This window comes from Amphiura filiformis, chromosome 5 (genome assembly GCF_039555335.1).
Source record: "Amphiura filiformis chromosome 5, Afil_fr2py, whole genome shotgun sequence".
Taxonomy (NCBI): domain Eukaryota; kingdom Metazoa; phylum Echinodermata; class Ophiuroidea; order Amphilepidida; family Amphiuridae; genus Amphiura; species Amphiura filiformis.
Window position 1 is genome coordinate 25,776,697 of NC_092632.1, and position 72,089 is coordinate 25,848,785.

At 35.6% G+C, this 72,089-nt stretch overlaps 4 protein-coding genes across 4 annotated transcripts in view; 2 read left to right on the forward strand and 2 right to left on the reverse strand.

Moving 5' to 3' along the window:
* Positions 1-1,791: 1,791 nt before the first annotated feature.
* Positions 1,792-27,975, reverse strand: LOC140152089 (uncharacterized). The gene is made up of 18 exons (XM_072174388.1): positions 27,850-27,975; positions 22,967-23,058; positions 21,769-21,953; positions 20,901-20,974; positions 20,085-20,203; positions 19,328-19,389; positions 18,951-19,042; positions 17,888-17,981; positions 17,029-17,188; positions 16,592-16,623; positions 16,126-16,183; positions 15,261-15,390; positions 13,341-13,509; positions 12,016-12,255; positions 9,756-9,891; positions 8,779-8,880; positions 2,714-2,881; positions 1,792-2,150 (listed from the first exon to the last, which is right to left on the reverse strand). Exons 1-18 carry the CDS (start codon positions 27,870-27,872, stop codon positions 2,035-2,037), a joined length of 2,052 nt encoding a protein of 683 aa, XP_072030489.1. The 5' UTR covers positions 27,873-27,975; the 3' UTR covers positions 1,792-2,034.
* A 236-nt stretch (positions 27,976-28,211) lies between these two features.
* LOC140152868 (golgin subfamily A member 5-like) lies at positions 28,212-54,125 on the forward strand. The gene is made up of 13 exons (XM_072175395.1): positions 28,212-28,300; positions 41,112-41,768; positions 44,288-44,509; positions 45,435-45,654; positions 46,326-46,449; positions 47,005-47,101; positions 47,956-48,062; positions 48,491-48,664; positions 49,381-49,608; positions 50,062-50,211; positions 50,758-50,842; positions 51,248-51,414; positions 52,225-54,125. Exons 2-13 carry the CDS (start codon positions 41,234-41,236, stop codon positions 52,384-52,386), a joined length of 2,271 nt encoding a protein of 756 aa, XP_072031496.1. The 5' UTR covers positions 28,212-28,300; positions 41,112-41,233; the 3' UTR covers positions 52,387-54,125.
* LOC140152091 (uncharacterized) lies at positions 36,202-38,172 on the reverse strand. The gene has a single exon (XM_072174389.1). The coding sequence runs from the start codon at positions 38,170-38,172 to the stop codon at positions 36,202-36,204; it is 1,971 nt and encodes a 656-aa protein (XP_072030490.1).
* A 12,903-nt stretch (positions 54,126-67,028) lies between the features above and the next one.
* The window catches only part of LOC140152092 (aqualysin-1-like), a 6,719-nt gene continuing 1,658 nt past the window's right edge, over positions 67,029-72,089 (forward strand). Inside the window, exons 1-6 of the mRNA XM_072174390.1 lie at positions 67,029-67,133; positions 67,768-67,887; positions 68,173-68,302; positions 68,981-69,096; positions 69,387-69,534; positions 70,503-70,687. Coding sequence (XP_072030491.1) covers positions 67,029-67,133; positions 67,768-67,887; positions 68,173-68,302; positions 68,981-69,096; positions 69,387-69,534; positions 70,503-70,687 — 804 coding nt within the window. The remainder of the gene's footprint in view (positions 67,134-67,767; positions 67,888-68,172; positions 68,303-68,980; positions 69,097-69,386; positions 69,535-70,502; positions 70,688-72,089) is intronic.

Here is a 72,089-nt window from a genome sequence, read left to right on the forward strand (position 1 = left end):
TCCAAATCTATTCAACTTTTGAACAAGCTCTAAACGGTCTGGCAATAGTTGTAATGGTCATTTAACCTCCTTTCTACCTACCATCAAGCTAAGATGTGAAGCTATGTGTAAAATTGAATGAAAGTGGCCTTTAACATTTGTTATTGCTGTTAAAAATGGGAAACCTGCCCTGGGATGAGAAAATACTTTCTTTCTTCTTTTGGATGATATTAAATGTATCTAAAAGCTTGTTCTTAAAATTGCATTTCGTGATCCACAGCATCATCCACCCCCCTTTTCTCAAAAACAGTTGAGATTTTTATATCACTAGAAACCTCTGGCTACATCATGTTTATGTACAAAAAATATCTTGCAGATTAATTCTTTTAGTAAAGATATCATGAAATTTGAATTTCGTTCTGGTATACCAAAATGAAATTACAACAAATTGTCTATGGAGCAGTGTAATACACATAATCATGCCTAACTCACAAACGCTAAATCGGAATCAACTGAAATTTTGGGAATAAGCTTTTTTCGTGGATATCTACTGAAAATGTCATATAAAAGAGTATTCTAGGATCACAAAATACTCCTTCAATTGATACAAGTAAAACTGCATTTATAATAATAAAGCTCTGTGTACAAAATATACTCAAGATGATCTTATATGCATCCTGATATTTTATTCATAGTTTGAGAAAATCTCTCAGTCATATGATGAAACTTTCTGTACAAGTCTTTTCAGCATAATTTGAGTTGATTTGATAATACTAAAATATATATATAAATATTTATTCAAATTCTTAAATGTTTATTCAAAATGTTACAACATTTTAATGTTGGGTTATATAAACAGCATGAATGTGTTTTTAAACGTTATTGTAAAATATTCTGGGCCAAAATTTTTGCAAAATATTTTGTCAACAGTTAAATAACATTCTGTTAGAATGTTTTGCATCACATTTTCAAAAATGTGCCCAAAAATGCTTTATGAATGTTATTTATACCCTTTATTATAACTCGGCAATTAAACATATTCAGTAAAAGCGTGAGCTTGCTGGGATATATTTATGATTATTGTGAGCCAAACATCTTGTCAGACAGACCATAGTGCTAAACTTCTTTCTGATACAAAATTACAAATGCATACTTTATAATAAAGACTTGGGCAAACTGATATATAATAAATTGAGAGAGAAGAAAAAATCAGGACTTAGTGGGGTTTAAACCCCGCACCTCAAGATACCGGTTGAGAGTTATACCACTGGACTACCTGAGTTCACAGATGGTACACAGATAATCTAACCTAGTCATGATTCAATGTGTCTTAGGGGCCAGTAAAGGAAAGAGGTGGCCAATATGCTTCACCTGGCAGGGCATAAGACAATGTGAGACATAATTTAAATTGTAGGGATCAAAAATATATGATGCAAGCACAAGATATTTTTTGGACTTGTACCATTTACAGTGGCGTAGATTTATTTTTGACATTGGGGGGGATGGTGTTGAAAAAAAATTCTTGAATAATAGTGAATCCAGCACTTTTTGGCGACAGAATTAGTTGATGTTACAAATGCGCGCGAAGCGAGCGAAAAATGTTGCTATTTTCAAGCTAAACTGATGAAATATGTTGCAAAAGTTGAATAAATGCGCGCGAAGCGTGCGAAAATGTGCACTTTTGGGGCTAAAATGGGCAAATATGAGGTTAATTTGGTCAGAAACCTATATTCAGGCGTCAACATTGGGGGGGATGATTGTATGGAGCATCCCCCCCTGGCAAAATATTGGGGGATAAATCCCCCATCCCCCCGGATCTACGCCTATGACCATTTATTTTGTATCCTCGCATATATTAACTGTGTCTTGTATTGCTTTACACCCTGCCAGGGTGAAGCATATAGGCTACATCCTTTCTTCATTATTTTATAACAAAGAATTATATAATGTACATATGAATTTGTGATAGCACTATTAAGTCACTATTCTTATTTTTGTAATACATTGTTGGTATCGACAAAGTATTCACTCAGAATATGAGTCTTATATACAGCACTATTGCTGAAACCAAAATATCACAGATAAAACATAGTTTCCAGCTATCCTCCCCACTGGTACTGTTGTAATAGCTGGACAAGGCACATCATTGGCTACAAAACTGTGTTGGAATGCTGCAAAGATAAGAACACAAGAATATTTGTTACAGGAATGCAGAAAAGAGTGATCATTTTAATTAAATAAATCTGTGAGCCATAGGGAGTGGATTGGATTGATTTTATACAAAATGTACAATAAGTACACATAATAAGTTGGTAATTAATAGCTCAATATGGCCAGATTTACAATGTGGAATGCAAACAGTGGTTCTTAAGAGAAATATTGTTATTTTAGAAGCTATAATGTAGATAAATCTCCAAAAGTAAGATATAACATGGAAAGAAATTGTTACGAGTAAAACTGAACCAAACTTATGTAGTCATTTGTTGAAAGAGTTATAAAATGTTTAGCTGGTAATTATAAATAAAATATCAGGCTGAATAATTAGTCAAACCAAACAATCACATAATTATAGACTGCTTTGCCATTTTGTATTAGCCACAGAGATAAGGGTGTGGCCATATGCAATGTTAATGATAATTGTAAATGCATTCCACAAATATAGTAATATAATAAAATAATTAAAGTTGCAAAACTTGTGTGAATAAATCATCTTTCCCTTATTCAAAATACGTACATTTTGTCATGTCTACCTGTCCAGTGGTGTTTTGCTGGTAGAATAACCTAAGAGACAACACGTCATGAAATGTCAGCCTTGTGTCTTTCAATTCATCTCTGATACAGTCCATGACATGACTGCTTATTGTGTCCATATGATCTGACCAGTCACCATCATCAGACCAATCTACATAACAGAAAGGGAAATCAAGAAATTGCTTGTATTATTAATTGAATACAAACTGTGGTTAACCCCCAATATCATATCTAGATTGATGCACATCCAGGGGTTATATAATGTTGACATTTAGCATTTTTGACCCATCATAAAAAATCAAGATAATAATATCAAAATTTTACCAATCTCAAATAAAAGCAAGTTTCTAATAACACTTCTTTTTTAAACTTGGTTAAGATATCTAATTTCACTTATTAGGCAACTGCAATGTTTTTATGTGAAAGAAATAAGGGTGTTTCAAAGACATCAAAGTACAATGCACAAATCTATCAGTACAGCTAGCATGCAGTTGGGAACAGAAGCAGCTAAACAAAATGCTTAGCCTACTGCCTGTATTTTACAATGCATAGCATCTGTTAGAAGAGGCTATACCTCAGCAGTAATTAGATCTCATCAGAGATATAAATTTAACAAACTGACAGAAAAGAAGCAATGCAAACTTGTAGCAGGTCAGGGCATTATAATTTGTCTTGGGAGGATGCTGCAGAAAAGTTAAAAAATGTGGAACTTGTTTGGTACCTCAGACAACTTTAAGCCATTAACAGCTCAGCAGCTAGGATTAGTTCCCTCTATCAAAGACCCATGTCATCACTCTGGAACATGTGGTATTCCACTACAAGTAGTTGCCAAACTATTAAACTTGGAAATCACAAGTAAAACTGAGATGCAGGAAATTGGCATTCAGTTGGTAGATGTGAGCTGCGCTGCATGGAGAAAAACATCCAATTCATACTGATAGACTGCACCGAGATGATTTTTAAGCCAGGAATTGTGTATGAACTTTTCACACTAGACAATGATGATACAAATGAAGGCAATGAAAAGAATAAAGATATGCCTGAAAAGGAGGGGTCATTGGAAAACAGGTCCCAAACCAAAGCAGGAACAATTTCCTCAAATTCTTGATGAAATTTGGGAGTTGATACAACTCCACGGATTTGCTGCCCTAGCTAGACTAAGAACAGGTGCTTTTTTCTCTGTTGTAGTATCATAGCCCAGGGTCTGATGAAACAATAATTTACAGCTATGAAGAAGAACTTGCTGGTACATCTTCATCTTGGAAAAAATGTGATGTAGATGAAAATTTGACAGATACCTGTAATCAAGATTTAACAAAGGTAATATTTGATGCAATTTAATTTTGAATGTGACAGAATCCTCTAAGTATGAGTAAAACCTGGCACTTACACATATATCTCTCATCTGTTTTTATTGTTTTAAGAGACAGCAAGTGCATCCACCATATACCAGTCCAGTTCCAAATGATGAAGGAGATTCAGAAGCAGGAAAGGATTGTAGGATCAAAACAGGTGAGATTAACTTGAATGTTTTGATGCAGTGGAGAAAGTCAGTGGCACCAACTTGTGCATGCATGGTACTGATATACTTAATGAGGTTAATCATTCAGCTTTCGATACCATAAACGCACTGGACCGAAGGTAGAGGATGTTGAACTGAGGGAATCAATGCTCTCAATGGAAAGAGAACCTGCCTCATACAGCCAACATAGTGAAAAATCACAGCTTGAGGGAAAGGTAATGATTTATGCAATTTTATTTTGAATGTGACAGAATCCTCTTAAGCATGATGAGTAAAACCTGGCACTTAACACATTTATCTCTCATGATCGCATCTGTTCTTATTGTTTTAAGAGAGACAGCAAGTGCATCCACCATATACCAGTCCAGTTCCAACTATGAAGAAGATTCAGAAGCAGAAATCTTCTAAAGGATTGTCATCATCATCATCATCATCATCAGTCGGCTGCGGAGCAGGCAACTACAAGCTTTCTCCAACTAATGCGATCTTGGGCAAGCGAAACAATTTTGTTTGGCTGCAGCATCCCTTCAGTATCTCCCAGGAGGTGCTGAACATACTGTAAGTACAGTGTGCGCTGCCGTCCAGGTTACCTCTTCCCATGTGGTGGAATATAAAGCGCATATTCTTTCACAGGCTCGCTATCTTCAAGACGCAGTATATGGCCGAGAAATTTGAGTTGTTTTATGAGAGACATTAAGTGCATCCACCATATACCAGTCCAGTTCCAACTGATGAAGTAAATTCAGAAGCAGGAATCTTCCACAGGATTGTAGGATCAAAAAATGTGAGATTAACATGCAGTCAACATGTTTGATGCAGGAAACACGGCTTCCACCGTGGTCACTTGTGTGAGAGCCAATTAATCCTTCCTGTAAACGACCTTGCTGAAGCACTCAATTCCAAAACATATGATAATCATAGAATTCAGCAAGGCGTTTGACACAGTTCCTCACCAGAGGCTTCTGTACAAAATTGAAAAATACGGTATAACATTATACATGGGACTCATACATGGGTTAAAATTTTTTAATACAGCGGAAACAGAGAGTTGTCATTGATGGTGATCATTCACAGTGGGTGCCAGTCAGATCAAGCGTTCCCCAAGGCACCGTCCTCGGCCCTTTACTGCTCTTAGCATACACAAACCTCCCTGGTAACATCTTGTCGGAGGTTTGTTTATTTGCTGACGACTGTGTAATGTACCGCCCCATCCACAACATCCACAACATCTCTGATGTTACTCTCCTTCAATCCTTGCACACTTGGCAAAACAACTGGCAAATGCAATTCAACGCCAGTACATGTAAGTGTTATTAAATTGTCTCATTCTAGAAAGAAGACTACTCGCCAGTACAAACTAGGGCAGTCAGTATTGCAAGAAACAGACTCACACTCATATCTATATCTGGGCATTCAAATAACAAATAATTTAAAATGGGATAACCACATCAACCATGCCATCTCAAAAGCCAATAAAGTTCTGGGTGTAGTATGCAGAAATTTACATCCATGTACCACAGAGCTCAAAGCAACTGCCTATAGGTATTAGTGCAACCGCACCTGGAGTATTGCGGAACCGTCTGGGATCTGGCAACTAAAGAACTCATACTTAAATTGGAGGCCGTTCAACGCAAAGCTGCAAGATTTGCCTGCAGAGATTATGACCAATTTAGTAGTGTTACTAAAATGTTGGCATGTCTAGAATGGGACACATTCCAACTGCGTCGACAAACTAGCCGTCTCACTCGGCTACACAAAACCATCACAAGACAGGTTACCATACCGGCTCAAAAATTTCTCACACCAGTTGCCCGCCCCACTTGCTGAAACAACACCAAATTATTTAACAGACCAAGAACCAATAAGAACCGTCTCAAAGACTTTTTTCCCAAGAACAATTACAAATGCAATTCTCTGCCTGATAACATTGAAACAGCATAAGTATTTAACCAAGAAACAACCAACCACTTAAGGAAACAGCAAAAACTCCATGATTAATAGCTCTCACAGCGCTCTCTCATTCCTTTGCGTTTGGCTTCAGAGGAAGCGTTGCTAAGTATTTACTCAAAGTCAAAGCAGTGGAGAAAGTCAGTGGCATCAACTTGTGCATGGTACTGATATACTTAATGAGGTTAATTATTCAACTGCAGAAAACATTTGTTCGCTACCATGAACGCACTGGACCAAGAATATATGATGCTGAACTGATGCTCTCATTGGAATCAGAACCTGCATCATACAGCCAACATAGTGAAAAATCACAGCTGGAAGAAAAGGAAATGTTATGCAATTTTATTTTGAATGTGACAGAATCCTCACGAAAAGGTAATGATTAGTGTAACCTTATTTGCAGATTCTGTTTAGTCAATATAAACCATCACTGGCATCATGTACACATTTTAAATTGTATTCACTGCTACTATGTATAAGCTGTTATTGAAATCATTGCCTAGCAGCAATTTCATTGACTGTTTGTATGATGTCAGAAAATGCATTGCAGCCACTTTAAAAGCTCAACTCTGGGAACTCTGAGCCATGATTTTATTGTTAACCGTATTCTATTACTAGGATGTCCACTGTCAACACATATGTTGCTAGAACAGTTTCCCTCTCCTTGTATGTGAGCAATCATGCATGTATTGTCTATGCAAATACAGCGCTCCATGCACTAAGTACCATAGCTATTAAATGGAGCAGAGTTACATGTTGTAGTCAAATTTAGACTTAAAACATGGTGTTTCAAGAAATTCCTTATTCCACCAGAAAACATTAACCAAACTCTTTCCTGATTGGTCAGTAAATAGAGAGGACCTTTCTTTATTTAGGGATCAACTTTTTTAAAGAAAAATTTAATGAGATGAGAACTACAACAGGTTGAAGTGACACCATTCTGTGCATCATGTGTTGAAACATAATTATTTCTGAATTTGGATTGATTCAGACAAGCAAACTGACATACTCATATAATTTAACTATTTTTGAAGACAAAATGTACAGGATGTTAAGAAATTAAAGAATGTTTAAGCCTTCCAAAACCCATCTCAAATTATGCACTTCTGACCACCATGTCCATTTATATTTTAGATACGCTACCCATCTTGGCTTCCATGCACACACAGTATATTGCACAATGTAGTAAAGATAACCTTTGAGTTGGAGCAAATTTCTCAAAATTGGTAGTGATTAATGTTACCAAACTTATGTCATGATGAATTATAATCATTTTTGAAGAAAAAATGTGCTAACCTTTGATTGAACAATGTTTATACTCAAAAGTAGCACATACTTTCCAATTATTTTCTTTATATTTGACCAGTTATATTGACCAATATCTCAAGTTGAGAAAAATAGATTTTTGCATCTGAATTCGTCATACTTTGTATATTCCTCAAATTTTCAAATTACATATCATCACTATTTGAAGTGATGCAGGAGAAAATATATTTGAGATTCATATGAAAATAGCTGTAATGCTGTTAACAATTTTATATATCACATCTACACAAAAGAAGCTGCAATCCAATTGTTGATGTCAATTACGATTCAGGCACCTATTCATTGAATGAGGATGACTTGTATGAAAAATCCATTAACTAATTATTGACTTGTGATATACCTTCTGTGCCAACTGTGGTAAAAATAGTAATATGAAAGATTTTCAGCTTCCCCATCTATTTTATTATATATTGTTGCTTGATTCCTATATAAAGAAGAAGAGATATACAAGTAGTGATCATTTTTGTTAAAAAGTGTTCAATCATTCAATAAGTTGCAATAGAGAGTCAAACCTTGGAGAATATACTCCACAGCTAAAAAATTAGGATGCTAAAAAAACAGAACTTTAAAATGTGTGTGTACTAAAGATTTTTCTTGTGAAATCTACTCTTCGCAAATATCTCCTAATACACTTTTATCAACGTGGCAATTTAAAAAAGGAGGGAGGCATAGTCAAAAACATTTATTGATTTTCATGGGTATACTAGCTAATCATATTGCTCTCTGAAAGGGTAAGAATTCCAAACTCTATGAAATTTTTTGGTGAGGAGTATACATAAAAAGTTATAAAGTAACACTCGTCCCCATAACATAAGAATTCATTTCCCATTTACACATTATTTATATGCCTGCTCTCTGATTGGTTGGTTGTTGTATATAATTTTAGATAATAATGTGACATGTTTTTGTAGTGCAAGTCTCTTATCGTAATGTGCCCTGATAATTTCATGATAAGGCGCAATATAACTCCATATAAGCTTGTATGTAAGTAATAGTCAGAGCAAAACCAAAGGTAAGATTTGAGCTCTCAAATCTGCCTATTTCAACCAATTTGTAAATTTAAATTGTAAAATAAAACAGAAAGAGGCAAAACATAAAAAGAGGGGTGGGTGTGAAAAAAAGGGGAGAGAGGGAGGGGGAGAAAGAAAGTGTGAGAGTGTAAACAGGGGGATGTGTATATAGAGTCACTGTAAGTTCAATTCAGATGTTCCTGTGATTTCAATGCCATTAAGCACAAGCTAGTTTCTTACCTACTGATGTCATTATTGCACAGCACCTATCTTCCGATTCTGAATGCAGGACTTGTAAACTGACCGTGTAGTTGTGTTTACTAACCCTTGATTTCTCTTTATCTGAGGGAAAATAATGAAGAGAAGTCACAAGTAACTAATCAATTAAACCAGAGAAAGTCTATATGGCTATAGCGGCTGCTCTGTTGAAGGTTCCCTGTCTGAAATATGGCTTATAATGTTGAATATGAAATAAGGTTAGCCACGTTGAACCTTATTTTGAGATAGCAAACTTTTTACATAGCAGGCAGACACCATGTATGGCTGGCACTCTTGTTGGGGATATAGTACAACTCTACACTATTCTTCCAACCTGCTAAGTATTATTAGTTGCACAAACTCTTAGCACATGCACGCCTTCTGAGTCAACAATAGTCCTTGCCAAAATGCGAGAGGTACCCTACTTCAATATTTTCGTAACTGCCCTTATGATGGCATGTGTTTCAAATTTAATCACTTTCAAATTTGTGGATGGATATAGTCCATTTGGTTTCCTCAAGGCAGTGATGTCAGTACTGATGCAGTTACTTTGTATTAAATACTGTACATATGCACTGTCTTTATACTGCGCCCACTGGAGCATGCACAGATGTCATTGCCTTGATGAAGCTATATAGGTTAGGGGCACTCACATGTAAAGGTGTTACGGGTATGTGCAGTAGTCATTGGTCCCTCTTAGGCTCTCCGCCAGTTTCTTACAGCCCGCATTTGGATTATACTCCAGTTGGTTTGCCTCAAACTGATAATTGTAGCTCTCTTGCTCAAATTTGGAACAATTTGGGATTTTTTAACCCCACAGCCTATAATTTGCCCAATTTTAGTTTCCTAGACCCCCCAAAAACAGTTATTAGTTCCCAAAGTTTGGTGCTCCTCAATGCAGACCCAACCAAAATTTAAGTTGAGTGCCTCCCTCTGGTTAGATTAGGTCAGCAACTTACATTTCCATTGTTGTTTGTCCTTGTTGGCCACTACATGCCATTCCACTAATGCCCCTTTGGGCAACATTGGCACAACAACTGTACATAACAAACATGGTACTTTGGGGCTCTCACCATATGAAGATAGATCATCATCCTGTACCAGTTTTAAAAAAGAGAACAAATATAGATTTGATATAATCTGAGACAGAATTAAAAAGGCAAACTCCATATGACCCGATTGTTAAGTAGCACATAAACAGGTTCATCAGAGAAAAGGAATCGTAAACAATGTTTCCTATTTCTGAGACCTAACTTATGTTTGAAGATGCAAAATAAACCCTAAGGTACACTATTTTCAGAAACTCAATCATAACTACTAGACAAATTGTTTCCGAGTTTGATTGACAGGTGACGCATACTTTTTAATTTTTTCTCTGATTATAATTGGAAATAATACCCATGAATAGACTAATAATAAACAGATGGTGCACCAATTGACAAAGTCCAGCATCATCTGTTAATGAGGGCCCATTATTACATGAAGTGCAAAAAATGAAAATCTTATGCCCACCCTACACCAATTACAGTGTTTTTTAAGCACAGTCTTGACGTCATAAACGCAAATGCACATAATGCCGTCTATAAATAGCTGAAGACACACAGAATGATCACCCCTCATGATTATCGCTGAATCAATGCACACAAAGCACAGGGACTTCTGGTAAATGACCCTGTCAGCAAAGTAGCCCGGGCCCTTCCAGAGATGTGGATCCACAGCTTCAATTAACAGCCTTTTCTGGTTTCTCGGGGAGTCCAAATTTAAAGGGGATGGGTTAAGTTCCACAGTCTTAAAAAATTTGCAAAGAAGGGGGGGGGGGTCAAAATTGCCCATTCTCTTTCTAGGCCTAGGCCTTACAAATTACATTTTGGAACAAACGTAAATGTACATATACTTATAAATCGGTCAAAAACATGACAGTCATCAAGTTATGATTATGTGTAAAAGTGTTGTTAGCTTGTATTTAGCTATTATTTGTGTTGGTTTATTAATTAGACAGCCATTGAAACAATAAAGAGGCAGCTACTTAGTATAACAAACAATCATCACATAATTCTAAGAAGCAGTGAGGCACCAGATTTTTTTGAGGTAGCTGGAGTGGTGAATTTTCCTTAAAAAATCCAGAACTGTTGACAATTTTTGCTCAACTTTATGTCAATTATTTGTTATGTTTTGACTGGGAGAAAACATGGTGGGGTGGTGTGGGGTGTTTGCAGAATGGAGAATCCAAATGGAAAACAGAGAATCCAAAAGGAAATATCACTACCCCCACTCCTGTTGAAGATTCACTGCTGAAAAGACAAAATTTCAACTTTCAAACTTTTTAAAAGGAAATGTTGTTAATTCTCTTGACTAACTCACAAAGATTTCAAGTTGTTTTATTACAACCTAAGGAGCATGATAAGTCAAAAGATTTTATTAGGGGGAAATCAACCAATATATGATTAAGAAGATATATTTAGACTATATATTATTGTGAAATCAAGTCCAGATATTCAGATTGTTATGAAATTAAATACCAGTTTTACTCTGGGTTTCACTATTAGCTGCTATATATATTGTTATACGCTATAGAAAAATGCTTTTAGAGCTTGCCTTCTTTAGTGCAAAGCATGTAGGTATCCATCAATGCCTATTGTCATATATGTTTTTTGTATTTTTTATACATTAGTTAGCCTAGAAACCAAGGTTAACATTTAATATTCTCCTCTTTTTATGTACAAATATAGGTTATCTTGTAATTATGCGACCCTGCATAATTTGAAAAGATATTTCTTATTTTGTAATATAATTTTATTATAGATCTTATACATGTAGCTTGATCAATTGTAAAATTGAATAACTAATGTTTGATTCTTACTTACAACCCTTGCTTAATTTCTCTTGTCACTTGTTCCCCCCTCCCTCCATCTCCCTCTTTCTCATTCTTTATCTGTTACCCTCACATCTCATTCTCTTTCTTCCTCTTTTCCTTCCAACCTTTATTTTCACTTTTTCCTCCATTGCTTTTCTTCTCTCTCTCCTCTCTGTCATGTTTACTAATATTTTTGAACTGCATTGCTGTACTGTTAATTACATGGATTCTTATAATTTAGCACTATAAACCTTTAATATCACTTGTCGATTGTTCATGATAATGGTGTCATATCATACCAAATTGTGGAATAAGTTGCAGCCAAAAAGTCACCAAAAACAAAATCAAATACTACTTATACTAACCAGGCACTGACTAAGAGCTGCTTCCCAATGATGCCTAGCGATAGACATGTATCTTGGATCCGAGACATAACATACATTGATAATGATGCTGCTCAGGGAAAGACCATTATGCATTGCTTCAAGCACACGTGACACACTACGAAGAGAAAGCTTGCATTGAGTTGTTATACCACCCTCTATCATCTGCATTGAGCTTGGACACAATCCAATAATACCAGCACAGAAGAAGGTGTTACCTAGCTGAAAAAGGATTTAAAAAAATCAAAAACCAAAGTAAGATATTCATGTAAAACTTCTTATGATTAAAGATGAGTCTAATCTGCTTACAATTAGACCCAAAGCAAACTGTGGAAGACAGGGTCGGTTGGTCGGATTTTATTTTTTTTACTTCTCAAAAACCAGGGGTGTAACTCAATTGGAATTGCTCAAAGAGCCACAGGTCTGACTGTATAGCATGCCATCATGTGTAACATCATTTAGCCTACATTTTACTGCAAGTAGCAGAAATCGAATCAGAAAAATAATTTGTAGAATTTTGCACCTTCGTTACTCAGCCATGCAAATTTTGGTCACAAAATTGTTTTGATATAATATGGATATGTGCCCTGAAAATCTTGCGTTCAATTTACAATGTGGCAATGTAGATGTATTAGAAAAAAAAATTAACTTGCAATGTTTCTGGTCGGCTGGAGAACTTAGGGTCTGTTGGCAGAGTATAACAAAACAATATTTTTGGGGCCTTACTTTTATGATGACAAGAATCAATTTAACATAATTTATAATTTTCTAAATCGATTTACAGGCTAGTGTACGATTTCCTGTGGTATATATTCAAATGTATGAAACCAAGTGTAAGATTGATTGACAAGAATTGCAGTTCGCAACACATACATGTAGATGAACTAGACTAACTCAGATTAAACATAACATAAGAGCAATCATTTGCAGCATGTAATTAATAAAGGGGCCCATCTCACTAATACGAATAACATTTGTAAGTTTGACTAATCAGACATAAAAACCAAATGTACAATTGAAATTAAGTCTTTGAAATGGCCCAGCATTATAATATCCAGTTTCTTGTGAAGCCAAATTCTAGTAACCCACTGAGGAACAACCAGTCATGACCATGTATAATTTGTGAATGCAATTCAGAATTCAGTCATGGATCAGTTAACCCACAGTTGGAGATGTACATACATGCCTTCAGGTAACCGATGTATTATACTCTTACCTGTACGGCCTGACTGTATGGTCCAATGTTAGCTGGTGCCCAGTGTGATATACCCTGTACATGCATGGTATGACAAGGTACTACATCTTACCTGTACTGCCTGACTGTATGGTCCAATGTTAGCTGGTGCCCAGTGTGATATACCCTGTACATGCATGGTATGACGAGGTACTACATCTTGGCTACTTTGGTCTTGGTGATGCGATAAACAATCTATCTGCACAGCAACATTCTTGGGTAGATTCACTTGAACACATACCCTGATAACAGCAAATTATCCAAAATTTGCATACAAAAATCAACAAAATATGAGCAATAAAGCAAGCTTTATTAAGGCCAATAGGCCAACATTTTGCGGGTGTTTTCTGTTGTGACCGAGACAGCAGCTAATTTTCCATCAGCGTCTTTCTACAGCAGCTAATATTTTCTGTGGCGTCATCTGCTGCAGAAAACACCAAGAATGAGAACAAAGCCCTGAACAAAGCTGACCACTTTTAGACTGAGATCAGAAAGTCGCTGCGGAAAACTATCCTTTTTCTTGTTTTAACATTTCTACCCCATCACAACAAAAGGAAGTATGGGACAAATTGCTGTCATTGAGATATGGTGCAAAAATATGATTTTGTTTAATTTATCTAAAGAGGTAACAACACATCTGGAAGTATAAAACAAGCTCAACATTTTATGGCAAAATATAATCCATGGCAAAATATAATCCATGACAACTGAAGTGTTCAACTTGCCAAAGCCCAGACCAGTGTAAAAGAACATTGTATTGAAGACAAGGTCACTTTCCCAAATCCTAGTATAAACATTTAGTATTAATTGCTGGTAATAGTTACTGCACTTAAAACAGATGCTGGCTACCTCCCTGGCCAGAGTTGGCCTGGTCAACCATTCTTCCTCTGTAAGGTTTTACATAATAGCCATACTCTTTGGTGTTCTGGTATGTAAAATCATTGTACCTTATCAGATATTATCAATTGACTTAAAACAATGATTAATTATTTGCATAAAATCATCACAATTTGCCAAATTGTATCCCACATACTTCCTTTTGTGATGGTTTTTCCCTCACATGCCCCAATTTTGTGTGAACAAAATCTGTGGAAGCAAGTACTCTTCATGCAATTTACTTACTTTTTGAAGACATAACTAAGCCAAACTTTTATTAACCCAGAAGAAGGTGTATAAACATTTAATTTAAGCCCCAAAAGTATATTGAAACAATTGTCTCATACTTCCTTTTGTCGTGGTGGGGCAATAGAATAGCCATGGCATTTAGTATGGCAGATATATTTCAAAATGCATCTTGCATATGTCTGGTCTGGGAATTTTCTAGACCAGGGACTTGGGCATGTCCTTATATGGACAAACAAGCAAACCATTGTGAAAACATATAAACTAATGATTTATAACAGTGTAGGAAATTTAGCAAAACCAAACTAGAGAGCAAGACAGGCTCTTCCTTAAAGTTAGAGCATCATTGAAACTTTTACATAAAATGCCATTACATATTATTGAAGACAGAGATAAAAAGACTAAATTGTGTCTGATGACGTCATCTGTCAATCAAACTCGAGCACGGTTTGTTTACAAGTGTCGTGATGATGCCTTGCTGAACGTGGCGGTATAACCGGGCAGCGCCTTGTTGTTAATTTTGCACCTTCAAACATGAAAACCATCTCAAAAGTTGGGTCTTTATAGTAGGAAACTTTATTTCCCAAAGGCACCATGTCAACAATGCTTATAGCCTAAAAAAGTTGGTTTCTGCCTTGTAAAAGTAAGTAATTTTCCCCATTTTCTGCTATTCCTTTTCTCCAATCGGCACCAGATAAATCGGCCTCCCTTTACGCGCTATTAACCAATCAAGGATCGTAGGGAATTTGAATGACAGTGACGTCAGATGCGATTTAGTCTTTGTTATCTCTGTCTTTCATTATAGTTTGTATTATCAGTGTGAAAATTAGACATTTCACTGGGCCAGGCATATACATCCTCAATTCCTTACCTTGCAGGTGGGTTGAGTGTGAAGTACTGGCAATAAACTGAGTTTATACTTGCAAAGTTACACATATCACCTACGTACAAATGCACCATTGCGACATCACTTAATGTATGATCATGTTGCTGTAATTCTTCTGCAAATGGAAGAAAAGACAAGACCAAATAAATCCTGGTAAAACACAAGTGCTCAAATCTTACTATATTTATAGCTTAGTTTTGCGATTGTATTTAATGTTGCCCCAGCCTTAATTATAACCCTTTCACTAATGCTAACCCTAATCCTAGCCCTAAACACTAAGCGCCATCACTAACCATAATTCAAACCCTTACCATCATAAAGTATTACAGACAACCCTAATAACCAGGTTCTGGATGAAGTTGAAACAAGTTTTGGGTACAACCGAAAAGTTTCAGCAAGAGCCATCATCAATTAGGTTAAGTTACCCATGACATGTATAAGAAAATTTGTAAAACAAAAAACATTTTTCAATGTCACAGCTTTTAAATTAGCTTCACCTCTTACAAAAGGGTCAAACCATTCAATTTAGGAACTTGCTTTTTCACTAACTTTTTTTCCCACATGAAAAAGCCCTTTTCACTTTAAATAAAAGCAGTTTCCATCTAATTACTGTATACCGGGAAATTTTCAAGAGGTGTTTATTTTCCCACTTTTTGTTGTTCATTAAAAGGCTGTGAAAATATTTGTGCCCCATTGGCTTTGTCATGCTGCTGTTTGAAATCATAAACCAATGAAACTGATACTTGTTCACAACAGTGAAAGTTGTGACAAATTAATACCACTAAAATATACAGTATTGAAGTATTCCATCTGTCAGGTTTACTTGATTGATATCATCATATAGGCATACTTGTAAGTGTTTCCATGGCAACTTTAGTAGCATCTAATACCCGATGAGTTGGAGTCATCTATCACAGCCACAATCCCTGAGATACAGAGTAAACCACTAGAGTTGTGTTTGCTTATTGGTTTGGTCATGGAAGATTCTGAAAGACACAACAGATACTGATATGACAGATTGTGTTTATACCTTATGGTTATCCTACCTTGCACAATAAATAAAGAGTATACAATCCAACCTCTTTTATCCTGCCATGTTGGGACCAAGCATTGGATGGATAAGTGAAAAATCTGGATAAGTTAATCATATGAAATTTTGCTTTGAATGTCTTAAGTGTTAGGATTGAGACAGCAAAATAATTAGTCAAAAAGTGGTAATAACAATGTAAGCTGGTATTTGTGATGCATGCCACACAGTTATGTCCTTCTACATGCAACAGTGTAGTAGTGATGTAGTGTTGGACCGTAGGCCTTACATGAAATATGTCAGCTGATATGATATACATGACTGCAAACAACAACAAAATAAATACGAAAAAACATTTTGTGCTGACTGAATTTGTTGATGACTAAAAATAAGGATATTCAACAAACTGATATAAAAATCTGCAATAAGCAACAAGTCTGACTGGAATATTGTTGCTGCTGCTGGGCTTCTTTTACCAAAGTTAAGTTGTATGATTCTGTTTTGTGACTTTTGAATAAACAAAAGATTGATGAGATTTGCATGCTGCCTCGTTAAGTGTATCAACCAGTCCAATGTTTTGTGGTTCTCTGCCAGGACATGTATAATAATCCATGAGTTCTAACATTCTGATGGAATGTAGGATGTATTTTCCATGCACTGGTGGAAAATGTCATGAAAAAGCTGAACTGCATATTAGCCTCAAGTTTGTTTGTTGAGTCTCCTCACCTGATGAGTCAGTTAATACTGTGTGTGTTGATTCAACTGTAATGGCTGCATCTTCATCATCTACCTGAGTAGTGTTATCACATCCAAGCTCTTGTAGTAAGCAACTTCCTCTTTTTATTGGTAACTTGGATATTCTATCTGAGAAAGGTAGTGATGTGTCCTGCAACAAGTACAATAATATGTTCAAACCATGTTGTGAGTGGTCAAAACTAAAACTACCCCCACAACATACACATTAAATATTGTTTTATATGGTCGAATTAGAGATTTTTGACTGGAAATGTTTGTATCACGGTCAAGAGCTCAATACATGCTATGAGTACTAGGTCTAGTTAGAATGTTAATTTCACCATTCCTCACAATGTACTGGGGATAGAGCCTTTTCAGTGACTGCTCCAAAGTTCTGGAATGCCTTACCATCTACAATCAAGAATGCCATCAGCCTGAGCTCATATAAGTCATTGATCAAAACCAACTTAATTTTTGCTGCCATTGCTTTCTGTATTTTTGAATTATTTGGCTATCTTTTCTCTTGCACCTTGAATCCCTGGGCAAGGGTGCATATAAATACTTGTTGTTATGATATGTTACTTATTTGGGGTCCTTGAGTGAAAAGTTGGCGATAACAAGTGATATTTCCTGTCAGTTTGCTAACATTTTCAATAATAAGCTTCTCGGCCATGCTAAATTTATGTGGCCTCAATGAAACAATCCTAAAAATACATCCTATGTTCCTGATTGCAATCAATGTTATAAAAATCAATCTGACAATGAAGTAGTAAAACAGTTGTCAACCTTAATCTAATGTCATCTAATCTAATCTAGATTGGAATTAACTTAAATAATCACATCAACGTACCATCACCTTGTCCTCCAGGTGCATGCTCTTGAAGTGCAAATAGTGAACAGGTGCAAAGGCATCATCGGAATGTGTCACTGATTCTTTTGAATCACTGCAGGTAAATAAAAATGGAACAATATTAAAACAAACTAATAGGTCTCAAGGAGACTAATTGTACTCATTGGTTTGCAACTTGACAACATCATATTTCATCATAAGTTATTTTGGTCAAATTTTTAAACCTATATAATTGACATCTTCATGTCATTGATGGGTTCAACATCGATATCACATACTATAAAACAACAAAAATGAGGTCATGAAGGGTCATGATTATCATGTGATATTTCTTGACCTTACTTTCGTTACCCTATCGATATCAATGTTCACCCCATCAATGGCAGGAATGTGCCAATTTCAGGAATGGTCTATAATTTTATCTGTCAAAATGTATGCACTACATCTAGAGGGAAGTAAGTGACTGTCTCATGAATAGTGGACACCATCAATTTTGCTCCCATGACTATTATTTGTTTGCTCCCAGAGGTATTATTTGAAATAAAGCAGCAAACATGCAACAACATAAAGTAAGATAAACACAGTTTTCTGTTTTCTCAAGTGGTCAGTTTAATAACCATTCTGATCTCCAGCCAGTAAAATGTATGCCTGGCAAGTAGGTTTTGAGAACTGTCTGCTTAAGGGAGGAGCCATACTTTTCCAGTTACAGCCATTTGACTACAAAGCTGTAGTGTGCTTTTTAATATTAAAGCCAATATTTCCACAGGTATTGCAGTTTTTGAATTAAGGCTAATAATATACCAAAAAAGAAAAATCATGGACATGAGATGGCAATGACAACCCTTATATCAAGCCATGTGATCTCCTGTACTGAACACCTACCATTCCTCTTGTATGTCAGCTTTATTTACCTAAATATTTTAGTGCATTGGTGTTTTACAGGGAAGCAAATCATCAAATATAATAGGAATATGCCAAGAAACTATGGAATATTCATACTAACAGTATAAATAGTACAACTGTGAACCAAATATCTGATCAGGTGTTGTTCAATAACACTTACATGACAATCTTTTTATTGAAGAGAGGACAATCTAATGTCACCGTCTCAAACTCGCCACCTTCTCCACAAACATTCAGTTGGTATTTGTCTTTCTAAAAATATATATTTACAGAAACACACAAAAGAAATACAACAGCAAGTTATGTGTAGAAATAGCAAGTTATATATGTGTACGAAATAGTAGTTGATTGAATTTTGTTTATTTGTAAAAAAGGTACAAACCTATTTAAACTTACGACATGTACAGCTACATACTTTCTATGTTAGAATTCAGAATGCAACTGCACTGAAGTCACATCAAGTACTTATGAAAAAGGGAACAGGAAAAGAGGTAAGCACTATCAAATAGGAAATATGTCAAGCAGCAACCAACATACCATTATCAACATGTGAGGCTGAATTTCTGCAAGTGTCATCCCAAGATGCTTAGATGTAAGACCTGTACATAATAAACGCATATATCATACATATCAGTACAGATCATTATATGGATATGAAAGGAAAGGAGGCTTTGTTTTAATAATCGCACACTCTCACAATTCTAAAGGTCAATTCATGACTGAATCATACTGCACCTTGGTAGATGAAACTACCAACCTTTCCATCCCACAACTTGAAGAAATGTCATATAACCATTGTATTTTGTACTTGACATGGATTCTGTACCATCTTCAGTCTTACTTTACAATATAATGGATCTATATGGAGAGTTCAGATGCAAAAAGCGATATATTAATTGTTCTCGATTTGAGATACAGGTAAGTAAAACTTGTCAAATATAAAAAAATTACAAAGAAAATATGTGCTGCCCTTGATCATAGTTTCAAAAATATACACTGAATTTTAAGTAAGGTATCAATTTAAATTTAGCATTATATGGCAGATGTCTTTGGCCTTAATGCCAAAAGTTTGAAAATGGCTTATATCATATTTTGCATCTAAGCTCTTCATATGGTATTAGAAGTATGGCCCATTGCATGATCTCTACACAGCAGCTCTGATGAGAGTGGACAATGAGTTATATGGGCATGATTGCCATGAGGTGATGGGTTGCAAAATTCAGATATAGTTTCATGCTTTATTGTTGGTATGTTTTCAGCAGATACTCATTGGTAGGGAGTGTTTACCACTCACCTAAAGCTGCTACTTTAATAATGATAGCATCAACCTGAGCATCAATCATCTCTTGTAATAACTCCTCTTGGTTACGCCTCCATAGGAATGCCAAGGATGTCAATCCTAATCTGGAACAGCTACATAAAAAAATACTAGTTATGATTCAAATAGATCCAATTTCATTGTTTTCCTGGAACTTTGTGTATAGTTTTGATTTCTTGTACAGGTGTTTTTGAAACTGACAGTTGTACCTGAAATAAATGTGTGAAATACCTGTGCCAAAATGTGTAATGTTTGTAATGCTTGTTATTTACATTGTACGCTTACAACTTATTAAGAAATGATGAAAACATATGTAAGAATCCCCTATCCTTTAGGTCTGTATATCCTGGGTGTATAGCTATGCCAATAGCATAACAAGTAAACCCCAATTAGACTAGTGGGTATGCTATGTTTCTTTTAAAAGTTGCAAGTTTTGTAACATACCTCCAGCTGTAACATCCATAACACTGAAATTGCCCTGTTGCAACTTAACTGACATGCTTACTCAGTTGCCAATGGGCTATTCCAGTTGAAATCCAAACAACCCTTATGGAAGACATGACCGTAATATCCCACGCAAGGGATGAGAATTTAAAATGAGGTTACCCAAATGGGTGACTCCATTTGGGAAATCTACACCCCGTGTGGGAGATTAAGGTCATGTCTTCATAGGTAGTGTATGGATTTCAACTGGAATAGCTTGACGGGTAAGAGTCCTAAATGGAAGATATGTAAAACAATTGCATTAAAGCTTTAGAATTAAAGGCCAAATGAGATACACATAGTACTTACACATTTTCTACTCTGACTCTCTGATAATTTGATAGAATAGCCCCAACAGACACTGCTTCTATTCCCATTTCTCTCTGTAACAGAAAAAATAGCATTATGTAAAGATGTGATTATTACAGACATTATAATCATTATGACTATGTGTACAACATAAAATGCCTCTAGATTGATATCTTCAAACAGAAACAATTCCTCTCACTTAAGAAAATAGTTTGCCTCTTCCCTATACTCATATGGTTCTTTTGTATATATATTCTAAATCAGGGGTCAGCACCCTTTTTAAAACCTTAGGGTTTGCAACTTTTTTTGAAGCTTCCCTAAGCAGGCCCATAGCCAATAGAAAATAGCAAAATTGGGCCAAAAATGTCAAATTTTAAAATAAATACACCCCAAATCATGAACTTTCTGTGAAATTTGCCTAAAATATAGGCCCCAAAAAGGAATGCTGTAGAAGGGGCAAAGGTCTGCTTTTGGTCGTAGTGAAGATTTCTCTTGAGACATTGGACAATCTGCACCCCCATGAAAAATATCCTGGCTAGGAGCCTGTCCCTTTTATGGATGTCCACTCGATTATTTCTTGACCAAGCTTGTGTGCAACTGAAAGGGATGCTGCATGCCCTGGGTAGAAAATGATCAAGTTATTGTTTAGGTTAACGATAACACATCTATATAAAAAAGGAAACTCTTGACAATTTTACATAGTTTAAGGATAAATAGATAGAGATATGAAAATTTCTACCAAAGCAAATGAAACCTTATTTTTTAAAGATATTGGATAATTTATATGAATATTTACTAATAAGAAACAGGTTGAATTAATCCGTTACATCAAAATTAACATATAAAATTCAAACTTTGAATGACTTGCCTTCACAGTGAGTAGAAGCTGATAGAGGTCTTCCACCTCATCCCCTTCAGTAGGCCTGTAATCCTTGCCCTGTTGCAAGGAACCACCTTCTATAGCTTGTCTGTACAGTGGTAAACCAATGGCCTCTGCATACAGTTCAATCACATGATGACCTACAGTCTGGTACATGTAACTATCTAACTCATCTGAAAACAAAATTGGGAATACATGAAATACATCTTATCCAAGGACATTGAAAATTATAAAAGAGGTGATAGAAATAAGCAGAAACCATAAACAATTAAGGCTAGATGTTCAGTTTTCAATTAAGTGCAAGGAATAAATTTTGAAGGTGACAAAATTTAGTTTGTCCATGTATACAATGCAGAAGGAGATGAGCTATACAGTTTTGACAGATATTCTGTTAAGTTCAACTTATTGAATGAATATCAAGAAAATTTAAATTGTTATAGTTTCTTGTTTTTTGTTGAGATAATTATACCTTGACAGTCAGCGGTTCCCGATGTGTGGTGATGGTGATTGGTCTTCCAGGACAAGGATCGTATTCCAGGCCTGCTTCCATATATGGCTCTCCTTGCCATGTTTGAATTCAGCAACTCACTTCTTTACCATGCTGTACAAAGGGGCATATGGTCACCATGCCTTGGTGGATCTCATTGAATGTTAAGCCCTTGAGATTGATAGCAGATGACACTGTATAATGGCCTTTTTTCCCTTCAAGTTTCAAGGGTTTTTTATGTTTAATTTTCAGAAACATCTCAAACAAAAACAAAACAAGAAAAGATCACTTCAACCTTTCAGTGTAGTCAACAACAAGTTGAACTGCACAGAATATCAGTCAAACTGTAATTACTGTACATACATAGCTCATCTCCTTCTACCTTCATCACCCCTCATATAATCTTACCTGTTTGTTTTGGATACAAATTGGCTAAGGCAACCAGCTCATGTCCCTCAGCTACACACTGGATCATATTGTACCTTCATCACCCCTCATATCTTACCTGTTTGTTTTGGATACAAATTGGCTAAGGCAACCAGCTCATGTCCCTCAGCAACACACTGGATCATATTGTACCTTCATCACCCCTCATATCTTACCTGTTTGTTTTGGATACAAATTGGCTAAGGCAACCAGCTCATGTCCCTCAGCAACACACTGGATCATATTGTACCTTCATCACCCCTCATATCTTACCTGTTTGTTTTGGATACAAATTGGCTAAGGCAACCAGCTCATGTCCCTCAGCAACACACTGGATCATATTGTAGCAGCTATCCTTGCCACCACTACATGATGAAAAGGAATACAAAATTGGTGATAAATTAAAGGCTGTAGTACAATAAAAGCAGCCCAGGTCAGGTTGGTACTTAATCAAGAAATCATCCTGTGATAACTGACAATGGATTTGAGGACTAACCTTAGAGGTTAACCCTAACCCAACTAGGACTCACTAAAGCTCATTATTAAAACCACTCTGCGTGCATGCATTCCACGGGACTTGATGACGCAATCAGACCAAGTCATATATACCCAGGGCATCGTTGGCTGGGCCAACGACACCTGTGTAGCTACATGCTGGGGATCTTCTGCGTGGCATGCGAGGGGTCCGAGGTTCGAATCCTGGGGGTGCCAAGTGACTTTCTTCTTCATCTTCTCTCCTTTTTTCGTTCCTTCTTTCCCTTCCGATAGCCAAAACACCACATGTAGTGTTAGGGTTAATGACTGCATATCAGTTGCTTTGAGGGTCCAGTATAAGGAAACATCTAAACACTTTATTTGGGAAACAAGGAATATTCCTTGGGACTTCTCGAAGGATATTCTGAGCATACTGTTTAAATGTTTCACAATACTCAAAAAATGACTGATGGAAGGTCATTGACATCATTCATATCCAATGCGGTGGCATAATTATAAAGTGTATGTACTATGTCAGTGTGGTCAATGACCATTGGTCAATTGAAAAATTATAAAATATGATTGGATCGCACAAAGCGTCTAAAATGAAAGTTAAGAAGTAAATACAACTGATCACAGACATCATAACAGGTAATCACACCAAGAAAGTTACGAAATGGCAATTCAAATTCATGTAAATATAAATGTAAGCCTGTTAAGGGGTATTTACACCCATTGCATTTTTTTTTGCATTTTGTGAAGAAATGAGAAAGAAGTGGTATGCAAAATGAAGGGGCAAATCCTCTCGTTCTGTTGGTGGCACCGGTATCAATATAGCTTTCATGCTTTTAAAGGTACATGTAGAAGCCAAAAAGTGGTACATTACTGATGTACAACTTATTGGCTTCTACCTTTAAAAGCATGTAAGGTACATGTACATTGATACCGATGCCACCAATAGAACAAGAAGATTTGCCCCTTCACTTTGCATACCACTTTCTCCATTTCTTCACATAATGCAAAAAAGAACGCAAACAAATGCAATGGGAGTTATTATAGTACCCCCTTAAAAATATTTGAGTCACAACATTGTTCTTTAAGGGGCTGTGCAATAATTATGACCCACCCCCGGGTAAAATTTTCGAACGGCCTGCCAAAAATTGCTTCCCCCCCCCCCCTCTCGGCCTGCCAAAAATCGCTTGCCCCCCCTCTTGGGACACCAAAAATCTTTGCCACTCCTTTACACATGAGGTCTGTAGCTCTTACGGATTTTCTGTGGCAGCCATTTAAAGTTGGAGTAGGGGGGTCTAAATTTGGACCCAAAAGTTGCCCTTTAAATAAATTTCATCTTTGGGAGTCTGTGCCTGCAAATTTGCAGGTTTTTAATATTTTTACAGGTACAACATATGACTAAAATATAAAGCAAATCTGAGGGGGTCAGGTGGGGTGCCTCCTTGATTTCATATGGAGTGACCCATATAGGACAGGGTTGCTTGATATAAATCACATTTTTTTCCAAAAAATCATTTATTTAAATTTAAGGGATCTGGAATGAGTGTTTAGAGCATTTCGACAGTATTTTTTGTTGGACATGAGAGCACATCTGACATATCGAATTGCATTCTGAATACGAAGAATGTCTTTCTGATATCAAATAATTTTCATTTTTGAAATTCACGATATAATACAAATTTTATGACAAATTATTAAAATTTGATATTTTCACATTTTTGATATATAACAGTCCTCGAAGTAAACTTTATAAATCTAATGATATATTCTTAAAATGTATGTAGCTGGGAGGAAAAGCCGACGGTCAATTGAAAATTTTGACCTCAATATTGAAGATATGGATTTTTTTCCCAAAAAGACCTAATTTTTTTTTGTGTTTTGGGAAACAAAAATCAATATCTTCAATACGAAAGGTGAAAATTTTGAATTGATCATCGGCTTTTCATCCTACCCACATACACTTTTTTAGTATAAATCATCAGATTTATAAAGTTTACTTCAGTAGGCCTTACTGTTAAATATCAAAATATCAATTTTTAATCATTTGCATAAAATGTGTATTACATTGCAAATTTCAAAAAATCAAAATTATTTGATATCAGAAGGACATTCTTCGTATATAGAATGCAATTCGATATGTCTGATGTGCTCTAATGTCCCACAATAAATACTGTCCAAACGTTCATACCCCATCTTAAATCAATGATTATTTAGAAAAAATTATTGATTTAAATTGAGCAACCCTGTCCAATATGTGTGTCCAAAGTCACCCCACTGTAGTCACCCCACTTTAGTAGTTATTGATTTATTGATTAAATATTGGTTTTCCCTCATTTTTGACTGTAACTCCACAACTGTTGTTTGTGCTGAAATAAAATTTCCAGTGCAGTAGTTGTAGTCCTTGCCCCTATAATATATGGTACATAATACATATACAGAAAAAGGGGCATATTATAGGGGCAAGGACTACAACTACTGCACTGGAAATTTTAATTCAGCACAGACAACAGTTGTGGAGTTACAGTCAAAATGAGGGAAAACCAATATTTGATCAATAAATCAATAACTACTTGCCTTGAGTTGCTGAATTTTCAGTGCAGTAGTTGTAGTCCTTGCCCTATAATATATATACATCTTAATTGTCACCAATGCGCTATAATTTTTGAGAAAAATGCAAAAATAGGCACAAAATTCGTCAGGGGTGTAGTAGGCTACCCCCTTAAGCTGTACAAACATACCTTTTATTTTGTCAAACAAGCTTTATTTTGTTCCAAAATCCACATTTTTATTGCGATTTTTGACTTAAGGGGGTACTACACCCATGTGGTAAATTTGTGACTATTTTTGCATTTTTTTCAAAAAATAATTACACACTGGTAACAAAAGTTGTGTATATTATTGGGGCAAGGAATCCAATTACTACTCTGAAATTTCAGTGACTCAAGACAAGCGGTTCAGTATATATGATAGGAAACGAGGTACATCTTAGTGGTACCTCATTTCTGGTCATAAATAACAAACCACTTGTCTTGGGTCACTGAAATTCCAGTGTAGTAATTGGATTCCTTGCCCCTATAATATACATAACTTTTGTTACCACTGTGTTATTAGTTTTTGAGAAAAATGCAAAATAGACACAAATTTATCGAGGGGTGTAGTACCCCTTAAAGGCTAAGTTAATGTACGATTTCCTTCAAATTTTAAATTTGTCATTATATACTCAAAATGCTGAAATAATACTAGTAATAATTATCGGGAATGGTTTCTGTCCATTTTGAGCTGAAATAACGAGGTAAAGTGAAAGAAACACTGCTTGTTATTTTGACCGTTTAACATGCAGTTCTATGGGAGGACATAAAGTCATAATTCTTTGAATTATGACTTTATGTCTAACTTTGCTCTGTTTACCTACAAACACAACAAATTTGGCTGATTCCATTTAGGTGCAAGTTGTGACATGTGTAAACATTACAAATATGCCAAAAAAACAAATAAAAAAAAAATTAACCAAATTCATATTATAAGATCGTACATTATGACTTTAAAAGAGCTGAATGCAAAACCGGTGATGCAAACTGTACATTTGATTTGATGGTGATTTACACTCACGTATCAAGTATTTTCAAGCATGTTTCACAGTTTTTACTGCTTGATGCAATTCTGCATTTATTCAAGATGGCGAAATTTCACGAAAAATGCAATGTATTTTTCTTTGAAACAATCCCTCATTTCACAACTTCTTTGCCACTTTCCACTCGTCTGATCATCTTTTTATGTGACGGAAGTGATGCTGCTTTTTATGAAGGTATGATTCTTGTTTCTCAGATCATTTTTTTAATTGTTTTTTGAGACAAAAACTTCCTAGCAGAATAGCAGTTTCCACTTGTTTTCAAAAAGTTGTTTTGACCTTGTTTTTTACCCCATACTTTCCCTCATTTATCGAAGCGCTGCCCTCCTTAACATTAAACCTTGTCTTCAAAGTGTTTTCTTTTATTATACTCAAGGACTTTAATTTGATATATAAAATGATGTGGTTTGATGGCAAATTTGAATTCACCTTTAGTTTCATACAAAGGCTACATGTTCATGTAATAGGTATCCTAGGTGAATTCAAATTTGCCATCAAACTGCATTCTTTTATATATCAAATTAAAGCCCTTGAGTAAACAAAGCCAAAACTGAAAACCTTTTTTTCATAGCACTTTCCGTAGCAAAGTTACATCTTGTCAAAGCCTGACTTTCATCAAAAAGATTCATCTAGCAAAATTCCCCAAAACGGCATTTCGGGGGTGTTTCTAGATCTTAGTCTCATGGCGATAGCAGCTTTTTTTAATGGAACTGCTATCAAAATCCCTCTGAAATTCCATGTGCGGGTGACATATCACCATAAAAAATTATATATTTGGGTCAAGTGAAGTATAGAAAATATATTTATGTAGGTTTCTTTCTTCGGGCACAAGTTTTAAATTTCTATGTAAAAATGCATTGACATTGTCGGCGAATTTGGCTGACCAGCAAATGTGTTAACTAAGGTTTGCCTGGGTTACCTACATGTAAGTTGCATGCACTTGCATGATGCAGATGATGACAATTATGGGTTGGGTCCTGGTCAATTTTGACGCCTTAAATATCGTAGATATGGTAAGATAAGTAAAAAAAATTATAGATACCTTATCAGAGCTACGACTTTCATTGTTTTCGTGTGGTGGCAATGACTACATCAAGAGAAAACAGCTCGAATTTCAGTGACTAAAACTTCTCACGGTTTGTTTACATTCACATGTGTTTGACCTCCAAGTTGGTTCAAAGGTCATGAAAAGATCAAAGTTCAAAGTCCAAGTAGGTCTCGTTCATTCAAATTGTTCTACAATATTTATATTTTGGATAAAATAAAGTATTATTGCCTTAATAAAACAAATATTTAGATAATTGTATTTAATTTTGTTTAAAATATTGATTTTAAGACCAAAACTAGGCAGCAAGTTATTTAAAAATTGTCATTTTTCGCAGTTTTCTTGTTTAAGGCTGAATCCACGTATCCTGTGTTGTTTTGGTAAGAAGTGGTACACCGTCAATGCGGAAAACTGCTCGATTTTTGTAGATCTTTACCCCTGATCGGAGGTCTGTATTGTGTAACTATTTCTTTAGACTTCATGTTATATTACTAACAATTGTTTCCAAGTAGTTCTTTTTATTCACCACGGTGGTCAAGCATTTAAAACTAGTCGAAGGTTCTACTACTCCGGTATACCTGGTCTCATACACTGCAAAATTCCTGGCGGCAGAGTGACTACATCGCACTGGATCTCTGCAGTCACCACCGCCGTCACGCCATAATAACTTACCCTATGGTGGCCGACGGAGTCACTACAGGAGAGTGACTACATCGGAAACAAGGCAGTGGGGTACTATGCAGCAGTGTCATCAGGCAGTGACTATGATGCTGGTTTCATACTACCCTGCCGCTTGCCGCTGAGCGGCGTGGCGCACGCGCATTGCAGACAAACTGACACAATAAAGGCTTGTCATTGCAGACATGCCAACTAGTACGGTTTCACCGTATTTTGTACGGTAAAACGTGAAAAATACGGTAGTACGGTCACCTCCCAAAAAATACGGTATTCCAGAATTTTGACCAAAATAATAAAATGTTGTGTCTTAAAAAGATAAACAGCTGCAAGATTAGACTACCAACTGAATTACTGGCATCATTTGACCACTTTCTTGGTCTGTTAAAGTGGTTGCCAACATCATTTTTCTCTCGACTTTCGATGATGCATGCACATTAAAAATTATTATTTAATAGGCCTACAAGATGCTTTCCGAAATAATTTTCTTCTGACTTGCAGATTTTTCATGCACATTAATATTTTTTATTAACCACCTAATGCTATGTCTTCTGAAGGTATTTAGTTAACTATTTAGCTCTTTTGGTGCAAAAGAATAAGCATACAAAAAGGTTTCCGACCTCCTTTTACTTCCGACTTTCGCACCATGCATGCACATTAAAGAAATATTTAATAGGCCTACAAGATGGTTTCCGAAATAATTTTCTTCCGACTTGCAGATTTTTCATGCACATTAATATTTTTTATTAACCACCTAATGCTATGTCTTCTGAAGGTATTTAGTTAACTATTTAGCTCTTTTGGTGCAAAAGAATAAGCATACAAAAAGGTTTCTGACCTCCTTTTACTTCCGACTTTCGCACCATGCATGCACATTAAAGAAATATTTAATATAGGCGTACAAGATGGTTTCCGAAATAATTTTCTTCCGACTTGCAGATTTTTCATGCACATTAATATTTTTTATTAACCACCTAATGCTATGTCTTCTGAAGGTATTTAGTAAACTATTTAGCTCTATTGGTGCAAAAGAATAAGCCTACAAGAAGGTTTCCGACCTCCTTTTCCAACTTTCGCACGATGCATGCACATTAAAGTAATATTTATAAGCCTACAAGATGGTTTCTGAAATAATTTTCTCCTGACTTGCGGATTTTTCATGCATATCCATATTTTTTATTATCCACCTAATGCTATGTCTTCTGAAGGTATTTAGTAAACTATTTAGCTCTATTGGTGCAAAAGAATAAGCCTACAAGAAGGTTTCCGACCTCCTTTTACTTCCGACTTTCGCACGATGCATGCACATTAAAGAAATATTTTCTCCTGACTTGCGGATTTTTCATGCACATCATTTTTCATGATATTTTTTATTAAGCATCTTCATCTAACTGCTACACATGCTATGTCTTCTGGAGGTAGGCCTATTTAGTTAACTATTTAGGTCTGCAAAAGAATAAGCCTGCAAGATGCTTTCCGACTTTGTTTTCTCCATGGTGCACGTAGTGGCACATTAATATTTTTAATATTTTTTTTAAACCATGCATAGACAACTGCTATACCCAGTACAGTCTTCTAATTGACGTTGGCATTAAACTGTTTAATTTTTTGTTGTTGAAAACATGAACAAACCCCGATGTTGATGTTAGGCCTACTGACTGATACTACAATGATGATGATTCGGATGATGATTCAGATGATGATGATGATGATCAATGATTTTCTGAACTTGAAAGTTTTAACAAAGCATGCTTCTAACAACATTAGAAGTAACAAAACCCAATGTTTCCAAAAATATATCAATTTGTTTGGTCTACATACTTTATCTAATTTCGTGAGGTCAAAGGTCACATACAAGGTCAAAGGTTGACCGAGGTCACCAAATCTTTTAATAATTAATTTTCAACTGTGCATCACATATTCGAAAATCAGCTTGATCAATCATGTAATTAAGGAAATATGACGACTTTAAGATGGCCCTTTCCATGTAAAGTATAGCAAAGTAGCACTTTCAATGAGTGATAACTCGTAAAGGAAGCATCTTTCTGTATTGATTTTTTACTTTGATGGAATGGTTCTTTTGTATCGCTTAATGTGATTGCAAATTCGTAAGGTGGGCCCCTGGACCCCGTCCGTTACGTGCTTGGTCACACAAGTGCTCCCTCGCAATTATGTGTTCTACTTTCGGGGTTTCTGGGGTTGGCAGGTATGCAAAAGGTACATATTTAAAAAATACGGTTTTAGGGTGCAAAATACGGATTTTTGTTCTTCTGAGTACGGAAATCTGGATTTCAAAGTTGGCATGTCTGTCATTGGTTGAAACGCCCTGCCGCTTGCCGCAGCGGCAAGCGGCAGGAAAGTATGCTGGAGGCTTAACTGCTATCCTCCGATGTGTTAACTGCTCGATATCGCATCGGCGACTCATGATGTACACCACTGACTAGATTCCGACAGTGGTCCACATCTTGTAGTCACATCAAAGTGACTTCCGTAGCCAGTGCCCCATGCGTCGCCTGATCGGTGCCTAGTCGGCGAACTTCAAGGTGACCACGCTGCCAAAAGGTCGTTGGCCGAACCTTGTTATGAGTTCGAACACACTGGGGACGCGCGCGTATATCTACAAAATACACGCTGATGATGACAAATACGCGTATCATGCTTGTTTACTGCTTGTATACGCCATGAATGGAACGAGTTGGTTTTATAATTAATTGATTGATGCATGCTGTACACTGGGTCCGTGGCTAGCTGTACTGCCGTCTTTGTGGTTTTTTTTATCGTGCTTTTGCATTCTTTATCATTTATATTTCAACTGTGAGACTTCCGATTCATTTTGTTTCATTTATTTATTGTTCTCTTTTATATATTTTAATTCTTTTCGTGCTGCCTATTTAATAATCTCATCAACTGTGTGTGTTTTGCAGTTCTTGTTCTTGGTTTATTTGTTTGTTTCATTTCAAACGTTTTTATTTTGCTTATTTGTTTGCTTGTTTTCCCACAAAACTTAGCCTATGCTTTGTTTACCAGTGGTTAGATGGCATGTTTTGCAATCAAATTAGGCCTATTTTTCATATTTTGCATGATAGCGTTATATAGGCCTATTGACACTTTTTTTATTTAAAATAAATTGTGTTTTTGCGATACTAATTTTATTTTCAGCGAAGTTCATAAAGTAGGCCTAGGCTATGCCTTAGGCCTAGCATTTTCAATTTATACATTTTGATTTGCCAAAACTTCACTTATTTTGAAGCAAGAATTTTCTGTTTATATATTTAAAATTGATTTATAGGCCTAGCATGCATTTTGTTTTACTTCTTGTCACTTTCCTGAATATAGGCCTACTGCAAATTTGTACCTTTACTGCCTGTAAGTTTATGCAAAACTTTGGCTTGTGCTATTTTCTTTTTCTGTTTTTCAAATTGGTGTTTTTTATTCATGTTGATTTTTTATACGTTATCAAATTATGCCTATAAATCGGGGAATTTTTTTATTTGTATTTTGTTACTATTGTCGTCGACTGGCGACTCGTAGGTAAACTTTTGTTTGGTGTGTATTTTTGTAAACTTGATGCGTGCACTTTTTAAAAAAAAATTTGTTGCTTGAGTTTGATATTCACTTAAATATATTTCACTAAATTTTGTTTTTATTTATTCACATCAATATAGGCCTATTGCAGTGTTTGTTTGAAATTGTGTTTTATTTTTTATCACGTTAAATATTAATGCTTGTTATAAATTATTATTGTTTTACACATTTAATATTTTAATTCATCAATAGGCCTACATACTTCTTATATTTCTACTTTTAACTTCTTTATTTGCAAGTTTTCTCAAGTTGTTTTCTTTCGAAGTGTTTCTTTGTTTCTTCCATTCTTTGCATGTTTATTGGTTTCTTCATGTTTATTTATTTCTTAATTTTTTATTTATTTAGTTTTTCAAATAACCACCAATTAACAAAAATGTATCTTATTCATCATGTTAGTTTATTGAATTATACTTTGTTTACTTATCATGTTTATTTCTTTTACTAACAAATTTATTTTATTCATCTAATATTTCCTTTATTTTTAAAGTCCAGTTTGCAATTTCCCCTCCCTAATCCCCTAAAAAAGCAAGAAATAAAGAATATTATTTGAATAAATCAAGAGAATATAAAAAATATGGCAATAAAAGCAAAACCGGCAACCCAAAACGCCGCTGAGCACCTAGGCTCAGTCGCAGTAGTCACACCGGTGTGACTCTCCTCATGAAGTCAGGCCTGTGCCAAGTCACTCTGTAGAAACCTAGGAGGCTGGCTACCCGGCTATTTCGGACCGGCGATATGGAAAACCGAGGTGTAGTTTCCGATGAAGTGACATTCTGGTGACATCGGCCACACAGATGAGAATCTTGCAGTGTACCCATACCTAGTGTATGGGTACATGGTATTACCAGGCATTCAAACAGGCACGGAGAGAGCTGTCAAAGAGTGTATATTTCAAAACATGATAACTACACCAGTTATAAAAATTCCTGTATACCTACCACTTTCAACTTGCATTAAAAGTCCTTATTCCATGTCTGAAAAATATGATCCCCAATTTGTACTCACTAGGTAACCTATAGGCAAACCTTAGTTAACACATTTACTAGTCAGCGAATTCAGCCATGACCGGGCCCCAACACAATGCATATTTACATAGAAATTTGAATTTTTTCGAGAATAGGTGGGTGAAGGAAACCTACATAAATATGTTTTCTATACTTCACTTGACCCATATGATTTTTATGGTGATAATCAAGTCGCACATGGAATTTTAGAGGATTTTGATAGCAGTTCCATTAAAAAAAGCTGCCATCGCCATGAGACTAAGATCTAGAAACACCCCGAAATGCCGCTTTTGGGGAATTTTGCTAGCTGAATCTTTTTGATGAAAGTCAATCTTTGACAAGATGTAACTTTGCTACGGAAAGTGCTATGAAAAAAAGGTTTTCAGTTTTGGCTTAGTTTACTCAAGGGCTTTAATTTGATATATAAAACGATGCAATTTGATGGCAAATTTGAATTCACCTAGCAAACCTATACTCACTTTGTTCAAGAAAGTTTAAATATCCACAGTCAAATTTCAGCTGTATATGTTCAATGTATATTCCAAAACATAACCCCAAATCATGATTTCCAATTATTACACCTCAATACAGCCCAAGGCAGTGCAAGCAAGAAAAAAGTCACTGTCTGTGTGTCCACAGAGCATTTAATCCATAGCACCCCAATGTGTGCAGAAAGGCATGAAATGGCAACCCTTTCTAAATTGCCAACATGTTAACTCCTCATTGGTTAATGCTTGCATGCTTGAGTGGAGGGTATTTCAAGACATAGCATGCCATGCATGTGCAATGGTGTGTGCAATATTGCATCATTATCTGGAACATGTGTGCATATTATCATCATATTGAGGCATAGTTCTTATTCTCTGCACTAGATGGTATTGAAGAATAGGTCAGCCAGTGCAAGGAATGAGATGGAAAAAAACATCCTATCCTGCATTTGGGAAGAAGCCATCTCCCAATGAGTGTGGTTGGGAGTTGATATGGCAATTGGGAGGCTTGGCCAAGCACATTGTCATAAAGGTCAGAACATGCTATGATAACATCTCTGATCAATTCATGAAAGTTGGACATTTAGGAAGCTGCTGCTGGGAATATTGACATGAAATTGTCATTTTGAAGGAACATACATGTTGAAAATGGATTCTATAAATTCTTCACCATGTGCTGGTCAAGCTTGAGCAAACATGAAATGGTAAGTGAAACATATTTGGGAGAAAATTACAGCTGTACATCGAAGGTGGCATGTTTTGGTAGTCCATTGGGAAAGTGAATTAGTATGATGTTCTGAACATACTACTCCGGATTGCGGGATCGAACCAGTCAATTGTACTGTACATGTACTAATGTAGACAGTGCACAGTTTTAGAACTCCATTCCAAGGCCTCAAACATGTCAAAAAGGCTCAAATGTTCAAAATCTGTAGTTACTACAACTGGTCTTCAGTCTTCAATTCATACTAATCGTAGTTATGATAGCCCGTCATTATCTGGATCTGGATCTGGATTGGTTACTCCGTATAAGCAGGTACCTGCATCTCAACAGAGGTTTTGACCTTTGAATCCTAAGCTTGGTGTGCGGTGCAAAAAATAATCATGGAGAACTAAGTAAAATGGGTCCGGATGGCAGTCTTGAAGGCCTTGAAGTCAGTAATGTCCAGTATGCTGTGAGGGAGGCTGTTCCAGTGAGGTATTGTCCAAGGGAAGAAACTGTTTTCGTAGCTGGTTGCTTTAACTTGAATTTGCATGTAGGTTGAAGGGTGATGACGTCTAGTTGGTCTGGTTGGTTTGGTCAGATGGTCTTGCCAGTCGATGTCAACTAAGTTGTGGGTGATACGGTACGGTACATCATGGAGAGTCTGGTTATCAGTCGGCAGGTCTCTAAACTGGTCCACTCAAGATTGGTCAGCATCTGAGTCACACTTGAATCACGGGAGTAGTCGTTGAAGCAAAGACGAGCTGAAGATCTCTGGATCATGTCAAGGAGATGTTTTTCTTCTTTGGTTGACGGGTGCCAGGCAGCTGTGCCGTAATTTAGCTTCGGCTGAATCAAGGATTGGTACAGGCGAGACTTGACATCAGTTGAACAAGCACGGAAATTCCTTCTGATGACTCCCATGGTTCTTCTGCAATTACTGGTCACTTTTTGGATGTGGTCTTTCCACTTCAGATTGTCAGCAAATTGGAGACCAAGGTATGGATGGGTCTTAGTAGACACCAGTTTGTTTCCACAAAGCGAGTAATCAGAAGTAAGCACAGTCTTCTTAGTCGTGAAGTGCATGGTATAGCACTTGTCAGTATTAAATGTCATTAACCAATCAGAACCCCATTTAGTGAGGGCGTCCAAATCTTGTTGGAGGAGGGTAACATCTCCGGGAGAATTTATTTCACGGTAAACAAAAGCATCGTCAGCAAAAAGTCTTGTCTTTGTGCCGCTACTGACACAATCAGGCAGGTCGTTAATATATACGAGAAAACTCAGCGGGCCGATGACCGTTCCTTGGGGAACACTGGAGTCAACGTCAACTGGAGATGATTTTTCTCCTTCTAGCACAACACACTGTTTCCTCTTGGTCAAAAATGATGAGATCCATTTATGGATTTTCCCTCTGATACCATAGTGATGATATTTGTGGAGAAGTCTTTTATGCGGGACACGATCAAAAGCTTTTGAAAAATCCAAAAGCACTGCATCAACTTGCTTGCTGTTGTTGATTGATTGAGATATGTCATTGGTAGTGAGAACAAGTTGGGTATCACAACCCCTTCTTCTACGAAAGCCATGTTGAGAGTCATGTAAAATGCTGTACCCGTCAAGATGTTTCATGATGTGGCTAGTTAAAACATGCTCCATAATTTTGCAACATATCGATGTCAGCGCTATTGGTCTGTAGTTTGAAGGGCAGCTGCGATTGCCTTTTTTAAAAACAGGGGTAATGTAGGACATGAGCCAGTCGTCTGGTAGATCTCCTGTCTCCAAGCTCTGATTGAAGAAGGACGAAAGAATCGGTGCCAATTCCATGGCGCACAACTTTAAAATCCTGGCAGGGATTTGATCTGGGCCAGAAGCCTTGTTTGGTTTTGTCTCATTAAGAAGCTTGTAGATTCTCCGGGACTATCTGAAGGTCAACTATGTCAGGGAAACTCTGACTTTCCATAGGTGGAATACTACTAGAGTTTTCTTTGGTATACACAGATTTGAAGTAATCATTCAAAATGTTTGCTTTCTTGTAGCTGTTATCGGTCGTTTCGTCACCTGTCTTTAGCGGCGGCACACCAATGTTGTCTTCACGCTTTGACTTTACGATCTTCCAAAAAGCCTTTGTGTTTTCGTTTAAGTTCTCCCCCATGGAGTCGTGAATGTGTGACATCTGGGCGTGCCTCAGTTCTTTTTTATATTTAGTTCTGTATTCTTTAAATTTCTTCTCGTCATCAACAGATTTTGTTTTCCTCTGATGATTGTACAGTCTCCACAGCTTACGATGCATGCGTTTAAGTTTAGTACTAAACCATGGAAGGTTGTGTCTTGTGGTAACACGTTTCTTTGGGATGTGCTTTGTCATCAAATCAGATAAATTTGTCTTCAAACTAGTCCAATTTTCCTGAACTGTGAATGAATCTATGTTTTCAATAAAAGTTTTTCCAAACGAGTTTAAATCCTTCTTGATTGACTGTAGGTCAGCTTTAGTGTACAAGAAAATTTCTCTTGGAGGCTGTTTTTTGTGCACAGGCTTGATGTTACTGATAACTTTCACAATGCTATGGTCACTAACACCAATACCAGGTAAATTTTCAACCTGAGTTATCTGAGTTTCATTGGTTGTCAGAAAGAGGTCGAGGATTTTATCACCTCTCGTGGGTTCAGTAACCATTTGCTGGAAGTGATAGGTAGTGCACATGTCTAAAAACGTTTTACACTGGGTAGCAATTGGGCTGCCTGCTTTGACAGAGTTTGTAGGCCAATCTATATCACGGAGGTTGAAATCCCCTGCAAGCCAGATGGTGCTCGGTTTAACACGGAGATTGTTTATGTATGCAAGCGACTGATCAAGTTGTTCTAACGACTCACGGGAAGTATGAGGATTATAATATGCACAGACGAACAGCGGTTTGCTGTTTGCGATTTCAATTCTCACCCATAAAAGTTCAGCATTTACATCCAACTCATCCAGATGAATGGCGGGTAAATTTCTGACAGCGATCAAAACACCTCCATACCCATCTTCGCGGTCTTTGCGAAAGACTGTGTATTCGCTTGGAAAAAGCTCACAGGAGTTTACAGAGCTGTTTAACCAGGTCTCTGAACCAATTATCACATCTGGTTTTTCAGTTTCTAACAGCACCTGGAATTCAGCTTGTTTATTCTTCAAGCTCTGAAAGTTTAGATTGAGAATTTTAATCTCTTTCACAGGCTTCTTTTTAGGACAGTTTTTGAAAAGTTTTCTACGAGATTTTTGTTGATGTTTGTCATCAAAACAGTTCTTGTTTGCAACTGGGGTAGATGCTTCCTTAGGTGACCCATCGTGGACGCTGTCGCCAACAGATGAGTCATGGCTACTAAATGAATTTCCGGTACTAGAGTTTGTTTTATTTACGTGATCGGTTGGGTCGGAGTCATCAGATAAAACCTCAAATGAGTTTTCCACAGGAATACCCATATAGTTGTTGTCAAAAAATGAGTCTGAAAAGGTCGGTAGACCACAATTTGCACATATCCAGGAAACACTTGAGTTTGCCAATTGATCATAAATGATGGAATTCATTCCCATGCAGTCCACATGGTACCATATATAACAATTGTCACATTGCACACCTCTATCAGGGTGATAACCAACTTCTTTGTTACAAATACCACAATCAGCATCCTCATGAATGGTAGAGTTTGTCTGGGGTGGGCCTGGGTTTGGGTTTATATCGCCACCCAGCACTAATAACAAGGCGTGAATCCAGATTAATCTTCTAGAACCACGAGCGGAAATAACAGTTTTAAAAGTCTTACGATGGAAGAACACAGTAGATGCATATCCATACAGGTTGGCTATCAAATGATTGCCGACCATTCATTATCATTTGATCATGATTGACCTTTTGAGGCTTTTCGGTAAATCCCATAAGCCTTTGCCAACACCTGAGAACTCGTCATTTGACATCACACCGACTTACAATGTGCAGTAAGTAACGATGATCGATAAACAATGTGCAGATCGGCGAGTTCTCTGGTGTATTCGCAAAGGCAAGCCTTATCTTATGCCGGATTTGAGTTTGAATTACTCGAGAACTAGCTTTGAATTTGCACACGATAGTTACGCATTCGATAATAAATAAATAAATAAATAAATAAATTTTGGATTTATAAAGCGCCTTTCTCCAGATCTTAGAGGACTCAAAGCGCTGAGTAGACTGCGTTGCTGCCATTTTTCGGTCGGACAGCGGTGTTAAGGGGGTACTACACCCTGCCCAATTTTGTGCCTATTTTTACATTTTTCTCAAAAATTATAGCGCATTGCCATTGATGACAAGTAAGATATGTAGGCCTATATTAGGCCCTTCGCACTTGATTATTAGTTTCCTGTTAAAGTTTTTGAAAAAGGGACAAGGTGACTTTTAATTATTAATTATCTTTTATTTTCTTTATTTAGTTTGAACTTTTACAAGCAACTATTGACTCGTTTTGACTAGAGCGGGCATTTAATTATTTTATTAACAATATTTGATTTTATAAATAAGTGAAGGTGGGGTTGTACTCTTTGTTCATTCATCATTATTGTTGATATTATTAAAGTCAGAAAATGGCAAGTAGAAGTAGTTGAAAGTTATTTTAAAGGAGAAAATTAGAAATAAAAATAAAATAATTAATTATTTTGAGATTTTCAATTTTAGACGCGGGCGGTAAACAGGAAACTAATAATCAAGTGCAAAAATGAGGGAAAACCAATATTTGATCAATAAATCAATAACTACTTGCCTTGAGTTGCTGAATTTTCAGTGCAGTAGTTGTAGTCCTTGCCCCATATGTATACATATCTTACTTGTCACCAATACGCTATAATTTTTGAGAAAAATGCAAAAATAGGCACAAAATTGGCCAGGGGCGTAGTACCCCCTTAATGTTGAAATTTGGATGAAAGTTTCAATGAATCAACTGTATTTTTTTGACTTGATTTGCCTATATTTTGAACAGTCTAAAAGTTTGCTGAAGTGTAATTTTAGCAACATTTTTGATGTGATCGCTTGTTGTGATCGGCTGTGTTTACTTCTGAACTTCCATTGCTTACACAGTATTAATGCTTCAGTGAATCCGACTAGATTTTGAATGCAATGGTCTCCAGCTTAGAATGTGAAGCTATCGGTGAGCAAATTCTTGGCTAGACTTCTCGAGCAAAGTTTGAATCATTAATTTATGTGTATAATACATCTATAGCCTATAGCCTTATGTATAGTTCTAAAGAAAAATGTTGTGCACATAATTTTAGGCCTTATTTTGGACAATTTTAAAGCTATCGTTTTGAAAGTTACCTGTTATCAAAATGTCTGCAAAAAACTGGTCATCGCTAGCAACAAGCGCATCTTTGGTGCAGAAAAAGGACGTAGGCCCTATTCATATTAGAATAATCATGCCGGAACATGTCGAAAACATGACCTCATTCGTACAATCCACCCAGTGCTGCATGTACTTATACTATGTTTCATTGTGGTATTGTTCCTTGCACCTGTCTTTAAACTTGCTTGCATCATTCATTACCTACAATGTAGTTCACTACGTAAACTCATATGGCTCAAAATTCGAACCGCTTGCCATTAACTGACTTCCAGTTCCAGTCGATTATTTTCGCTGTGTCACGTGTATGGCGCTTGTGGGAACTAGCCAAACTTCAGAATTTAAAAAAAAAAAATCACTGATAGCGATGTGATGTGGGACTTGCATAGGATTGTACATTTGACCTTTCTAGTCAAGTTGATCAAATTTTGTGTGCATAATAATATGATAAAAGAGAGGGATCCAAAACAACAGGTGACGGATCCTATTCTTGACTGTGTAATATTCCTTCAACAATTCCCTGTATGGTACGGTAACAGTCTTACGTTGGACAGAGGACAATGTTTAAGTTCTTTGTACTAGTCGTTACCCAGGCCTGAGACACACCGGCTTGTTTTGTGACTCTTGAATCAAGCAAGCTGAAGTAAACAAAATATTGGACATGCATCTAAATGTACGGTATTGATAGTATTAGGCCAAGTATAGTAAATATAACATGTTTATCGTCCCCCGCTCTCACCGATTTTTGGAGATTTTCAAATGTTTTTGTTATTTTTCTTCTTTGCTCCCTTACTTTGTTTTTAAAATTGTTGTAATGAAAAGAACAAAAGACATACTTGTATAGAAGTTCTTGGTTGTCATTTAAATTAAAACACATTGTAAACATACTCTTCAAGCTAAGGGTACCGTAGGGCTTTGGGGAAATAACAAAAATGTTAGGATTTGTATAATTTATGCTGACAAACACGTAGGGAAATTTGCAATTTTACACAGCAATGAATGATAAACAAATAACATGAAATAATGAGGGTCTCCCTCACCGATTTTTGAAAAAGTCTGGACGATGAACATGTTGGTTTTTTTACTTGTCCTTATATATTATTTTATGTACATGATGTGCCAATTTTGTGGCTAACACTGGCTATGTTAATTTTTATGTTGATTTACATACTACATGTGTTTAATTTAAACTGGCGTGAACGTGGATGCCGATTACCCACCATGCAATGCGAATACATGATCCAGTTTAGGTGTATCACAGTTCCTATTGTGTAGATTGCCCATAAGACCATTGTATGCACAGGATTTGTGCTGGAGGCTGAAACACGCTTCTACTACATGCATTTTAAGTAACCAGTATTTAAAAAAGGTGTAGCTTTGAATTGATGGGATGTGTACTTATTTTGAACACTGACTTCACTTAACAATATTCAATATGTTTATTTGCAATTTTGCGTACAGGTGTAGCAGATTCCTTCATATGGAAGAGCACTTTACATGAGTGCTCTGTACCAATCTCTTCTTCATCTGACATCACAAAGACCGTTAAGTGTGTCTTCTGCACATGACGGTGCTACATAGACATGGCTTGGCTTCTTAGTAAAACCGAAAACTTTCTAAATAACCTTGACCAGTCTGCATCATCAGCATTGACTAATGATTCACCTACACACAAGTCACAAACACACATGAATGGTGGCAGTACGAATCAGTCATATAACACAAGCTACGATGCATCAAATTATTCAAACTCGGGCAATCATTTGCCAACATCGGCTAGTGCAGCTAGTCTGTCTGCTACCGATTTAGCAGCCACTGCTAACATTAGACGCACTCCAAGTGAGAGTACTTTAAATGGAACATCTTTGCCAATAAAGCCGAGGAGTAGTACTCCATCGGGGACAAAAATATTGAACAAACAAGAAGAAGATGAAAAATTGTTTGAATTTCTAAATAGTCCATCAACAGCTGGAACTGAAAAAAGGAAAGAGAAGAAATCCAATAATGGCAAACATTCTCGTCAATCAAGTACTTCTTCCACCGTGTCATCTAGAAGTCTTAAAACAGAAGGGCTAGTTATGAATGTTCCAGATTCAAGTAGTGCACAGAATAACCCAGGTATTATTTAAAGTTATATTCTTAAGTACTGGTACTTTGGGTGGGACTACATGTAATATTACAGTGTCTTGTAAACAGTATATTAGCTCTAGCCATCCCAACCACACCTCATGTCAGAAAGTCATCTGCTCTTAACATAAAATTGATGCCTTGACACATGCTAAATTATATTTATAGCTGTTGTAAAGTTTTAGTCAACTCTGAAATTAGATAAAATTTTAAAATAAAGGACCATGTAATTGGACCTCACTGAAGCTCTACTAAGTTGCAAAAGGACAATTTCATTTGCAAGGTTGACTTGAGAACTAGTAACTTGTTTTTTCTTGTCATTATATTTTGGTGCCATAATTTGAATCTGATCTGATTCTTTCAAATCACATGTAAGCAGAAGTTTTTGATTAGATACAATCATTATGCACAAAAATAGAGAAATACAGAGTGAAATTTCCCTTGTGGATCTAATATTTGAGTATTACTTGACTTGACTTGAACTATCACGTGAGCAACAAAAATCAACATGGGAATAAAGATGGTTTCAAGATACGCTTGAAACAAGACACAGGCTCTGCTTCATGTATAGCATGTTATTCAAAATACATGGAGCACCAACAGCAAAGAAGAAATTGCCAGCCTTTCTCCAAGATCTCAGAGTGGAAAGGAAGGTGCAGTCGTAGTGAGAGTATGAATCATTTGGGAACAATCCAAAAGTTTGATGATGCCCTTTAAACGAATGTCTTTTCAAGTTTGTTAGGCTTATATAAGGCGGAAATTATTCGGCTTTTGTTACTGTGCGCGTCAATAAAGTCCCAACTCACGCTTGCGTAAATTCACATAAGCATTCGCCAGTCACACATTAATTACGCAACGCACAGCTAGCATAAGGTCGCATGTCATAAGTTGGGTACAATTTCCATTACATGTTCAAAAATGACAAAAAATGTGTTTTTGGATATGTTGTATATATTGACAATCTCTAATAATTAACACCATTTTTAACCTTAACACATGCTTAATTTTTGAGATAATGCTTAATTAGTAATTAATTAATACACAGGTGTCTATGTAAATCTCAATTTTCAAATGCATTTTTCTCAAATCGGACCTCAATTACAAAAATGACTGTAAATTTTGTATTTTATGCAAGAATGTCATCAGATTTGGAGGATATGTTCTCAATACATTAATGCTTCAAATGAATTTTTTTAAATAATTGTACGAAAGTTAATTACATTGTGAAGGTCAATGACCTTTTTTACGAGTAATTAGCAAGATGGTTATTCTATTATTGAGGAAATGAATATCAAGAAGAGAAATGTACATTAGCATATTGCTAAAATTACTGAAATTCAACTAGGATTTCATTAAAAATGAAAAAAATGGAACATATAACCCTTTAAGGTGGTACTACACACCTTAATAAATTTGTGACTATTTTTGCATTTTTCTCAAAAAATAATATCACACTGGTAACAAAAGTCATGTACATTAGATGGGTAAAGAATCCAGTTACTACACTGGAATTTCAGTGACTCAAGACAAGCGGTACATTATTTATGATAAGAAAAGAGGTACAGCTAGAACATACCTCATTTCTTAACATATATAATGACCCCTTGTCTTGAATCACTGAAATTTCAGTGAAGTAATTGGATTCCTTGCCCCTATAATATACATATAACTTTTGTTACCAGTGTGTAGTTACTTTTTGAGAAAAATGCAAAATTAGTCACAAAATTTATCAGGGGTGTAGTACCACCTTAAGTAGTCAGTAATTGTTTTAATTGTACAAATTCAACATTCAAAGCTGTCAATACATCATATCCTCCCTAGATTTGAAAAAGTCACCAGTAGTTTTGACATGCTGACATGTGAATTTTCACATAGGCCCTATTGTACACTCCCGCATCCGCCTGCTCCACATCCGCCTGCTCCTCCTCCCCTGGCATTTTTCATTTCAACTGATGTGATTTTTTACTGAATAATGTATAATTATATGCTTCAGTAGACTGAAAGAGTATAATATTAGGCTTAAAATGAGGTATCAACCACTGCTGTAGGATATGGGGTTACGGAAAGCCAATCAAATTTGTATCGCAATTTTCAGAAAAGTGTGATCCCTCCACCCTTTTAGCATACCCAACTTATGACATGCGACCATAAGCATTGCGCCCAACTGCCTGCATGCCATTCTATATCAATACACAGTGTTATAAGTTTTATTTTTTCCACCTTATATAAACCGAACAAACTTTAGTGGGGGGAGGAGGAATCAAAAAATCTTGAGGGACTACATTTGTAAAAAACTAGTTAAAATATTGGTCAAAGCAACATGTCACTTTTACTTTCAGGGAGAGAGTGAGTCAGCTGCCTAACGAAAGAAATAGGACATCATAAAACTTTTGATTTGTCCCTTTTGATTTGTGATCTGTAGAGATAAGACATCATACATGGAGACATATTAGTTGCATGGCAACAGGGACATTGAATGGTACTTATACTTTCTTTTATTTATTTTAAAGGAGAAGATCAGCCTGATGGAGATGAACCAGTTGTTAATTTACTCCCATCTAATGAAAGAAGCGAGAGCCCTGTACAACAACCTGTAGAAAACCATCAACCCACCACAGATCAACATCAATTATCATCACTGGAATTAGAAAATAAATTACTCAAAAATGAAGTGGCTTCACTCAATCAAGAGATGGCTTCTGCACTTAACAGAGCAAAGAAAGCTCAAACTGGTGAGTTAACAATGGCTGTTGATCATCATATTAGTAAGTCGTCACATCTGAGAAATTTCACACATTTCTAGCTGTTCTAATAAAGGTCCCTCACAGTGATGCCAACACCACAATTCAGATGCCTAACTGTTCTACTTGAAGATCACTTGCCGCACTTCAGAATTCAAATTGTGCTACTTTTGCAAGTGTTAGGCTGCAGCAGTAATTATAAATTACAAGAACAATTAGTTTTGTGGCCATTTATTGATCAATCAGTATCAGTAAGTACCGGAAGTGTTATCATCCAAGTGTTTTTCCTGCGATTTATGTTCTAAATTTGGATAAAACTACCCAAAGATCTTCTTTTTTGGAGTTGTTAAAAATTTAACTACTTGAGAGTCATTCAGCGAAATGTGGCAAACCATGCCTTTGGTAAGTTTTGGCAACATTGCATGGTCTGGGGTACCACATTGTAACTGAACAAGCTTCTTTCAAGAATGTGATGTGTTGTGCTGTAAAGTTTTTGGTTCTTAATCACATTTGCAGGTTCTTAATCACAGTTGCATTGTGTAGGGTCAGGACAGTTTTTGGAGAATCTTACAGCATGGTACTGAACAATTGTTTGCCACATTATTTGGCCTGCAGGGCATTATCAAAAAATGGAGGCATTATATTACCATATTTGGCTTTAGAGCCCAGGGCACTTATTAGGTTGAATACAGTAGACATGTTGTATCGGCTTTTTTGATACATCAAAAAACACAGTTTTGATTGTTAATTCTCCTTGTCGAGTAGATTTAATTGATTATAATTTCATTCTAAGAAAATGATATGGTTGTTTACCTGCTGGAAAGCATACATGTAGTGGTACACCAATTCTGAGGTGAAATTGATATATGTGGATTTGGAACAAAGTAAGATTGAATCATTTTGATTTTATTTACAGAATTAAATGAGATTCGACAAGATATGTTACGCCGAGAATCGCAGATGACAGGAAGTGATGCCATTATTCGACAGCTACGAGCACACGAAGAGGATCTCGCTGAAGAACTGAATGCCAAGAACTCCCAATTAGCTGTGTTAAGAGTCAGGCTACAGGAAGCCGACCAGCAAGTTAAAGCCAAAACTCAACAATTAACTCAAATTCAGTCAGAAAATGACAGGTATGTACTACAGTATTTTGCAAAGGCCTTTGGCATTGACCGACCACTTATCATGATCATTGCATTAAAAGAAATGAGGTACCGATGTGATGATGACATGGTTCAATTAGCCAAGAATTTTGTCCAATAGCGTGTTTCAAAAGATGGATCATTAGTTTCTGATTGGACACCTAAAAAAGGACAAGTCGCTTTTCATTACTCATTATTAGATCAAATTTAATATTGCACATGTCCAAGATGTTATTGCTTAAATGTATGCTTTGATATCTGAAAGCAATAAGAAACCATGTAGGGTTATCTAATGCAAGTCGTTTATTAGAGTTAACAGAATTTTGTAAAAAACACCAAATTCCTTTCAAAACGAATCATGAATATATACTATGTTATAAACTTGAAACTATGTTAAATTCATCAGAAGAATAAGAGGGATTTTTTTTTGTTTAGTTTGATAAAATCTGTTTAAAGAAAAAAGTGCATAGTGTTTTTCATAATAATAAGTATTTTAGCAAAAATAAATTTGATGCGGGCAGGCTATCGGAAACTAATGATACACTTGCTCATATTATGAATAAAAAAGTGAAAATATCTTTCTGTAGCAAAGTTGCATAATATGGCAAGACAGGACATATTGTCAAGTTGTTTAAAATTCTTTTGTACTTTTTGTTTTTCAGAATTTTAAAAGACCACAGTGACTCCAGTGGGATTCAAAGCCAGGCATTAGACTCTATCCGAGAAAAATTAACAGAATCAGATCATATATTGCAGAGAGAGAAGGAGGCCTTCAAAGCAACCCAGGTAGACTGTGTGTCTCTTTTGTCTCTAGATTGATATCAAATAATGTTGAACTTGGTATTTATAGAAGCAATTAATTAATTTGTAATTGAGTAATTAAAAAGTTTAAATAAAAGTAAAGAAATAGAAACACTAAACCCTTCTCCTGCAAATTGATTGATACTATTATATTGCACTCACACGGCGAAATGATATTAATATGCTTTAATTAAAAGGGGTTGGTGTTGTGGCTGGTACTGCACTGGCCTCTCATTTGGACCTAGGTTTGGTTCCTAGGCGATTCATACCATTGATGAAAAATCAAATGAAAGTTATAAAATCCCAAATCATGTTGAGCATGGAAAGAGGAGCTCAGTGTGATTTACTCTTCAATGCATACCGGTACTGCAGAATATGTTAAAAAGCAACATGAAGCCTGTTCTCATAAAGTGAGTGAAAAATCACCAGGGAAGAAAAGGAGATAATGGTTACTCAAAAATTTGAATTTGAGACTTACCTCTCATTTTGTAGGAACAGGTCTCATATCCACAATAAAATAATTATTTTTCATTTTCATAGGTTGAGTTTATGGAACGTCAGAGCAAGATGGAACAGGATCAGCAGAGGCTAGCTGAAGCTCTTACAACGGCACAGAAGAAAGTCAATGATGAGAAACGTATCCTTACATGTATAAACATTAATCTTACGATAAAAGTCAAAAGGAAAGATGCATTTTATACTTAGCATTGGTGCCTTACGGCCTAAAAATGTTGTTTCAGTGAAAAGGCCAGAAAAGCTGACCAACCATTCAAAATATATATTGCTTACTCAAATGTGTTCCGTTTTGGGTGAAACATCTCAGAGAGGCCGATAATAAAGCAACCAAGGATTATTATTTTAAAGCAAAGAACAACTATATTTATATTGATCTAATTTATAGCTTAGGATCACAATTATAATAGTGGAAAAACCGTAAATGTATACATAGAGAAGAGTTACATATAAGTGGTATTACACAAATAATTATAATAACATCAAAATTGAATGCAAGATTAACAAAGTATCAAGGAGAATATACTGAAAATTGGTTTACTCATCCTGAATATGTGGCTTCAGCACATAAATCAATGAAATAGACAATGGTTGCAGGTGTGTGTAATGATGTGGACAATATTGGTATACTTGTTTAGTTTGTGAGTTCCTTTTCAATAGCAAAATTGAGACACAAAATATAAATATTTAGCTTCCAAGGCTGTATGGCATGCATTTGGCACTGAACTTGCCAGAAATGACACAAAACCTTCCAGGAAGAAAAAGGAGAAAGAGGTTTCAGCACAATTTGACCATTTATTGAGATTTTTGGCCTAAGCCTTGCACCAAAAATCCCAATAAATGGTCAAATCGGCTGCAGAGCCAGGATCTGTGAATTGGCCAACAACAAAATCCTTTTAGCGGGAGCACTGCTTCCAAGTGAACACATTTTGTTTGTATTAATTGCAAGTTTCCTTAACATGATTTGCACTAATTCAGACCATGCAAGCAACCTTAATACCCAGCTACATGCAGCCAAAAGTCAAGTGGAAGCAGCCAAACAAGAACTTGGGGACTACAAACAAAAGGCAACAAGAATATTACAGGTGAGCCATGCCATGTAGATGGTCACATATGTGCTTGTTTCAAAATTGCAATCTTTTGTTAACTAGTTGATGTCTAGTTTTTGTCTTGTGAGTAAAATGTCACCTAAGAGCACTCGTTATTTTACAAAACTTGAAGGATTGTGCATTTAGTAAAAATAATATAAATCATAGGGTCAGTTGAAGTACTAATGAGCCAGTTGTTAATTGCAGCAACAGATTAAATCTGGGCCAATAGGCAAGTTTAGTCAAATGTTACATGTGAACCATTGGAGGGACACCTTTGAATTGATCCTAGACATTCATGGCTTTTACGATATGTATTCATGATTTTGACAGTTTTACACTTCTCCAACCGTGAACCCATTGAAACCCTAAATCTGTATTATTAAAGCAACTGTTTGTTTTTTCCTATTATTCTTTATTAACAGTCTAAAGATAAACTAATCAACAGTTTAAAAGAAGGTTCTGCTGGGACAAATGAGGCAGGAGCTACATCTCTCATTAATATGGAAGTGGAAGAACTGAAGAATGAAAAGGATATGTTGAGAGATGAGTTACAGCAGGCAAATGGTAAAATAGAACAGCTCAGAACAGAGCTACAGGTATGACCAGGTTATTTTCTCTTATTTAAATATATAGTTATTGGTGTCATATATAGCAGGGATATTTTAGAATGTTTCTCTTTCACACTTTTTGTAGTTAAATTCAGAACCACTAGTTTAAAAATCTGCAAAAATGTTTTGGAATCATGTGATTTTAATACACTGCTCTTATAACCAATGATGAAACAATTGTAAATCGTTAAGAATTGTTAAAACTCAGAACTAATTAATACTGTTAAAAATCCTGTAATGCAATCATTTTTTAAATAAATGGTAAAATTGGGACATACCAGGTATTTCCCCACTCATTCACCCATTCACATCAAAACATCCCAGTACATTTTTAGTCACTCTATTTTAGTATTGGCTTGTACCTTTCAGAATTGTGGTACAACTGAGGTTTTCCACATTCTGTGCTAGTTATTTGTTGACCTTCTAACTTCAAAAAGGCATTTATGTTGGAAAATTGAATCCTCATGATTAGAAAAACAAGTTAACAAGTCCCCCCCCCCTACATTTGAAGTATTTGTGTTGACATATTACTTTTAGGAGCTTAAATGTGACAATTCTTTAGTAATACCTAAGCCAGGATATGAGCTTAATGGTGAATGTTTAACTTTATAAGTTATTATTGCAATTCAAAGACTTAAGCATGGATTATAAATTTCGGTTTAGTGCACCTCATAATCTAATGACCATGCATTCCACTTGTACAGGATCTGGAAGCTCTGCAGCAATCCGAATCAGACACGGCCCAAGATCAGATCCGAGACTTGGAAGATTCCGTGAAACAAATGCAACAACAGCTGCGAGATACTGAAATTGATCTGACCAGGAGGTCAGAGGAACTCAAGTATGCAGAGGAAGAATCTCATCGGCAGAAGTTATCCCTGCAGAGCAGAGTACAAGAGAGGGAGGAAGAATTACAGAAGGTCCAAAATCAGGTAGGGATGAAGAAACTTGGGAGGTTTTGTTACAAACTCACTCATAAATTTTACATGTACAATGTCATTGTGTTGGGTCAGTTGTCAAAATTCCAAAGAGCCCAAATCTGGTTAATTAAAGTCTTGTCCAAATTATTCCTCTTATCACAAGGACTCCTGAAAATCCAGAGTTTGATCTATGCCATATCCGTCTGCAAATTTCTTGTGAAAAAGTCAAATTAAAGAGCTTACATGGACTCATCCAAAAACACAATCTTGCAAAATGGTGTGCATGTACACAAGAACCTTCAGGCAAGAGGAGATCTCCCAATTTTTTTAACTAACAGAAATATGACAAGGAATATCGTACATGTCGTAGACCATCAAGAGGACATTCAAATTCAATAAATAATGATACTAAATTCATCAACAGTTTCTTCATTTCAATAAATATGATATTGTGTTCTCTTTCAGTTGATTGCCAGGACAGCTAATAGCACATCCCAAAGTGAGTTAGAAGGCAGACTACATGCTCTAACTGAAAGCCTTATACAAAAGCAAACCATGCTGGAGACATTAAGTACCGAGAAAACTTCACTCTCACTACAACTAGAAAGACTTGAGGTAATGTTGGTGTATAAGAATTGGGTTTAAATTTGAAGTTAATGTCAGTAAATGTGAAAACCAATCATGAGCATCTATGTCTTTTGTAAGTTTATAAAATTTGTAAATCTTTTAGTTTGTCCTATTTAGAGGGGTTTTTTTGTTTGTTTTTTTTGGTTTATTGACTTTTGATGTGTGCTTGCTTAGGAAAAATGCTTTTGTATATCATAAAATCTTGTTGTTCTTGAATTAAGTCAAAGTGTACAAAATTCAAAGTTTTACATACATATCCCAAAAGCAGCAAGACCTACTGTAACATTACTACATCAACGCCATCATCATTGTTATGATTATTACTATTTATGCTACTTTTGTGACAATAGAGAGAGGGACACGCAGCTTGGAAAAATGGTTTTAACTACTGCTAAAATATTACCTTTTAATGTAAAATATCACTTAATCATTGAAAATCTGAGCAAAGCAAGTACAGGTTCATATCATAAATTGAGGTAATTGGTACAAATTGTTCTTATAAGTAAAATTTGTTGGCATTCTTATTGATTGCAGAAGCAGTATAGAGAAGTGCATGCTATGGCAACAACAACAAGTAATAGTCATGTTGTACATATGGGACATACAGAGGATGAGGAAGGTCAGTACTTAACTAGTGTTTTGACCAACAAAATGTCATTCACAACTTAAAAGTTGTTGTGACTGACATTTCGTTGGTCACATTACATTACTGGTTTTAGATTTAGCTTCAAATTTACTTACAACTTTGATCAGAACAAGCCTTGTCAACAATTTATAGCCCTGGATGTGATAGCTACAGTGATTTATCATATAAAATGAAACTAGTATAAGATACACAAAATCAAAGTTATTGCATGTTTTGGACAGTTCTTACATTTAAATCTAGAAATTTAATATCAAGTTATAAAAAATGTCAGTCAGTCAATCAGTCAGAGGCATCTTGAATTATGCATCTGTTAGGTAGGTTGTGTCTTCTCAGATTGTCTTAATAAGTCTTCTTTTCCAATAATTATTGTCTTTGCAGGAGTAAGGCAGCGCACAATGCCATTATTTATGCGAGAGAAAGCCAGTGATGGTGGTGTAGCTAAGAATGTGAAGAGAGCAGCTAATACAATTGACAGATTCAGTATCAGATTGGGTGTCTTCCTTAGGCGATATCCTATTGCAAGATTATTTGTTATTGGTTATATGGTAAGTAAAAGACAGATTCAGTATCAGATTGGGAGTCTTCCTGAGGCGATATCCTATTGCAAGATTATTTGTTATTGGTTATATGGTAAGTAAAAGACAGATTCAGTATCAGATTGGGTGTCTTCCTTAGGCGATATCCTATTGCAAGATTATTTGTCATTGGTTATATGGTAAGTACAAGACAGAGAATTGTGCAGGACTTTTGCCAGTTCTTTTTTCTTCGTCTTCTTCATCAGCAAAACCAATAAATATCAATTATTTTCTAGCCATTCAATATTTTCAACTTGCATCTCTAAAACAATGAATATTGCCTGCCAACAATTCGGCTCATTTCAAATGCGAGTGCTGGGAACCAGATCATGGGATGTCACACCTGTCAGTGAAGTGGTCACGATTGTGTGTGTTTTTGATGTTGTGAAATGGAAGCAATCCAGCTACAAATTAGTTTTAAGAAACATAAATACACATGTATAAAATTAATGGAACTGGTTATGGTTGGACAAGAAAGGTGACAATGTGAATTAGTTTCCGAGAAATTAAAAAAGCTTAGCTGACCAAACCAGACTTTTGTTTTGTTTTGTACTTGGTGTGTGCAGCACAACAACAAGGCACTATTTATAAAACCACACACAAAAAACCCCACAGAAATGTCATTCTTTTTAACAGACTAAATGACTTCTCTGAAAAGGGTCAAATGTCATGAAGAGCATGAAATTGATCTGCCAAAGATATCACCTTCAATTTTGACATCTCTAAAACCATGGCAATTCTAGTAATAACAATTAAAAACTTGTGTGCTTTATTTCACAGATATTACTACATTTATGGGTTATGGTTGTTCTGCTGACATACTCACCAGAAATGCATGGTACAGACTTCCATCCGCAGCATCCTGTGGCACCAGGTCATCAGCAACAACCCGTGGCACCAGCAAATCCACCACAACAGCCTGTCCATCTAAAAGAAGCTTAGATTGGCATAGTAGTGCACTCAGGTTAAGTCTGCACCACAGATTCTAAAACACATAGATGTTACCGACACTTTATTATCACCTATGTGAGTGAATTGTAAGTCATGATGACATTTGAGAATGAGTGCCTCAAGATAGACAGTATTAAGACAAATGGAGTGAATGGTACATTGAAGTAGCCAGAGCACTTGATTCAGACCCTGCCATGTTTTCATGTTATTCACAAAGGGGGAAATTGTGTTATCTTCAGGATGTTTTGCCATGCAACCAACAAACATGGATTGTAATATGAGTGTAATGGTCTATTCCAGTTGAAATCCATACACCCCCTATGGAAAACATGACCTTAATCCCCCACACATGGTGTGTCGATTTCAAACAGATTCGCCCATTCAGGATGGAGGTCAAGTCTTCCATATGGGGTGTATGGATTTCAACTGGTATAGCCCATTGCCTGTGCATGCCATAACTTTGTAGCAATTAACTGGTACGATACGAAGTAACTATCAATATTGGCCTATGCTAAAGAATCCATGAGTCCTCTTTTGGGCCCTAGAAGTTTCAATGCAATATGAATGACTTCCCTGTTTAATTTCTTTGGGCGTACATGTATATTAAGGTCCATTAAAAATTCCCAAGATAGGAGTTTCAAATTAACTATATCCAGTCGTAAGGATAGTACCTTAGGTTACAAGTCCAGGCATTGACTCTAATTTGAATTTGTACTAATACATGACTTAATCAACTACCCAATATGTAGAATTTAGGTAAACCTATTATCTATATACTGTAATCAATTCTAGTGCTAAGAGTGTCTATATACATGAAAGCTATTGGCATTGACCAAGGATAGTCCAAGAGGACATGGTTCCAGGATAGTTGATGCAGGAAATAAATGCATGTCATATACGGCAGTTGTTCATGCAGATTTGATTTTGCAGTAACATAATGAATGCGAAAGTCATGCAATTTGCCAAGTGGTTTCCTAATATATCAATCCATTTGGGTTGTGTGCAAGCTAAGTGACAGGTGAAATAAATAGGGCTTATATTATAAGGTTCTTGGTGTCTATGTGTACTGTATTGCCTGTAATAAATGCCCCTGGGCATGTAGATTTTCAAAAGGGGTCATTTATTTGAAGCAAATGTTCAGTGAAAAAGCATAACAATTTGGCTGAAAATCGCAAAATCACTCGCATCTGTTTTGTTTTCTGGCTCAAATCCAGTATGGCAGCGTCCATGTAACGGCATATTGTCGTGAAAAATACTATGAAATTACATTCAGGAAAATTTCATTTTCATTGAAAAATCGCAGGGTATGTTTATTAGAGGAGGAGCATTTATTCCAGACAATACAATATTTTGCAAAACTGTTACCCATTCAATAAACGTTGATCACCTCATAATAGGTGAGGCTCATAACACTAGTTTGATATTGAATGGTGTACACACTTGGGTGCAGCACTTGTGCTAAGTTAATGTGTGTGACCTGCAAATGCTCAAGTTGGGACTTGACTTGCATCAGCCAACAAAGACCAAATCATTTTTGCCTTTTTAGTGTTGGACAAAGTGTAGCACTGTAATATTGCAAGATAATTGATTGGTGATTAGTTGGTAGAAAGCAATCAATGATCATTTCTCAACAGTGTGATGGTTTATAACAGTTTTGATTATTCTAGTTTTAATATTTGATATGCTAATCAAAAGGATAAAAAATACTTTTTCATATGATAAGAGACCCACATATGTGTACATCCATATCAAAATGATGCACTTATTAGTCGGTTGCTACATGTGCCTCATTTCACATAATAGTTAGGAATAAATACCAGACTCATCTCAAGTGGAGGGCACTTCAAATCATTCCCAAGTGACATGGTTATGGAATGTTCTCTGTATTAATAAGCCATGTGACTTGGGGATGATATTAAGTGACCCCCCACTTGAAATGAGTCTGGTATTTATTCCCAGTTATTATGTGAAATGAGACACATGTAGCAGCCGACAAGTGCATCCTTTTGATATGGATGTACACATATGTAGTGCAGATGAGTATGCAGTGCATGATGAGGACTTGGTGCAACTAATCTCCACACATCGTCATCATCCCTATATCTTCGTGTTAAAAATTGCTGTGATAGTACAGCGAATCCTCTCGTTTTTTAACAGCTACGCATCGCGATTTTGTTCGAGATAGGCCGAGCGACTCGGGCTAAGCATACCATGAATATCATATGAGATACCACAGCGTTTCTATATTCTATACATTATAACGATTTGTGCATGCTCTAGTACCCCATATGATGTTTCTATTACAAGAAAAAAATTTGTTTTCAGGTAAAACCAGTGTATTTTGTTTCCAGTACACTCACTCGAAAAGCAGTACACTAATTAGCAGGGCCTTGCAGCTTGCTGTGGATATCTTTTACTGCATTTTTAATGTAAAAAATTTGAAATCCAACGTAAAAATTGAGATATATTTAATTTTGAGAATGACAATTATCCTTTATAGGTATAAAGGAACGCGTTTAGCCATTTCAGGTGCACATCCTATAACACAATGCATATGTAAACTTTCTTTATCTGTGTCAATAATAGAATATTGATTTCAACGTAGTATTGAGCTGTATGGAAAAAATATTTATAATACAGGGTGTTGACACTGTGCTCCATCAGCTCCCCTAGGTAATGTTGTGTTTAAATGCTTACTATTACCAAGAGGAGCTAATGGGGATGACCCTTAGTTGCACTGAGCCCTTGTACGATGTGTTTAAAATAAAATATGACATATACACAACACACAGACCAATCATTCTGGCAACAACCATCATTAACCAATTATTGGTATGTTAACTTGTTATTAAATGTTCGATATGGGAGAATATGTTTATTTTGATGTGTTAATTATCAAATTATGTTACTTGATCCAACATAATTGTGCTTGATTTGTGTGACAAGATATTATTTAAGATGTAGTTTATTTTCAGTGCAATGAGCTTGTGTATCGTATGGTTGAGAATGGAATATGTATGGAGTTTTTAATAGAAATACAATAGAGTATGTTTCTAATGTTTGTTTATTAAAATAAATGGTAGCAGGAATCCTAATATTTTTTTAGAAGTTTTGGAGTCTGAAATCTTGAATTTCAGTTCTTTTTCACAGTATGGATCGATATAATCGATGACAAAACCTTCCAAAATTTCAGTTGATTCAGATTTTGCATTTCTGAGCTATATGCATAATTCATGTGTAACACTGTTCCAGGCATAGGCAGTTGTGTTGTAATTAACTGATGTGGACAGCCAACAATTACAAATTGAAGAATTTCTTTGGCAAATGATCGAATCTGCAAGAAATGTTTTGAGGTGTACATACTTAATGTCGTCCAAGGTTTCTGATGATATAAATATCACATATTGTTTGTAAATGGGGGGATGAGGTTAAGGATCACAAAATGCTCCCTTGAAATAGTAAAACAGACAAAAAAATCACACTGTGCTATTGTGATAGCAGTCCAATCTTCCACAGGGTATGTGCATTTCAAATGGAATACCCAGTATTTTAACTTGATAAATCCATCATATTAGTTGCTTGCCAGTTTCAAAGTAGGGATAATACACATCATAAGATCATTATTACATCATTATTACAAAACCCATTGTAAAGTTATGACAAAGATTACTTCTACATTTAAGATAAGCTACGATTAATGCAATTGGTTTAAGGCTTTTGTGAAATTACTCCCAGATCACTTATGCGATAATGGCTTTTGACCGCATAAATATTCTAGCCAGAAGAAACCTTTGTGGTAAAATTATATGATAAGAACATGGTAATTTTTTCAAGCCATGTGCAAGTCATGCATCACAGTTATACACATGATTGCTATACTGTAAAGCGCATGGGTAAAGCTATCGGTGACTCAGCGGCACAAAGACATATCTCCATTAGCTACTGCTCTGTATGATGGCATTTGATAGGATGTGTCCATTCATGCACAAATAGCATGCATTCATAGGGCATATATTCAACATTGTATATTCGTTCAACAAGTAATTGTTATTCAATCTAACAAAAGTTTGTTGATGAAAAATCAATTATATTTATCAATGTTTTGTCAACAAACATTTGTTAGAAGTTGAACATGACTAGAAATAGAATGGGTAAAGATTGAATAATATATATTTGTTGTAACAAATATTTTTGAAATTTTGGCGTAAAACAACTCGGCTTCGCCTTATTGTTTTACTAAAAATAATGATGTCGTCCGTGTTATATGAGACAATAGATGCACTCCAGCGGCTAAAACAATACCTCTATTCTCTAAATATAACATGGTTCAGCATGTGCGCATCGACGCGATCAACATGATCTAAGATCATTATTTTTGGTGTAAGCAACTCTGCTTTGCCTCATTTTACTTAAAATAATGATGTCACCAATGTTGTATGAGAAGATAGATGCATGACAGGATTGAAAAACAATACCATTATTCTCTAAGTATAGCATACCTTGTGCAGGGAGTGAACTCATGCATACCACAGACAATCATATACACAGCAGTTTATGGATAATGGAGATATGTCTTTCAGCTGCTGAACCGTCAAATGTTATCTGAATCACATTCAAAATCCTTACAAATACACATGTTTCTATCAAAATAATGTTTTGTTTTTATTTCCAAGATAAATTTGAAAGAATTAATCGTTTTCATTAATATTTTGTTGACCTGATACCAGTTTGGTAATTTGTATATCATTGTAAATAAGAGGAATAAACTTGTTAAATAAGTAGATATTTGCACAGAGCTGTACAGAAGTATTATTTTCTGCTATATATAATTCATACCATAATGATATCTTGTTAAATAATTATCGGCTTTCCATATGTTCCTTTTGAGTGAGAGGGATGTTCTTAAGTTTGTTCAGCTTACAATGGGCAAAAAAAAATAAAGACTCATAACATTATGTATTGATATAGAAGGGGTGCATGCAGTTAGGCACAACACTTAGGTTAGTTGGGCGTTGCGTAATGCATGACTGGCGCACACATATGTGAATTTGTACAAGCGTCAGTTGGGACTTTATTGACACACATAGTAACAAAAACCAAATAATTTTTACAGCCGAACAAACTTTAGAATTGGTTCCAGTTCCTCAGGGGGTTGTGAATTGTGATGTCAGAGAGGACCTGTTATAGTCCCCTTGTCACTGAGTAAGTGCAAGGATGTTCCACTTGAGTGAGAGGGATTATGGGATATTAACTCTTATGTAATTAAGATGCAACCTCAACATAACTCTCACTCAAGTGGAATAGGCGGGCATATCAAATGAATACATGCTTGTAGTCTTGTTTATTTGATATGCCAACTTGTTTCACTTGTGAAAGGGATGTTGGGTAATTCTTCTTATCAATAAGCTGATACCTGACATTTCTGCTCACTCAAATGAAAGTAGTGGATGAATAAGCTATATTGCTGATAGTGATCGATAGGCAAAAGTGATGCATGTTGGGAAGGAAAAGGGCTCAAATTTGCGATCTTGTGTGACAAATTTTATAGCTTTTGAGCCCTTTTCATTCCCAGCATGCATCACATTTGCCCATCAATCTCGGTCAGCAATAATTTGTTATGACTTACTATTATTAATTTATTTTCTTGAACGTAAACTTCAAAAATAAGATGGGGTACAACTATCCTTAATCAAGCTACTCAGCAGCAACACATTTAATTTAAATAACATTTACACCATGTACACCAACACCAAACACACTACATGAAATAACACAACAATTTACAGTCATGATAATTACAAATAAAGGTCACATAATTTTATGAAACTGATTATTAATTATGTGAATAAATAGGTCCAAGTTTTAAATAGATAAATTAATGAAATATATAATTTTTAAAATCAATAAAAATAAATTAAATAATGAAATTATTCATAACTGTAATAAAATACGATGTTGCACAGCATTCTTGTGCCAGCATGGTGAGTATGGTGGCTTAATGGTCAGTGCATTTGATTCATGGGGTTACCTGAATGGGCGACTCCATTTGAAATTTACACCCCCTGTGTTGGAGGTAAATATCATGTCTTCCATAGGGGGTGAATAGATTTCAACTAGAGTAACCCAATGTAACCCTTTGATGACTGTTATAAAGGTGCCATATAAATGCCTGCATTCATGTATTGTGAATAGTTCTGGATTATGTCATCGTTAACTTTTAGGCAAATTTAGACCCCTGTGCATTGGCCAAATGTAAGAACATTATGCTTATTTTATATTTGTGACTTTTTTTGGTCGCATCCCGATATTATTTGATGATCTCTACAAGTTCAGTGTACTACTTCAAAAAGCAAAAGAATTCTATATTTTATACAGTCTACTACTTCTGTTGCACAAAATTACTTTCATGTCACTTGAATTGCCATTTTGTGGGCACAGGGTTATCAAAATAAATAAAAATCAAATAAATTGAATTCCCTGTATTATTTTAATAGAAATAGACACTTGGCTTGAGTTATAAAATGATTCAAAGTAATTTAATCAAATAGATTGGTGATCATATTCATAAGCGGTTGTAAACTCAGAAGTCTATATTGTAAACAAGTTATTTCATGTATCATTTATTTATTAGCCTAAAGGCAACGGAGGTGTAAAATAAATACAAATGTTATGCTAACAAAAAAGATTTTTGTGCAATTATTTCAATTCAGGTAATGTGTAGCATATGTAATAAGCTGCTGTTAAACTAAATATATTTGCAGCCAACCATACTCAATGAATATGAGAAGGTCCATCCTTTTAGAGGTGTGAAATTTTGATAATAGACAAAACTTATATTTGAGCATGAAATTCCCTGGGTGGTCACTTTCCAAGTAAGTGACTTGCTATATCCAAAATATTGTTGAAAAGTGTGTAATTTCATCCATCGTTTAAAAAGGATATTTTTAGAAGCCATTGCTCTTCAGTTATTACTAGAGTTCTCATAACAAATCCAGGTACTCACAATTAGTAGTGACGTTTCGCAACCTTACTGGCTGGTTGCTTCTTCTTGACTGAGCTGTATCCAATGCTAGCACTTGCTGTCTTAGCTGTAGTGTTGCCAGTTGATTTTTCTTGGATAAGCTGATTGTATGCATGACTGAGAAAATAAGCTGCGCCCCCCTCATTGTTCATAGCTTGCTCGTTGCGCCTCCTGATCCAGATTGACTCTCTTATCCATCTTGGGAACTTATCACTTTCTCGATGAAGAATTTTGGCCCCCTCCCAGTCTATGATGTGGTTGTGCTCTGCGACATGATCTGAAATGGCAGACTTGTGTTGTTCTGAAACCGATGATAACCGAGCGGCTCTGGTACATGTCCTTTGGCTGATTTTATCTGATTCTTTCTGATGTTCTTTCATTCTTGTTCCAAACTGTCTACCTGTTTCCCCAACTTATTTTCTCAGTCATGCATACAATCAGCTTATCCAAGAAAAATCAACTGGCAACACTACAGCTAAGACAGCAAGTGCTAGCATTGGATACAGCTCAGTCAAGAAGAAGCAACCAGCCAGTAAGGTTGCAAACGTCACTACTAATTGTGAGTACCTGGATTTGTTATGAGAACTCTAGTAATAATTTATATAGACAATCCTGATGAATCTCTTCAACATTGCTCTTCAGGTTACCTGGACAGCCAAAAGCCTAGATTTAGAAGTTAATTATTTTGCTGGATGACTATGACATTGAAAACAGACTTGTGAAATCTGCCTAATTTTAAGAAAAATAGTTTGGTCTTTTCAGCAGAATGGTATTGGCTATATGCCATTTGGGGGAGCTTTGGCGTATACACTATTTAGGCGTACAAAATTGATAGTATGCATAACACCATTTAGGGTGCATTTCACTGGCTATCGGGCACTTATGGGTAGCACTTGTGTGTGAGAGTGATGCTATGCTACTGTAGAAAATTGCAACAATTTGTGATCATATTGTTGTTATGCAGTACCCAGAAGAAAGTGTTATACTATAGGCCTATATGTAAGAAGCTGATTATGGCATTACTTGTGTAAGATAAGATACATATCACTTTGAAGTCAAGTATCAATGGTAATTATTGAATTAATCTTTGAAGGATTATGATAAGAAATCAGCATATTTGGCCAGATGTTTCATCTAACTAACAAAGACATAACATTGGTAATAGTATAACTTTTAAGGGGGTACTACACCCCTCAATAAATTTGCGACTATTTTTGCATTTTTCTCAAAAACTAATAACACCCTGGTAAAAAAAGTTATGTATATTATAGGGGCAAGGAATCCAATTACTACACTGGAATTTCAATGACCCAAGACAAGCGGTTCAAGACTTGTGATAGAAAATGAGGTACCGCTAGGATGTACCTCATTTCCTATCATATTTACTGAACCGCTTGTCTTGATTCACTGAAATTTCAGTGTAGTAATTGGATTCCTTGCCCCAATAATATACATTATTTTTTTTACCAGTGTGTTATTAATTTGTGAAAAAAATGCAAAAATAGTCACAAATTTACCACAGGGGTGTAGTACCCCCTTAACACTATTAAGATAAATTAAGCTAAATGGTAATAATAATTTGGTTGACTGGCTTTATTTAAGTAGTACTTATCCTCCAGGTGGTCAAGTTGTGTACTTGCTACTTTTCTAGTACTCAGCCCTGACTTGGGACCAGGATCTATCCCAGCACAAGCAGGAGATGAGAATTCTGTGACTTTGTGCTGATATCTATTTTTTCTGATCAATTCCAACATGTACTCGATAAAGGGAAAAGGCATCAAAAATTTTTAGAAATTTTCAACCTTATTTTTACCTTGCATAGTTAATTAAAGACTTGTTTCTGGTTCATTTTACTCCACTAGAAATGTTTTGCAACATACCACCCACCAGTGCAGATTTTTACATAATAATGTACTTGATATTTACACTTCCTTTTAAAGTTTCACCAGAAATCCACAGTACAGGTAGTTGCCAGTGGCATGGTGGAATCGCTCTTTACTGGAAATTTTGAATGCGCTAGATCAGTTGACACTGGTTCAAATTTCCCCTTCTCTCAAATCTTTGTGTTTAAGATTTAAATACATAATATAGAAGCACACAGAGTTAGTTGCAAGTACATGAAGATTGCCAAATTGGGATATTCCAGTTGAAATCCATACACCCCTATGGAAGAAATGACCTTAATCTTTCACAGAGGGAGAGTGAATTTCAAATGGGGTTTCCTGAATGGGTGACTCCATTTGAAATCTATACCCCCTGTGTGGGAGATTAAGGTCATGTCTTCCCATAGGGGGTGTATGGATTCTATCTGGCATAGCTCAATTTGAAAGTAATCACTTGGGGTGAAAGGTGACTTGTGGCTTCATTTCCTTGACACTGTTTACGAGTTTATTACATCTGTAATTTTATCTTCTGCATTAGCATGATTAGTGAGCACTATAAGTAGGTATGTCACAGTGGCTGCACAATAATTCTGCCACACTGTGCATGCAAGCATAACAGTGAATTGAAAAGCGCGCGCTTCAAAGTTGACCAATTTTAGAAAACATCTATGTCAAAAAATGAATTTCTTCATATGCTTCATTTATCCAAATTGTTTGAATTTTTAATATATGGTGTGTGAAGACTTTCCGAGGCTACCATCGGGTCCGCCAAAATTAAATATTGTTTTGTTTAAGAGCTACTGCCTCTGCCTGTTTTTATGGATTTTTGAAGATCGCTCATAAATCAGTAAATATGTGCCTATTGAAATAAAGGGACCTACCACCATTTAGCTGAAATATTAATCTTTCTTAGCATGTAAATTATTTCCGTCGACAACGAATGAAACACTTCCCTTGCCTTGAGCAAAACTAATTAAAAACAAAACATTATCAAAGAAATTTTTAGGGAGTAATTTTCCAAACCACAATAGCTCTAAGCCATTGTGTGTGTCCAAGGCCATACTATTTTTGTATATGCGATACAGTACAATGGCTGCTCCGTTTACCATTTGTCTTCCCATGTTAATCCAGATAACAAAATGTTAATTTAAAGTCTCATTGCAAATTAATTTTTATTTTTACTTTTCGGATTTAGCTTTGAGCAATGGTGACACATACCATGTTTACAGAAAAAAATTAAAATTCTATTCCAGACATCGTCAAAATGTCAAACTTTGTATTTTTTTGTATTATATTTAAGTAATTAACTGCAGTTTCTTTATTCAACATCATAACAGGTTCATACTTGACAAATTTATGGTGAATGAATAGACTTTCATTAAATATTGAAAAAAACCCAAATTACTCATGCCTAATTTACATAATAATATCATGAATACATAATTAGCTGTAATTAGCTAATTTGCATAATTAATTACTTTTTTTTTTTTTTTTTTTATTAATTGAAATAACTTTGTATACATATGTGTGCAAAAAAAAAAACGCACCCTGATATCATGTACGGTTTTCTATTGGCATCAATTTTGCATATTAATTAGCTGAACTTAGTCATTTTTTCACCTTTAATTTGTCTGCAGATTGGCTGAAATAGCTAAAATAGTATATTTGGTTAATTTATTATAATTATTCAATGATAGATTTTCAAATTTTGTTTTCTTTAACGAAGTACGGAAAGATAGGCATTTAACCTGTGATACTTAAATTAACGCTGCTTTTTCAAGCAAGGGTCCAAATAAACCTTCAAAATCTCGAAATGTGCCAATTTTGTCATAGCCATTTGTGGCAGGTTTTAATTCCATTTATGAGCATCTTAAAGGAGTATTTCGTGATCCTAGCATCCTCTTTTTATGACATTTTTCAGTACATATCCACGAAAAAAGCCTATTCCCAAAATTTCAGTTGATTCCGATTTTTGCGTTTGCGAGTTATGCATGATTATGTGTATTACACTGCTCCATAGACAATGCGTTGTAATTTCGTTCTGGTGCACCAGAACGAAATTCAAATTTCACGATATCTTTGCAAAAGCGAATTAATCTGCAAGAAATATTTTGTACATAAACATTATGTAGCCAGAGGTTTCCAGTGATATAAAATCTCAACTTTTTTTGAGAAAAGTGGGGGGATGAGGCTGTGGATCACGAAATGCCCCTTTAAAATTGACACTACATCACAATGCATTGACCGATTTCAATTCCATTTTTTGATTTTTGATACTTTAATAAAGCTCAATCATGTAGAAACATTAAATAACGTGTTTCTGCTACGCTTATTTTTGAGGTGATATGCCTACTATAAGTCTGGTGTCAGGGTAAGCTCATTAAAAGATATACAGTCATGACAGTGGGCATTTTAATTGTACATGTTAAAATTTAAAATGGAAAATGTACAGACAGAAATGGATATGCCTTAGCAGCATGAATCACCCTATCAAAAAGTTGATTATATTGTTTATGTAAAATTCTTATTCAAGTATTCAAATTCAAAAATGATGATCACACATATTGTAAATCTGCTTTACACACACACAAATTTACTTGGTTGTCTAGCAAACTTCAGTGAATCTATTAGACAATAATAACTGTGCATTGTCGGGTTTTGTTTTGGGCAGAGGTATTTTACCGCTTCCAAGGAAAAAAACAGAGATTCATGTTATTTGCATACTTGTATTATTTGTATTTACAAACATTTGTTATTTACGCACCTTTTACTCTCTTGTCGATGTATCCTGCGAGTAGTTAAATGTAAATCTATAGACTTATACTTAATTATAAGGCAACAAAATGTAATTTTCTCTGGTCACTCACATTCATCATTTAAATCATGTTTTTTTTTTTTCCTGTTTTTTTTTGCTTGTTATCTCTTTTTCTATTTTTTGAGCTTCCGAAATTATCCAGCAAAATCATCAAAAATTTCAAAACTAATTATAAATCTTTTTTTTTTTTTTGGGGGGGGGTGTAAAAGAAAGATGCATGCTGTATTCTATTTGAATCAAGAGACAAACTTGAATGAATTTCCAAATTTGTTCATGTTCTTGTGGAATCACAGAAAATCCCTTTAGGGGCCTATGGCATCAATGGATGTTATCATCAAGCCAAAATGACTACAAGGATTTTACATGATTCTGGGAGAGACCTAGTACAGGCATGAGAATTTTCAGTTTTAAAACTGAATTCAGGGGGTTTTTTTAGTCAAAATTTCCGCAACTTTATTTAATTTCAACATATTTTGGTACTTTTTGCCCAATTTCGCACACATTTTCAGTTTTTTTAGGAAAGTGCAGCCTCATGCCTGCTAGTAGGTCTAAACCAAGATAGAGACATGATTCAGGGAGGGACCTAGTAGGACTAAACCAAGATCAAATGGAGAGTTCAGATACAAAAAGTGATATATCAATTTTTCTTGATTTGAAATATAGGCAAATAGAACTTGTCAAATACAAAAAACATTATAAGAAAATATGGGTTGGGTTTTTTTTATCATACAGGGTGATTTAAAATGAACTGTACCCAACTTCAAAAATTGAAATAAAATACCTATCGATATTTAAATAATTTGAGCTTGTATACTGTAACAGGGTAGTATGTTTCCTATTATTGGTGAAAAAATCATGTCTTTACCTCTAATGGTTTTGAAGAAAAGTACATTCTTATAAAACACACCAAAAACGATGTTGCACACCGAAGAGTATTTCATTCAAACTATGTGTTCTACAGCATTTTGTTCACTCAACTGCCCTCAGACACTTTCAGTTCAACATAAATTGCGCATGTTTATTTAAAAATAAAAATAAAGATGAATTGATAAATAAATACAATTAAAATTAAATAACTTTATATTGCAAGCTGTGTGGTAGGTTATGTTTATTATTGGTGAAAAAATCAGGTCTCAATTACGAGTGTATGGATATTGCACCAGCACCGTTTCTATTTGAATTCAAATTTCCCTCTACAATTTCAAGTCAACTGGTCCTTTGTTCTACATGTATTATTTAACATGTAATCTTTGCAAACCTGACATTGTAATTCAATATCAATATTATTGATTTAATGTTGCGAAATTTGTCTTGGTTTTGCTGTACATGTACGTAGTCATGGTAGTTGCATTTTTGTTATTATGCGGTAGAGAACACGGATAAACTTAGTTCCGTGTGTTGGTCTAAAAATAGGATGATAACTTGAAAATGCGATATCTTCTGAATAAAAACCATCTACTATCAAAATTCAAAATTTCTACAACAGAACATTTATCACTGCTTTCTTTGATAGTTTTTGATATGTACAATCTCCGCAAATGTATATAAAAAATTGGGGGAAGTTGGGTACAGTTCATTTTAAATCACCCTGTAGTTTCAAAAATGTTAGAAAGTTTAAAACATACTTTAACGATAAAATAATTACCTTACTATTGTTATCAAACACCAAATTCTTTTATAATTATTAGTATATAGTGAATGTGACCATATGTTAAGATAATATTATCAGTTTAATCTTATTCCTTGTATCCGGTTAAGGAGCTTAAGGAGATAGTACATCCAAGAGAAGTGTATATAAAGCATCATGAAGGAGCAATCGTCCTCACTTTCTCTTCAGCTGGTCTTGAGGTAAGACATGCTAGTAAATATTTCCATCAGCAAATACATGCTTTATAATTTTCTTTTTGTTTTGGAAAACATACAATATTTCGTTTATGTCAAATTGTTCTTCTGCTATTTATAACCTGGCATACTGTAAAGCCATTGGTGATGATGTGCTATATGCACTGGATTCATCCACTTCTATATCCAGAGTTGGTAGAGTGATATGCCTGCAGTCATTGTTGTGCTGATGCTATGTTATTCTATGTGGCCTTCTTTCTGCCACAAATTTGCACCATTTTCACAATTATATATTGTGTGTCAAGGCTTGTTGAACCAGAAGTTTTCATATTAGCCTACTTGATACTAAACTAAAATTTCTTTGATTCTATATCCATATGATATGTACCCAGCAAACACAATTTATTCAAAATGTTTTAAGGGTAGACGAGGTATTGTTGGTCGAAGCAACCTAAAAATCGATTTTCATTATCTAGATCAATATATTATTGAAAAATAACACCTTGATGTTTTGCAAAAGTTCATTCTGCAAATCATATACTTTGCAAACTTGCCTAATATATTGTTGTTAATGAGTTATGTACGTTTTAGTGTTGTTGTTTCAGCGCTCTTTACAACGTAACTCAAGAACCGCAGCACCTATAAAAGTATACCTGTGATATTTTAATTCTTCTACCCACTGGCTATGAATTAAGCAATACAGTTTTTGCCAAAGCTCACTACCATTCGTAAGATGCTGTGAACTACCAAATCACAACAGTTTAAAATAATTAATAAACTTAATAACATTTAAATGTTTGGTTATATCAAGATCACTAATACATTTTTATAATGCTATTGTAAAATATTTTGGGCAAACATTTTTGCAAAATATTTTGTCAACATCATGTTTTCAAAACTGTTTTATAAATGATATTAAAACGTTTTTATACCCATTGTATAACCTGACATTTAAAAATTTTCTGTAAAACATTGTGTGTTTGCTGGGTATTTAGTTCAGTTAAAGCTTTTCTCATCAGTAATATGTCTTGTTTTCTTTTGATTTCAGTAGGAAAACTGACAATTTATAATCATGCGTGTGTTCATCTTAGCTTGCTTAGTGGCTGCTGCCACAGCCATTGCTCCACTGCAAAAGGCTCAGGAAAGGATTCCAGGCAAATACATTGTTGCACTAAAGGTAAGACAGCTGGTATAACTCAAGAATTCTTTACCATGTGCATGTGTTCATTTGTTTGCTGCTGCCAGAGCCATTGTTCCTGTGGCAAATACATTGTACTTATGGTATACTGTATTTTAATAATAGAACAATGTAACAGTTTGAATTTGACATTCCTTGTGTGTGTGTGATTGCGTGCATTTTCACCAACGAACGAGGACACCCACTTGAAATTTCACTTATAAACTACAGACACACACAAAAACGAGGATGTCCTTGGTTTTTTAATGCTTGTAGAGGGCGCTATACAGCTCAAAATTGCATAGGGGGTAGGTCCCCCATTGCCGGTAATATGTCAAAGTCCTCGGTTAGTCGATTAATTGTCATGTTTTCACACAAAAGTCCACGATTAGAATGTGAAAATTCAAATGTATAAGGTCCTCGGTTTTACTGTGAAAAGTTAGGTGTCCTCGTTTGGCGGTGGACACGGGTAGGGGTGCGGTGTTCATGTGTGATTAGCAGGTTTTATGTGATGAGTGATTGAGGAATTCATGTGTATTATGTACAAAGTTTTCTATAAAGAAGTACAATTTGGAAAAACTCTTCAAATATTTTTAGTAAACTGCCAATTTTATTTCTGCTTCTTTTGTTTCAGCCTGGTGCTAACATCAACTCTGCCGCTTTCAGTCTTAACAATGTCCGTGCCCGCGTCCAGAAGAGGTTTGCCGCTTTCAACATGTTGGCTGTCGATATGGACTCACAGGTTGTAGAAAAGGTATTGATTCCACTTGTTTCTTTTTGATGACCATAATACTGGACTTTGAACCACCGTGATCTCATTTACATTGGCTGTCCACTATTCAACAAGCACATCTTGAAATTTGACCAAAGTTTTTGTACCCAGCAAAGTCAAAGGTCAATAAATGAGTTTGCAAGCATATTGGGGTTAAAGAACTGTGTCCGAACAAATGAGCATCTGCAAGAGTTATGTAAACTGTCAATAGAGACTAGAAATCATCATGACATTTTTAATTAAAGTTTTTTGAATTTCACTTAACAGGTACGTGGCTTGAAAGATGTCCTATTTGTTGAAGAAGATGGTTTGATGAGAGTACAACAAGGTGCTACCTGGGGTCTTGATCGTGTAGATCAGAGAGCTCTCCCATTGGATGGTGTCTATGCTTCAGATAGTAAGTCAGAATATTGGGTTTAATGTTAAGATGGGCGAAAGAAATCAAAAGAGGAATTGGGGAATTATGGTTATTTAGTCAATTTCAGCAAAAATTATGTCAAATAGCACCTTGACTTATGAATTTGGGGTTTGATATACACTATTAATCTACTTATTAGTTTTTCAGGGGAAGAAATTTAATTGTAATCTGGTTAAGAGGAAGGGGAAGATAAAATAAGGTTTATATGTAAAGGGGTGTAGCCATATGGATATGGGGGCAGCAGGAGAAAACTACCCCCTTGGTGAATAATTTTAGGGAAATTAGGATAGAAAAAATGCAAATTTCTATTAATCAGCTCTTTTTTAATATTCTTACTCCTCAAATTGGGATCAAGTTCTTAATACCCAGACTCTAGCCCACTCGGAATGCCTAGGCAGGTTACATTCCTGGACGTATGTGTGTATGAGGGAGAGAGAGTAAATGATATCTGTCCACTATTAATTTTTAGATACAGTTTAAGAAGGTGAATTGTAAAGAGAAAGAAAGTTTCTAAGGAGTAATTATACTTATGTGGGGTATTTGTGTGGGTGGGGCGAGTGGTGTTTATGAGAGAGAGAAAGAAAGAGAAAATGTTTATGGAGTCCATGCACTTACTTTCACTTTAAACTAATAATTTATTATCCTTATTTCACCTAGATGACGGTACTGGTGTGAATGTATACGTCATCGATACCGGTGTCAGCCCAGACCATGTTGACTTTGGTGGTGTTGGTGGACGTTGCGAGATGGCCTATGATGTAGTTGGAGGAATTGTAAGTAGAGAGCATTTCATATGATACTGTTAGAAAGATGGCCACTAGCATGGAGCTTTCAACAGAGAATTTTACAGGCCTTGATGGTTTTTTGTTTAATTATAGGCCTACATAAGAACTTGGCCAACACCAGCATAGCATTAACAAAAAATCGGAACTGGTGAGAAAAAAGATGCAAGACTTGATCGCCAACTTGATTAGCACTACACCAAGTTTGTTGTTACATCAAGATGACTTTACTAGCAAGGATTTCTCCATAACAGTTGCTCTTATCACATCTCATATTATAGGGTGGTGGTGTTGACTGCAATGGACATGGAACTCACTGCGCTGGTACCACTAGTGGCTCTACCTGGGGTGTAGCCAAGAACAGTATGGCATATGGTATCCGTGTGCTCAGCTGTCTAGGATCTGGATCTACTACTGGTGTTGTTGATGGTAAGTTTACTCCTGGGGTAGGGGAGGGATGGGGAACTTGCTGTGTTTTGCTACACATAGCAGCTTTTGGGTTGAATATTTATGTTTATAATTATTTTAGAAGATGAGGTTTTAGATATTAACATCAGAGCTTGAAATTGGGTAATATATATTTCATTTGACCAACACTTCTGAAGAGTTTTGATAAAAACATAATTTAAAAGCCTAAGGGCAATATGATTTTTAATGAATACACACATGTTCAATATTAGCTCAGTACCCAAAATAGTCCTTTACAAGTTTTGATGACTAGTTTTTGGTAACAGAACTGAATAATTTGATGGAATAGAAGTAATTGTCAAAATGGTCCACATTGTGACGACAAAAAGTTGAAATATAAATTGCTTCTTTTAACTGGATAATCTTCAGTTCTTTAAACAATATGATATTTTAGTATTACCTAACATTCTTTTGCATGCTATTTGTAATTGTTATGCCACATTATTACCTCTTTATGCACAGCACAATATGGTTACTGCAGTGTACCACAAATCCGCTTTGTATGTGCACAGAGGATTACAAATAATATTGAAAGTAAATGTCATTACTAACAACAAGAGCTTGAAGACTGACTGATAGATAGGATCTATAGCCCATGTGAAGATTTTATTTATAAAACCAAGTATGTGCATGTGTGCTGCCTTGTGATGCTTACAAATTATTGGAAATTGTGGTCTCATAATTCTGATTATTTGTTGATAATGTTAATGGCTTGTAATTATTGACAACTAATTAATTATGTCACATTTTAAGCATAACTTGTCTTATTTGGAATTGTTAAAATTCAAGTCTCTGTCTTTAAATAAAATCAATATAGGTTTGGAACCAAACACAAAGCAGCACATAGACTTACCGGTTGTAGAAATTAATTTATTATGTTGTTATGTTGTTTTAAAAAGTGTATTTCATCTATCTTCTTTGTACTATAGGAATGAACTGGGTAGCCACCAATGGTGTACGTCCAGCTGTTGCTTCGATGTCCCTCGGTGGTGGCTCTTCATCTGCCATTGATCGTGCCGTCGATACTATGCACAATGCCGGAGTTGTCGTATCTGTTGCCGCTGGTAACAGCAATGCCAATGCTTGCAACTACTCTCCTGCCGGAGCTGCTAATGTAAGATCAAAAACTGAAACCATAATGTGACTTGATCTGGTCCATGGGGGCCAAAAGCGGCAAATTTGAAATTGAGATAAAGGCAAAAATATGGGGTGAAAAGAGAAAGTACATAAGAAAATAATATCACAAAACTTTTCAACCAAGTATGCTTGACCTTTGGTGTTTTCAGTATACGATAGCATAACATTTTTAAAAGGTAATGATTATAGTAACTCAATTTTAAAAAAATGCCTCCTTTAATTTTGACCCCATGGAGTAGGTCACATTGCATATATACATATTTTGTAAAAGGGGTAATGCACAAACTTGAACAGGACCAAAACAATCTTGGAAAAAATCCATTTTCTATAATTCTTAAATTTTTTATTTTATTATTGAATGAATGATTCAAGTTATAGCACTGCAGAACTCACCCCTACATAGTAGGCCTAGCAGCATTAGGACATACATATGCTATCTACTGAAGATAGCAACATTCACAGATAGCCAAGGAACTTAACCCAGTGAAAGGAGCTTTAAAAGAAACTAAAAATGTGTTGTAAATAACTTTTTGGGGCTTAGGGCAATTTAGGGCATGTTCCCCCTTATGCCCCTTGATGCTATGCCCAAACCCTAAGGGGGTGCACCATTGATTTATAGGTTAATACATGAGTATCTCTTGTTGAGAGTGAAATTGTACACAATAATGCCGCAGCGTGCTGAGATGTTGATCGTCTAATGCACAAGCCCGAAGGGGGGAGTGCATTAGACGCATCAACATCTCAGTACAAGTGCATTATTTTGTACAATTTCTCGAGCAATAAGTGATACGCATTTATTAACCTATTTCATACACGAGAAAAAAATGCCGTGATTTTTGCTATTTTTATAACAAAATTGTTACTAAAAATGTTGAAAAAACTAATATGAGCCCTAAATGCATCAACCCGCAAGAAAAATGACTCAATCTTACGCGATGCTTAACGCAGCGAAAAGCACCGCGTAGTATGCGCTGGAGTCGCGCTACCGTGCAATTATACAATATTAATGCACTAAGCGTATTTTTCTAACGGCTTTTCTGATTGGCTATGTGGTTCTAAGAGTGTATGAAACCCTGATGCTGCATATTTTGTCAAAGCTCAGATTACTGTATTTGACCTAATTAGAACCCCAGGCATTTTATGGGATGCTTATTATTTACATGTTTACTTTGATATGAAAGTCAACTGAACTATTTTCCATGATAAATAATGCTGCAGTGAAGATAGGGAAATAAACTGCAGAATATTATATTGCAGCTATTAAAACTTGACGATTAGATTTTTCCTTAATTTTATTTCAGTTTTGACCCTAGTTTATGCAAAAAATTACACTGAAATGGGGTTTCAAACAAATATATGCATGTTAAGAAAAGACCTTT

Coding starts and splice junctions, on each gene's coding strand:
- LOC140152089 (XM_072174388.1), bottom strand. CDS start 27,872: ATGAAAGTCGTAGCTCTGATAAG. Junction 19,043..19,327: donor AGCCTCACATGTTGATAATG/GTATGTTGGTTG, acceptor ATATATTTTTAG/AAAGACAAATACCAACTGAA. Junction 15,391..16,125: donor TGCCATGGAAACACTTACAA/GTATGCCTATAT, acceptor TTCCATTTGCAG/AAGAATTACAGCAACATGAT.
- LOC140152868 (XM_072175395.1), top strand. CDS start 41,234: ATGGCTTGGCTTCTTAGTAAAACCGAAAACTTTCTAAATAACCTTGAC. Junction 41,769..44,287: donor TAGTGCACAGAATAACCCAG/GTATTATTTAAA, acceptor TTTATTTTAAAG/GAGAAGATCAGCCTGATGGA. Junction 48,063..48,490: donor AGGCAACAAGAATATTACAG/GTGAGCCATGCC, acceptor CTTTATTAACAG/TCTAAAGATAAACTAATCAA.
- LOC140152091 (XM_072174389.1), bottom strand. CDS start 38,172: ATGGTCGGCAATCATTTGATAGCCAACCTGTATGGATATGCATCTACT.